General features: G+C 35.5%; 5 protein-coding genes and 1 pseudogene across 5 annotated transcripts in view; 1 reads left to right on the top strand and 5 right to left on the bottom strand.

Annotated features, from left to right (window-relative positions):
- Positions 1-1,160: 1,160 nt before the first annotated feature.
- Positions 1,161-9,229, bottom strand: LOC130849957 (olfactory receptor 5W2-like). The gene is made up of 2 exons (XM_057729221.1): positions 8,961-9,229; positions 1,161-1,734 (listed from the first exon to the last, which is right to left on the bottom strand). Exons 1-2 carry the CDS (start codon positions 9,227-9,229, stop codon positions 1,161-1,163), a joined length of 843 nt encoding a protein of 280 aa, XP_057585204.1.
- A 7,531-nt stretch (positions 9,230-16,760) lies between these two features.
- LOC130850347 (olfactory receptor 5W2-like) lies at positions 16,761-17,965 on the bottom strand (annotated as a pseudogene).
- Positions 17,966-29,728: 11,763 nt separating this feature from the next.
- LOC130847894 (olfactory receptor 5I1-like) lies at positions 29,729-30,673 on the bottom strand. Its single transcript, XM_057725602.1, has one exon. The coding sequence runs from the start codon at positions 30,671-30,673 to the stop codon at positions 29,729-29,731; it is 945 nt and encodes a 314-aa protein (XP_057581585.1).
- A 12,500-nt stretch (positions 30,674-43,173) lies between these two features.
- Positions 43,174-44,127, bottom strand: LOC130849867 (olfactory receptor 10AG1-like). Its single transcript, XM_057729088.1, has one exon. The coding sequence runs from the start codon at positions 44,101-44,103 to the stop codon at positions 43,174-43,176; it is 930 nt and encodes a 309-aa protein (XP_057585071.1). The 5' UTR covers positions 44,104-44,127.
- Positions 44,128-57,292: 13,165 nt separating this feature from the next.
- On the bottom strand, positions 57,293-58,246 carry LOC130849863 (olfactory receptor 10AG1-like). The gene has a single exon (XM_057729084.1). The coding sequence runs from the start codon at positions 58,220-58,222 to the stop codon at positions 57,293-57,295; it is 930 nt and encodes a 309-aa protein (XP_057585067.1). The 5' UTR covers positions 58,223-58,246.
- Positions 58,247-71,964: 13,718 nt separating this feature from the next.
- The window catches only part of LOC130849868 (olfactory receptor 10AG1-like), a 951-nt gene continuing 826 nt past the window's right edge, over positions 71,965-72,089 (top strand). The window contains exon 1 of the mRNA XM_057729089.1: positions 71,965-72,089. This exon is cut by the window's right edge and continues 826 nt beyond it. Within this exon, the coding sequence (XP_057585072.1) occupies positions 71,965-72,089 (125 nt within the window).

Below are 72,089 nucleotides of genomic sequence, written 5' to 3'. Positions count from 1 at the left end.
AGCATGTACATTTATGAGGTTTGCATTGTGATGATTGAATATACATGCAAATTGTGAAACGATTACTACTCTAAAGTCAGTGAACACATTCATCACCTCATATAGTTACCACTGTAGTGTGTGTAGTGAGAACACTTAAGATCTACTCTCTTAGTGAATTTCAAGTTTATAATACAGTATTGTTAACTAGAGTCACCATATACATTAGATCCTCAGAACCTATTCATTGAATAGTTGAATAGAATAGAAAATGTGTACGCTTTGAACAACATGATCCATTTCTCTTACCTTCCAGTCCTTAGCAACCAACAATCTATTCTCTGTTTCTATAAGTTCACTCTACCTTTTTATATTCACCAAATATATGAGATCATACAGTACTAGCTTTTCTCTGACTGACGTATTTTACCTAGCTTAATGCCCTTGAGAGTTTTTCATGTTGTAGAAAACATGAATTCTTTACTTCTAAAGTCATGGGTTTGTCCACCTCAAGACCTCTCCAATTGTTACATCCTCTGACTACTATCTTTTCATCACCCAAATTGGGTTTTTTTAGATATGAGACTGAATATCTTTATGCAAAGATACCTTTCTCTTACACTAGTTTTAGACATTTGAATTTTTTTAATTACCTGATGATTTTGAGGTATATTATGAATTACTTGACCGTTTAGTTAATTAATGTCTAATATTAGCACCAGTTTAAATTCATTAGTATAGAATCTACAAGATGCACATTAAAATATAAAGGACCCAAGTGCTCAAAGATTGCTTGGTAAATGCACAATAAGTCTTAGTGAAATTGAAATAATGTTTGAATGAAAAATGTACAAGAACTAAAATAATTAGAAAGGTCAAAAGGATTTTCAAAAACAGCAAGCACCATATATACATTCTGGCCACATGCTAAGCATGATATGTGAGGGCAACTGCAGTATTTCTTAAGATTGGGGGGTAATACAAACACTTGTTTGTTTAGGAATTTGAGAAAATTATGTTTCTCATGTATCATGCCATATAATTTTGCTTAATCACGATGTGTGTGTGGGTGTGCACATATGCACAATATGCTTATTTAAAATTATAGTTTATCAGTTTTCCTAGGGCCTCTTGCACATCCTTGTTCCTTAGGCTGCAAATCAAAGGGTTTAACATGGGAATCACAGGGTGTAAAACAAAGAGATCATCTTGTCTTGATCTAGAGAGTAGGAAGAGCTAGGCCAGAAATTCATGAAGAGCAGAGTTCCCTGGAAGGTTGCCACAGCAGCTAGGTGGAAGCTGCAGGAGGAGAAAGCTTTGAAAATCCCCTCAGCAGAGCGGATCTTCAACACTGACAGGATGATATAAAAATAAGAGACAAGGACTCCGGAAATGGTACTCAGTTCAATAAAACCAGAAACGATGAATAATGCCAGCTCATTGACCTGGATATCAGAGCAGGAAAGGAGGAAAAGTAGAGGTAAATCACAGAAGAAATGGTTAATCTCATTTGACCCACAGAAGCATAAGCAGAATGTTAATGTCATGTGTATCAAAGCGTCTGTTACTCCCACCAGGTAAACCCCAGCCATGAGCAGGGAGCACACTCTGCTAGACATGCTGACTGCATAGAGCAAGGGGTTGCTGATGGCCTTGTACCGATCAAAGGCCATAACTGCCAGCAGCAGATACTCACAATCGGCAAATATACAGAAGATCAGGAATTGCAGAGCACAGCCATAGAAGGGGATTGACCTGTTCTTGGCAAATAGGTCCACCAGCATCTTGGGACCAACTGCTGTGGAAAAGCAGAGGTCACAGGAGAGGTGGCTGAGGAAAAAGTACATGGGTGTGTGCAGCTGGGGATCCATTCTAATCAGGATTATCATTCCAAGATTCACCAGAAGACTAATGAGGTAAACAGGTAGAAACAGGGCAAAGAGGGTGACTTTGTTCTCAGTGTTCTCAGTATTCCCAAGAAAATGAATTCAGTCAAGGAAGAACAATTCCCTCTATCCATCCTTCTTTGCTCTTTTAAACTTTTAGAAAATGGTCAAGAAAATGACATATGGATGTATAATACTTCTGCACATCTGCAAAATATCATAAGACAGAATGTGATTTTCTTTCTGTAATTGTCTTTTTATACTCAGAAAACATTCCAGATCATGAACACCACTCTTTAAAGAGGGAGAGCTATCTATTATGCAATAATAAAAATATCTGGGGTAGACGAGAAATTTTGATGTACATATAGATGTTCATGAGGTATCTTACTTTCTACCAGCTCTTCTCTGAGCATTACTTTCTTTATCTCAGGTAGTAGATTTTGATCAATTTAACTTCTTACCTCTTCAAAATAATATGGAAGACACATCAGTGTTAGAGAGATCAGGCTGTAAGACATAGGACTAAGCATTTCTGATGCTTGAAAATATTCACTTGGTTACAAAAAATGATTACAACTTGTGTATTTCTCAAAAAATAATGATTGGTTTGTCTTTGCCGTAGTTCCAGAAACAGTGAGTATATCAATGACTAGTAATAATAAAAACATAATTATGTTACTGGTTTTAGTTTATGTTGTGTTTAGTATTTGGTGAGACATGAAATAGGTATTATTGACCTGTTTTCTAGAAATGTATTATTGCTTTCCCAGAATGCTCATTACCTCTTTGTGGTTTCAAGGGATGACTCTCTTGACTTGTGGAAGAAAAGAGCTAAAAGGAAGTGAAAACAACAGGACTTACCACATACATTTGTATTGTTTTAGATTTTAAATGTCTTTTAATTTAATAAAATGGAAATGATATGAGGGACAATAAATGCATCTAAAGTACATAGACTTCTCTCTCTGTTAAATGTGTGTATATATGTGTTTATGTGCATATATTTTAATGTATATGGGAATAGAAGGTATATTGTGGACTTTTTCCTTAGACCTAAGTAAATATGACATAAGGTTCACATGCAAATTAATTTGCACATATTTTCATTTTTATTCTGGTACCTACATTGTTTTTTCAATGAGACAAAAGAAAGCAAAACCTACCTTAAATCCATGTATACACTTGCCCAATGATAAAAGGATTAAAGGCTTCCCTGTGAACCCAAGGGCAAAATAAAATAAATTAAGATTTATGTTGTGGATATTAACAAGTACAGACAGATGCTTCTGAGAATCTGAGATTCTGAGAAGAAAATATTATTTCTAGCTTTAAATGCATGTTTTAATGAGTAAGCAGGCATAAAATCCTTCATTTATAAATCTTTTATTTTCTCAAAAAATTAAGCATTTTCTCCTATATTCTTTAAATTAGGATCTGCAAACCTACCTGAGATGAGTAGGTCTTGGGTAGCTGAACAACAGGCAGATGGGATTTTATTTTACCGGGTACACTGGGACTTAAATCCCCCTGCTACTTCCCTTAGGCTTTGGAATTATGCAAACACTTCATTAATTACATTTCTGTTTCTGTGTTTTCCCCTGTGAATTCAGAAACAGCTTAGCAAAGACTGAGCTTTTATGCTTCACTATTGTCAGCAAATTGGTCTGTGGTAGGAAAGAAACTGTAAACTGTATTTATGGTGTGTTTCACAGTTACCCTAAGACTACCTCCTGCTTCTCTAGTCAAAGAGGAAAACTAATGACACACAAATAGATCCCGCCTCCATCATTTCCAACTCCTTTGGATTTTTCATTGCATTTTTGAAACATTCTCCTTCATAACCCATTAAATAATATTACTACACTTCAATCATATTTTCTTTTATATTGAAATATAGTACATATGCCATACAATTCATCCTTCTAATGTGTACATTTCCTTGGGTTTTAATATTTTCAAGGTTTTCATCCATCACCACTATCTACTTCCAGAATATTTTCATCAGTCCAATAAGAAACCCACACCTATTAGCTGTCATTCCCCCTTCTTTGCAGCCCCAGCCCTGGCAACCACTAATCTACATTCTGATTCTGCATGGTTTGCTATTCTTGGCCTTGCAAATAAATAGAATCATACAATATGTGTTTTTGGTTGTTATTGTCTTCTTTTGTTTTCTTTTTTGTCAAGCTTCTTTTCCTCAGTTAAATATTATCGAGGCTCATCCATGTTCTGCATGTGTCGGAATTTTGTTTCATTAAATGGCACAATAATGTTTCATTTTATGGATATAACACATTTTATTGATCCATTGTTCAGTCTGACAAACATTGGGTTGTTTCTTCTCTTTATCTATTATAAATAATGATGCTATGTCATTCTTGTCAATACTACCTATTAAGGCCACTTTCATCATCAAATATAGTCTCATTCCCATCCTCCAGCCACATATTCAGGGACATTTCATTGACTTTGTGACTCCCTCACATCCTCTAAATAGTGCACTCTTTTCTGAATTACATTTATTTTATTTCTGTGAGAATCTCTCTACTATATTTAAGGCATCATGAGTAAAAGCAATATTTATTTTGCATTTTCTAACCTCCATGATACAAAGATTTGAAAATGGTGTGCTTTCTAAGTATTTATCATGAAGTGTTTCTGTCTATTATAGTGGAGAATAATGTATAAAGAATAGAAATATACCTGCTTTGGGGATTTCTCTATAGGTATAGCTAATGTGTGCAGAGATGACTCATTTAAAGAAGTGTTCCCTAAAAAAAGATTGTTCATGGTGATGAGTTTTCTACATTAGCAGAGTTCCACTTTTTTTCTTGAAATAATTTGTTTGCTATTATCCATATTGATTCTTTTTTTTTTTTTTTTTTTGGTCTTCATGATATATTTATCGTAAAGTAACAGAAAACAAGTTGTTGAATAAGTACATGTTACCACGAGTGAGAAAATGAAAAGGAAAGCCCACAAAACACAACTATATGTGCAGATGCTATATATACACAAGAAAAATTTTGGAAGAATACACACCAAATTTTAAAAAACTTTCCTTTTGTGAGAACAGTTGACTTGTGAGAACAGTTGACTTGTGAGAACAGTTGACTTGAGAAGGGGACCGATGGAAACCTTCACTTTTTTATGTTTGATTTTTTTTAACAAAGAGTATTTTTATGTTATATCTTTGTGAATGAAATAAATTTGAAGTGGTTTTTTAACAAAGCTGAATGAGATAATTATGTGCAAGCCCTTTGTGAGCTACAAAATACCATCCAATAGCTAGGCATAGTTAAGGGAAGATATAAAAGAGAACAAGGTTTAATCAAGTTTTAAGTACCTTCTGACATTAAAACTCTATTATTACAATTGCTGCCTAATTTATCTCTGGGTTCTGCAGCCAAGGCCAGAGTATACTGCAAGTAAATTTTCAGGAAACAAAAGATTCCTTCTCCCAGAAAAAGACCAAAGAAAAACATTACTCACATCTCAGAAATTGCCCCCATATCCATCAAAAATTGATGTTCAATTTGATATTTTAGTTTGGATATTTTTGAGGTATATATTAGTAAAATCATATAGCTTTTACTCTTTTATTTCTGACTTCTTTCACTCAAGATTATTTTTGTGAAATTTCTCTATAATTTTGTATGTCAAGGTAATTCATTTATCCTCATTGCTGTATAGGTTTCCTAGGTACAAACATACCATATAGTTATTTATCTAATCTAGAGCCGGGGTCAGTATATTTGACCTGTAAAGTGTTATTGGAGATGGACAGACCATTTATTTATATATTTTCATGGTTGCTTTCATGATACAGGGAAAACCTGAGGGTTGTGACAAAGTTTATCAACTACAAACCCTAAAATATACACTATTTAACACTTTAAGGATAAGTTTGTCAGGTCCTGTTCTAACATGTTGAAAAAACTTTGAGTTGTTTTGAGTTCTGTATTATGACAAATAATGCAATGAAGACTATTTTTGTGTAAGTTTTGGTGGACATTTTCATTTATTTCTCTTGGGTATAATTCAAAAATGGCATTTTGCATCATAGGACATTTATATGTCCAGCTATATTAGACGCAGCTTAGAGATTTACAAAGTATACTGTGACAATTCTACTGCTAACTTGTAAAAGCCATGGTTGCTCCACATCCTCACCAACAGTGGATAATTCAATTATTTACATCTTGTTATTCTTTAGATGAGTTATAATAGTGCTTTTATTTACTATTAACTTTTTATTTGTTTTACTTAATGTGTTGCAGAAAGCCAATCCCACAAGAGACCAAGCACCACACTCAGAGGGTTGGAGACCTCAGGTTTATTGAGCTGGAGGACCCAGCCGAGCTAACGCTCCAAAATTCTGGGGCCCCTTTTCAGGCGAATCTTTTCCTTATATAGGTTAAGGCGTATAGCTATAATTGGCACAGACTGATTGGTTGGTTTAAACAAGGCTCTAGTTGAGTTTGGCACAAACTGATTGGTTACATAATTACTATAGGTTATGGGCAGTTACAGAGTGAGGGAGTTGCTATGGGTTACACACAAGGGAGGTGGGGGGTTTCCAAACAGATACTTGAATGAGCAGGAGCAGGACATTCCATACTTATCAGAACATCTTAAGGGTACAGTTGATAACTAGGTCATCTTGTTCTTATCACAACACAGCAAGCAGATTTTACAGAAACAGAGCTAGCATAAAGTTATAAACTTCAAATTTTCTCCCATCAAGTGGAGGGCTAATAAAGTTGGATATCCACTTCTGTGATGAGTCTATGCGTTCCCAAACTTGAATAACAGGGCACACAAAAAGGCCCTGTTTGAAAATGTTTGGCTTTCTGAATCTCATACTATCTAGATGGCTTCATGTCACCACTATTTCAAATTGAAACAACTTATGTGTATAGTACAATACGTTGTTTGAACATGAAGTGACTCCTTTTTTTTTTTTTTTTTTAACATTTTTCTAATCCTTTCCAATACTGGAGCTGGATTTACACAGCAGTAGAGTCAGATTTTATAGAAACAGTTTGTGTCAGCTGGAAATGATCTTGGAGGTAATCTAGTTGAAGTCTGTATCTTACATAGGAGAATCTGAGGGATAGAAAAGAAGAGTGATGAGTTAAGTTTAGAGTGGCATTGCTACCTGGTTCTTAGCATGGTTCTGTAGAGAGAGATGTCAGGGAGGTTGAAAGTTGTTGCCTCTGGAACTTCCTAGATGGTGCAGTGGTTAAGAATCTGCCTGACAATGCAGGAGACCCAGGTTTGAGCCCTGCTCTGGGAAGATCCCACATGCCACAAAGCAACTAAGCCCGTGAGCAACAAATATACTGAGCCCGTGTGCTGTAACTACTGAAGCCTACGTGCCTAGAGCCCATGCTCCACAACAAGAGGAGTCACTGCAGTGAGAAGCCTGCAAACCACCCCGCTCACCGCAACTAGAGAAAGCCCGTGTGGAGCAACAAAGACCCAACACAGCCAATAAAAAATTAAATAAATTAAAAAAACAGTTGCTTCCTGTGGGAAAACATTCAGAAGTCTTTCTGAAACCTTGAAAATGCTACTAAATGTAATTAAAGTATGTGGGCCGAGCGACTGGATGCAGGATGTCTTGCTTGAGCAGCAGAGGAACTGAGGGTGCTGGGCATGGAGACCATGGGGGCATAGGCTACCATGGAAACAGAAAATTGACCCTCTCTGGGGGTGCAGCCCCTTTCTCACTTGCACACATCATATCACCTTGTTTGGCCCCAGAGGATGGCTGGTTAGCCAGAGACGGGTAAGATTCCGCAGGGGAGGAGCAACCTAAGACAGGCACAGCCACAGAGGGGCCAACAGGGGTGGGGCACAGACCCTTAATCCTTTTGAGAGAGGTCTCCTGCCCCCAGGGCTGCTTTGCTCTCCAAGCCCAGCTCAAATCCACACCCAGCTCAAATCCACACCCTGCTCAAATCCACACCCTGCTCAAATCGGACCCAGGAGGCAAACAAAGATCATTGCCCCCAGTCATGTGAGGCCTTTGTTTACTTCAAAGATAACCTTGTTTGTGGGACTAAACCGGGGAGTGTTAGACCCTTAGGCTATGCCAAGAACTCAATAAAAGCAACCTGGGATCAATCAGCAAGGCTCTTCATCCTAGAGGTCTTGAGTCCCCCAGTCCCATCTTTCTCTTAAATCTGTGTCTGTGTTTTCTTTAAGCTTGCGGCACCCATCACTCACCTCAAGTCACCGAGCTGGTCTCAGCATCTCAGCAGCTGCCTCTGTATTTAACACAGAACTTTGTACTTATTGGATTATTGAACACTATTTTTTACAAATGTAATAATACAGCCTATGTCCCAGATATATCTCTTTGTTCTCTGCTTAGACACATACTCAAATCTACCATTATTATGACACATTTATACTTAAGTATTTCAGTGTCAAGGATGAAGTGTCAAGATATAGGAACTTGACTGTAGTAGTAGCCTACTACACACTGTCATTGATAATATTGCATTTGTAAAATGATATTTGCTATCAGTCACTGGTGGATGTATAAGAAGGATGTGATGTAGATATACTAACAAGAGAAACATAGTGATGTGGATAGAAGTAAACAGGTTAGAATACATCAAAATCTTTAGTGCAAATTTCTTATTTTTCCAAGTTAGAAGAGTCCTTATACATTCTTGCTAAGACTTTTGAGTTACCAATTATTTAAAAAAATATTCCCATAGTCTGTTATTTAACTATGAAAATTCTGGGAGAAGAAGAATCAGGTAATTCCATGTTTAGCCTTCCATTTAATGAGCTGAATTTTTTTCTTTTTTTATATGACACAAGTAGATATAATAACATGGGCTAATATTTAAATCAAGTCACTCTTTAGATACTGTAATAAATTTCTGGTAAACCAGGTAAACCCCAGCCATGAGCAGGGAGCACACTCTGCTGGACATGCTGACTGCATAGAGCAAAGGGTTGCTGATGGCCTTGTACCGATCATAGGCCATCACTGCCAGCAGCAGACACTCAGAATCTGCAAAGATACAAAAGATCGAGAACTGCAGAGCACAGCCATAGAAGGGAATTGACCTGTTCTTGGCAAATAGGTCCACCAGCATCTTGGGTCCAATTGCTGTGGAATAGCAGAGGTCACAGAAGGAGAGGTGGCTGAGGAAAAAGTACATGGGTGTGTGCAGCTGGGGATCCATTCTAATCTGGATTATCATTCCAAGATTTGCCAGAAGATTAATGAGGTAAACAAGTAGAAACATGGTAAATAAGGTCACTTTTTTCTTGGTGTTCTCAGTAATTCCCAATAAAATGAAATCAGTCAAGGAAGAGCAATTCCCTGTATCCATTCTTTTTTGTTATTATATAAACTTTTGAGAAAATGATCAAGAAAAGGACACATGGATGTGTAACATTTCTGTACATCTGCAAAATATCATAAGGAAAAATACAACTTCTTTCTGTAATTCTTATTTTATACTCAGAAAATTATCCAGTCATGAGCCTACTCTTTAAAGAGACATAATTATCTATTACCCAGTAACATAAATTATCTGGAATAGACAGTTGAGAAAGTGAACCAAATCTAAATGTCAGTTGTATGTTACTTTCTACAAGCTCATCTCTGAGCCTTATTTTTTATTTCAGGAAATACATTTGGTTGAATTTACCTCCCCTCTCCTCTTCAGTGTTAGAGATACTGAGCTGTAAGACACAGGACTTGTCATCTTCTATTCTTAAAAATATTCACAGGGATACAAAAACAATTACAATTTTAAAGTTTCTCAAAAACATGATTGGTTTAAAAGTATTTGTATTAATTCCTGAACACATTAGCATGTCACTGGCTGATGATAATGGTCATAAATATGTTATCAGCTGTGATTTATGTTGTGTTTAGTAGTTAGTGAGACATAACCTAAGAATCAGTATCCTTTTTTCCAGGTATTTATTATTGCTTTACAACAATACTCATTAACTCTTTGCAGAATGATTGGTGTCAAATCATGAGTCTCTCGACCAGTGGAAGAAAAGAGCTAAAAGGAATTGAAAACAACAGAACAACACATACATAAGCATCTCTTTGGATTTTAATTGGGCTTTAATATTATAAAATGAAATTGAGATGAGGGACAATAAGCTCTTCCAAGAAATACACATACTGTCCCTTGTGTATGTGTATATTTATATGTCATGTGTTTGATGTGTAAATGTTTTTGATGTATATGAGAATAGAATGTAAGTAATGGACTTTTTCCTTAGAGCTAAGTAAAAATGTCATATTGTTTACCTGAAGATGAATTTGCACATTTTTATTTTTACTGTGGTACTTACATTATTTTTAAACAAAACAAAACACAGCTTGCATTCATGTATATACTTATCCAATGATAAAAAGAGTAGAAGCTTTCTTGTGAGCTAACATCAAAATAACATAATTAAGAAGTTATACTGTGCATATTAAGAAGTTCAAACAGATCCTTCCCAACCAGAGAAATAAATATCGTTTCCAGTAATTAAATGCAGAGTTTATTTAACTGTGTAAGTAGGCATAAACATTTCATTTACAAATACCTTTAATTCTTTCTCAAAATGTTAAGTATTTTCTCCTATATTCTTTATATTAGGACCTGGAAACCTACCTGAGAGGAGCAGGTCTTGGGTAGCTGAACAATATGCAGATGGCTTTTTATTTTACCAGGTACCTTGGGACCTAAATCTCTGAAGCTACTACCCCTAGGCTTTGATGTTATGCAAATACTTTATTAATTATGTTTCTGCTTGTGTGTTTTCCCCTCTGAATTCAGAAACAACTTAGCAAATGCTTAGCTTTTATGCTTCACTATTGTCACCACATTGATCTGTGGTAGGAAGGAAACTGCAAATTGTATTCATGGTGTGTTTCACAATTATCCAGAGACTATCTTCTGCTTTTCTAGCAAAAGAGGAAACTTAATGACACTCAAAACTTCCCCCTTAAACTTCCAACTCCTTTTGAATATTCGTTGTGTTTTTGAAACATCCTCCTTCATACCTCATTTAGGAACATATTACTCTTTGATCCTATTTTCTTTTTTATTGAAATATAATATGTATACCATGAAATTCACCCCTTTAATGTATACAGTTCCTCGGGATTTAGTATATTTTCATGGTTGCTCATCTGTCACCTTTATCTAATCCAGCACATTTTTGTCACTCCAATAAGAAACCCACACCTCTTACCTGTCAGCTCCCTTTCCCCTTCCTCCTAGCCCCTAGCAACCACTACTTCTATGTGGTTTCCTATTCTGGACATCTCATATACACAGAGTCTTACAGTATGTGTTTTTTTGCTTGTTTTTTTGGGGTGTTTTTTTGTTTTTGTTTTTGTTTTTCCTGCCTGGATTCTTTCCTTGAGGAAAGTGTTTCCAAGGTTCATCCATGTTGCTCCGGGTCAGAATTTTGTTTCATCCTATGGCACAATAATATTTCATTTTATAGACAGAAGAGATGGAACACATTGTGTTGATCCATTATTCAGCTGGATGCACATTGGGTTGTTTCTACTCTTTATTTAAAATGAAAATGATGCAATAACATTCCTGTCAATTCTACCTTTCAAGGCAGCCTTCATCACCAAACATCGTCTTATTCCCATCCTGCAACCACATATCATCCAGGGGCATTTCATTGACTTTGTGACTCTCTCACATTCCCTAAATAATGCACTGTTTTCTGAATTATGTTTATTTTATTCATAAGAGAATATTTCCATCACATTTAAGTCTTCAGGAATAAAATCATTTTTTTTTCTTTTATTTCCTAAATTTTCTGGTACAATGATTTGAAAAGGTAATGTTTTCTAAATATTTATTACTAAGTGTTTCTGGCTACCAAAGTGGAGATTGAGGTACCAAGGATAAGAATATACCTGCTTTGGGGATTTTTCTAGTAATATAGCTCATAGGCACAAAGATGACTCATTTAAAAAACTTTCTGTGGATGACGATTTTTCTAAATCAGCAGAGTTCCATTTTTTTCTTAAGATAATGTGTTTGCTACTATGCACATTAGTTCTATGCAAAACTGAGAAACAACAGAAGTTTCAGTTTTATGTCCTCCCAAAATCTTACCTAACAGACAACAATGGAATTCTCCACACTCCTTGAACTTTGCTCTACTGTCTCGGTATCTGGTGTGATTGGAATACTTTCCAATGTCCCAGAACTAATCCTCCTTTCACAATGGCCTGAATGATTAAAATGTCAGTCACTCTCCCTCTATGTGTGTGCTGTTCAAGTACTGCTTTGTTCAGGGGCTTTTAAAGTAAATGCACAACAATAATAAAAGGAGACTGCATAACCTGCCACTGTGGAAAACAGTATGGGGGGTTATCAAAAAAGTAAATATAGGACTACCATATGACTCAGCAATTCTACTCCTGGATTTATATCCAAAAAAAAAAAAAAAAAAAAAAACTAATTCAAAAAGATGCATGCACCCCAGTGTTCATAGCAGCATTATTTACAATTTCTGAGACATGGATGCAAGCTAAGCGTCCACAAACAGATAATTGGATAAAGAAGATGTGGTATATATTTACAATGGAATACTACTCAGCCATACAAAAGAAAGAATTTTGCTGTTTGCAATGCCATGGATGGACTCGGAGGGTATTTGCTAAGTGAAATGTCAGACAGAGAAAGATAAATGCTGTGCGGTATTGCTTATACGTGGAAGCTAAAAAAATACAACAAACTAGTGAATATTACATAAAAGAAGTAGTCACACAGATAAAGAGGACAAATTAGTGATTACTAGTGGGGAGGAAGTGACAGGCAAGATAAGGGTGAGGCAGTGGAAGGTAAAACTATTGGGTACAAAATAGGCTCAAGAATGTATTGTGCAACACAGGGAATATAGCCAGTATTTTGTAATAACTGTAAATGGAAAGTAAGCTTTTTAAAATTTCATACAAAGTAAAAATTAATAAAATGGCAAAAAAGAAGAGTGCACATATTCTCACAGGTTTAATTACAATATCAAAAGCTATTACTAAATAAATCTGGAATTAGAAATTACAGAGTTCTACAATGGGCTAATGATAGTTTGGGAAGATTAAAGAGAGCTATACACTTTTCACACATTTTCCTCAGAGCTACAGTGCCTATTTATCCTCCCTTTGAATTTTTGCCATTTTTTAACTGTTTGACCAACAGAAATTGGCAGAAATATTGTAAGTCACTTGTTAGTCTTATCTTTAAGAAGACAGGATGTGAAAGCCATGATCTACCATGTAGGAAGTTCAACTAATCATCTGAATAGACCTTGTGGTAGGTTCTGAGGTTACCTGGAGTGGGAAGGGGAGAATCTGAGTCCATTTCTCAGCCATGCTCATCCTGTGCCAGACGTGAGAGACCTTACAACCCAGCCCATCCTTCCACTGCATACTTCATGTGACCTCAGGCAACATGAGAATGAGAAAAATAACAAGTCAGCGATCATCATTTTAAGTCATAAAATACTCTTTATGGGCAAGAAATACCTGGAAGAGTGTGGGTAAATATAATCAGAGAGAAACTATACTGTATTTAGGAGCAGTTATTGTTACTTTTCTGTATATGTATAACTAAGTAAAGAAAACATTTGAAAGCCATTTATCTATATATCTTGTCCCCAAAATATATGGAGCTCTCATTAATTATAGGAAAACAAACATGTTGATAACAATTGGGCAAAGGAATTGAACAGATGCTCTCATCAAGAATATGCATAAACAGCAGTTGATGTGTAAGAATTTTCACAGCATCCTTAGTTATTAGGGAAAAGACAATAAAAGTGACAATATCTGTTAAATGGGCTAAAATTAAAAATTCTCCTCATACCTAATTTCCTATTTCATCTGAATCCTAATATAGGATTTAATGAGGCACAGTCTTTCTTATTTGTTTGATTTACTTTTCTGTTTTTCATTTGTTTGTTTCCTGTTTTTTTCCTACCTTTTTTTTTTTTTAATAAAACTAGGTAACTCATCAAGCTAAATTTCATGTACCTAGTACATTTTTAATTTTGTGAAAATGATCCCTAGGGACAATTTTTTTAAGCTCTTTAATGGAATATAATTGCTTTACACTCTTGTACCAGGTTTGAGGTACACCAAAGTCAATCAGCTGAATTTATACACATATCCCCATATTCTCCTAGGGACAATTTTTGATGACTTTTTATATGTCATGGCCATTCTTGGTGTGATCAACCCAATACTAAAATACCGAATATACTTCCCTGGATATATTGTTGAGGCAAAGCTCAAAGCATGTAACTAATTGCTAATAATTTTCCACCAGTTAAAATCAAGAACCTGATACACTGATACAGTAGAGTTTCACTACCATTATTTAATTCTCTGATACAGACTGGGAGCCTGTAGCATTGTCCTTGGTCACCAATTTTTGATTCCTTTCCAAGTTAACTTTTCTCCAAGGTGCTTTTTTTAATCTTCTGGGATTCAAAAATCCCTTGGGTTCCATATTATTCAACAAGAAACCAGCTTTAGCTTCATAATAATGCTGCTCCTCAAAACCATGAAGATAAGCATCCCTTCAATCTACCCCCACCCAACAATTTAAACTTGAATTTGGGTAGCTATATCATTATTGTAAATTGGATAATCTAAAATATCTTGCAATGGGATTTGTGTTTTCATTAAAAATGGAGATCTTTAATAATTGAAAAACATCTTGAGGAGTAAATTCATTCCTTGGAAATAAGCAAGTGACAAAAACCTGTTTTTAGGGTTTTACTGGTGGCCCTGGTGACACTAAAAAAATTCTGTGTTGGCAAATATTTACCCAGAAAATTACCTTCTTCAGAACATAGTTCTATGTAGGTTTTTATCCACCTTGAGATCTTTTCCTAACATGTCATACCATCTCATAAATGCCACCCTGAATAACAGAAGGATTTCTTAGGCTCCACTCCATTCTAAAATATTTTCACATAAGGAGACTTTAAATTGCAGCTAGAAAACCTAAGACCTTTAGTGGATGATTTTAGCTTTTACAATTTTAATAGAAAGTTGAGTGTCCTTAAGCTTTACATGGTTTTTCAATATATGGCAAAATCCACACTTTGTCAAAAAACAGATACAGTGCTTTAGCCTTCAGCAAACAAGAACAAAGCAGATGAAACAGTCAAATATCAAGAATGTATAGCACTTTACTGCTAGTGTAATTAATATGCATGTCTTTATAAGCGCATTCTTTTACTATCCATACCACTTTATGTATCTTCCAAATCTGTTGTGTATATGCATATACTATATATATATAGTATACATATATATGGTAAATACCATACCCTCTGTTGATTTTGTGTTACTGAGATACAATTATCACTCAAAAAGTGTTATCTGGTGTTTTTAATTTATTATGTTTAAAAAAAAATTTTCCCATTGTTTCTCAGACAACACACAGGGCATTAGATAACAGGTATGGAATGTTCAGTACTTTAGCAAAGAACACTCACAAGCAAGGTGATATAAAATAATGATTTAAGTAGATGATTATTTGCAAACCACAAAGAGAAAAAGAGGGGGCTCAACGAGAGCTGAGAATGGGGAAGAAGGGAAGGAGATTATCTTGGAGGAAGTGACAGAAGGGTTAATATTTGATAATGAAAGCACAATGATGTAGTTTACCAGCACCCTTTCCATTGCTCTTTGTAACCTAAACTTTGGACGTTTTTCCTCTTTTTTCCAACTTTACTCGAATAAGATTGACAAAAAGCGTGCATAAGATATCCAATGTGATTAGTTGATATAGGTATACATTGTGAAATAATTACCACAATAAGGTTAGTTAACACATTTATCACCTCACAGTGTTACCATTTTTAGTGTGTTTATGGTGAGAACAGTTAAAATCTGCTCACTTAGCAAATTTCAAGTTTACAATACAGTATTGTTAAATAGAGTTACTGTATACATTAGATCCCCAGAGCTTATTCACAGAAAAACAGAACGTTTGTACACTTTGATCAACATTTCCCATTTTCTCCACCTTCCAGACCCTGGAAACCACCAATCTACTCTCTACTTCTTTGAGTTTTAGTTTTTCAGGTTCAACATATATGTGAGATCACAAAGAACTTATGTTTCTCTATCTGACTTATTTCCCTTAGCAGAGTGCTCCCACAGTTCTTCCATGTTCTGGCAAACATGATTTCTTTACTGCTAAAAAACATGGGCTTGTCCACCTGAAGAACTGTCTAAATTGTCAGATCCTCTGCCTGCTATCTTTTCATCTTCCAATTTGAATCATATTTAAATCTTAAACAATATCTCTGTCTAAAGTTATCCTAGTTTCAGACATTTTGCTTTGGATTTCTAGCCTTCAACTTTTTTTTTATTTCATGATGATTTTGAGGCTTCTTATGATTGACTGTGTAGTTAATCACTGCTTGCTATTAGCTCTAGCTTATATTCATTAGTATACAAACTATAGTAAGTACCATAGAATGATAAAGAACCTAAATGCTCAAAGATCTCTCAGTAAACACAGAACAAATTTTAGTGTAATTGAAATGTTTGAATGAAAGAATGAACCATAAAACTTGGAAAAATTATAAAACTCTAGAAAGTTTTCAGCAAAGAGGAGATGTTATATATACATTCTAGACAGATAATGAAGCAGGCTCTGTTTTGGAACTGCAGTACTTCTAAAGATTGGACTTTATAACAAATATTCATTTACTAACAAATTATCAGAGACAACTTTGTTTCTTTTGGACCATGAATATAATTTTACAAAAGCAACAGACACTATATGTGTATGTGTGTGTGTGTGTGTCTGTGTGTGTGTGTGTGTGCCTGTGTCTGTGTCTGTATAATATACACCTTTAAAACCACCTTACATTTTTCAGTTTTTTCAGGGCCTGTTTCACAACTTTATTCTTTAGGCTATAAATAAGGGGGTTTAAAATGGGAATCAAGGGTGTAAAACAATGAGGTCATTTTGTCTTGATCTAGAGAGTAGGAAGAACTCGGCCTGAAATACATGAAAAGTACAGTTCCTTGCAAAAATTGCACAGCAGTTAGGTGGGAGACACAGGTGGAAAAGGTTTGAACCTCCCCTCAGCAAAGTGGATCTTCAAGAGTGAAAAGATAATATAGTAATAAGAGACAAGGATGCCTGAAATGGTACTCAGTTCAATGAAACCAAAAATGGTGAATATCACTAACTCATAGACCTGTGTATCTGAGCAAGATAGCAAAAGGAGAGGAGGAACATCACAAAAAAAGTGGTTACGAAGTGAGAGAGTAGCATAGACATATATATATACAACCAACTTTAAAATAGATAGCCAGTGGGAAGTTGCTGTATAACAAAGGGAGTGCAACTGGAGGATGGATGATGCCTTAGGGGACTGGGATGGGGAGGGTGAGGGGGAGTCGAGGGAGGGAGGGAATACAGGGATATGTGTATAAAAACAGATGATTGAACTTGGTGTACCCCCCAAAAAATAATAAATAAATACATTAATTTTTTTAAATACATTAATTTTTTAAAAAAGTGGTTAATCTCATTTGACCCACAGAAGCATAAGTGGAATGCTAATGTCATGTGTATCAAAGCATCTGCCATTCCTACCAGGTAAATCCCAGCCATGAGCAGGGAGCACACTCTGTTGGACATGCTGACTGCATAGAGCAAAGTGTTGCTGATGGCCTTGTACCAATCATAGGCCATCACTGCCAGCAGTAGACACTCAGAATCTGCAAAGGTACAAAAGATCAGGAATTGCAGAGCACAGCCATGGAAGGGAATTGACCTGTTCTTGGCAAATAGGTCCACCAGCATCTTGGGGCCAATTGCTGTGGAATAGCAGAGGTCACAGAAGGAGAGGTGGCTGAGGAAAAAGTACATGGGTGTGTGCAGCTGGGGATCCATTCTAATCAGGATTATCATTCCAAGATTTGCCAGAGGGTTAATGAGATAAACAAGGAGAAACATGGTAAATAGGGTCACCTCATTCTCAGTGTTCTCAGTAAATCCCAATAAAATGAATTCAGTCATGAAGGAGCAATTCCCTCTATCCATCCTTCTTTGTTCTTATCTAAACTTTTGTGAAAGTGATCAAGAAAAGGACACATGCATGTGTACCACTTCTGCACATCTGCAAAATATCATAAGACAGAACATGATTTTTTCTGCAATAGTCTTTCTATACTCAAAAAATGATCCAGTCAGGCACCCACTCTTCAAAAAGGTATAGCTATCTATTACCCAGTAACAAAAATTACCTGGAATAGACAGTTGAGAAACTGAATCAAACCTAGATGTCATTCATGGGGTGTGTTACTTTCTACAAGCTCATCTTTGAGCCTTATTTTCTTTATCTTAGGGAATACATTTGGACATATTTCCCTCTCTTTTCTTCTTGAAAATAATGTGGAAGAGACACCTTCTGTAAGACACAGGACTAAGTATTTTCTATGCTTGAAAATATTTACTTGGGTACAGAAAGCAATTATAATTCCAATGTTTCTCAAAAACGTGATTGATTTTAGAGTATTTGTATTAGTTCCAGAAACAATGGGCATATTATGGACTAATAATACTAAAAATTAATTGTGTTTCTGGTTTTGGTTTATCTTGTGTTCAGTATTTGGTGAGACATTGAATAAGTATTATTGACCACTTCTCTAGATGTGTATTTTTGTTTTGTCATAATACTCATTTTTTTGTGTGAATTGTCTGGTGCCAAAAGATGAATCTTTTGACACATTGAAGGAAAATGCTAAAAAGAAGTTAAAACAACCTTATTTAACATATGCATTTATATAACTTTGGATTTTAAAAGGACTTTTATATTATAAAATGCAAATGGCATGAGTGAGAATACATGTTTCTGAAATATATAGGTTTTCTCCCTTTTGTGTGTGTATTTATGTGTGTGTCTTGTGATTGCTTGTGTGTATGTCTCTGTTGATACATGAGATTTGGCATGTGAGTGATGGATGTAATTTTGGACCAAAGTAAATATGGCATATGGTTCATATGAAGTTAAATTTTTCTATATGCTGTTATTTGTAACAAGGAACCTCAATTACTTTTGAAATGAAATAACAGGAACTCTTAAACTTACGTCAATACTTACCCAGTGATAAAAGAAGCTAAGGCTTTTTAGTACATCTAGATTAGAATAAATATTTAAATGTTATCTTGTGACACTAATAACTGCAGTCCAAGTGTTTCTGTTCTGAGAAGAAAATACCATTTGCGGCCATCAAATTGCAGTGTTTGTTACATTGAGTAAGCAGGCATAAGTGATTCATTTATAAATCTCTCACTTTTTTTCTGAAAAGGTAAGTTTTGTTCCCCTCCTATATTACTTAATTTTGGAGACTCAAGAACCTACCTGAGGTGAGGAGGTTTCAGGCAGGTAGCATTTTATTTTACGGCTACAGTTGGGATTTAATCTCCAAAGCTCCTGCCCTTATGGTTTGTTGTTTTCCAAACATGTCATTAATTATATTTCTGGTTCAGTATATTCCCCCATGATTACAGAGACAATGTTAGCAAAGCCCTGAGCTTTCATGGTTCACTATTGTAACCAATATGGTCTATGTTAAGAAGATAAAAAAATTATTTTTATGATGATTCACAGTTACCACCTTCTCTAGTCAAAACAGAAATGTAATGAAACTCAAATGGAACCCAACCTAATCATCTCCCACTGTTTCCTACTGTTTATTTTTTCTTCTGTTTTTGAAACATTCTCTTTTATGAAAACCATATTATGATTATTATTGACCTTCAATGGTATTATTTTTTTGAAAATTAAATATATATATACACACACTATAAAATTCACCCTTTGAACATGTACACTTTTTTTTTTTTTTTAGTATATTTTCAAGGTTGTACAGCCATCACGACTCTCTAAATCTGGAACATTTTTCATCACTCCAATAAGGGACCCACCCATACCTATTAGCGATCGCTCCTGTTTCTCCCCTCCCTCAGTCCCTGGTGATCACTAGTCTACATTCTGATTGCATGTGCTGCCTATTCCAGACTTCTCACATAAGCAAAACTGTACAGCAGGTGTATCTGTGTGTGTCATCTTTCACTCAGCATAATGTTTTCAAGGTTCATCCACATTGTTGCATGTGTTGATTTTGTTATTCTATGGCTGAAAAATATTTCATTTATGGATATTTTTGATCTATTCATCAGTTTGATGAACATTGGGTTGTTTCTGCTTTTCTGGTATGATGAATAATGATGCTATAATCATTCTTGTTTCAAGGCCACTCTCATCACCAAACATTGTCTTATTCCCATCCTCCAGCCACATGTCATTCAGGGGCATTTCACTGACTTATGACTCTATCACATTCTCTATACTTAGCACACTCTTTCTTGAATTATGTTTTTTTATCCATAAAGGAATCTCTCTAATACATTTACGGCTTTGCGACTATCAGTGTCTATTTTTGGTATTCCCTGAGGTCCCTAGTACAAGGAATTGCAAATTTGTTGCTAAAGATTTATTTAAGGCTACTGGAAATAGAGGGTAATGGGAAAAGAACAGAACAGGAGGATTTCTTTTTTCCCAATGATATAGCTCGTATATGTAAGGATGTTTCATTTAAAATTTTTGGCACGGATAAGATTTCTTTTTTTAAATCAGAGTTCTGTTTCTTTTTCCTAAAAATAATTTTAGCTTGTTATTATCCATATTAGTTCTTTGCAAAATTGAGAAATAGTGAAAGTTTCACTTTCATATCCTTTCTAAATCCTTCCCAAGTGACGGCAATAAATTTTCCATGCTTCTTGAGGGGTGGTAGTATCTTGGTGTCTGCTTTGATTTGACTACTTCCAAAGGTCACAGAGCTAACCCTACTTTCACAATGACCTAGTGTCTGTCACTCTCCTTTCTGTATCTGTGCTGCTCAAGTACTGCTCATTCAGTGGAGTTGCTAAGTACATGCACAGCGAAAAATAGATCACACACACAAACACAAATTTTCTTAAAATGTTAAAAGTTATTCATAAAAGAATCTGGAATATGTAATTTAGAGTTTATACCAGGCTGATGATATTTTGGGCAGATTCAAGATGGCAGTGCTTTTTTTTTTTTTAACATATTTTCCTTAGAAAGTGCCTATTTATCTTCCCTTTGAATTTTTGCTGCTCTTTAACTGTTATAACCACAGAAATATTGTATGTCAACACTGAGTATAGCCTTTGCAAAAATAGCTTCTGAAAGCCATGAGCTGGCATGTAAGAATTCCAACTAACCTTCTGGGTAAACCATGTGACAGGCTATGAGACCACGTGGAGAGAAAAATAGAACCAGTTCAGTCAACGTTTCTAGCTGTTCTAATCCTTGTGCCATTATACAGGTCATACAGCATAAGTCAGCAGCTCGTTGAATACTGTCTGAACTCAGTTGACATGAGGAATAATAGAATAAAGCCCAGCGGTCATTATTTAAACCATGTCATTTGGGGATAGAGTTTATATAGCAAAAGATAACTGAAGCAGTAAGAATATAATATAATTAGAAGGAAAAGTTTTTCACTAACCATTTATTATTACTATTACAGAATGTTTATGAAATCATTATTACTGTTGTGTACTATTATATAACATAGATAGATGTTAGATAAACTGAAAAAAACTTTGCAAACCATATATCTGACAAAGAACTTTTAGCCAGAATATACAAAGAATTTTCACAAATAATAAAAACACAATAAAAAAGGGGGAAACAATTTGAAAAGATACCTCACCAAAAAAGATATATAAATGAAAATAAAATAATAATATAATAAATAATAATGATAATAATAAACAGGAAAAATATCAGTTATGCAAATATATTTTGCAATTATATATGTCCTCTAAGTTCAGTCTTCAAGTGCATGTTCTCTCTGTGGTGCTCTTCAATGTCATGTCAGTCGATCTGCCCATGAAGACACAGGTTATATGTTAGGTAGCTGATATTGTTCCTGAGATACCAGAGAAGGATGTTCCACACTTTCAGTAATACTTTGATGCCCAAAAAATAAAAGATAGGAAGGAAAACAAATACTTTGCCTTGTAATTAACCTGTATTCTTCAAGCTGTTACTTAGAAAAAGTTTCTAAATTACTTTGGAGTAGATTGGGTGTAGAAGGTTCTCGACATGTTATTAAACTACACTTAAGAAAATGCATTTGATTTTTTTTTATTATTTTATTTTATTTTTTTGGGGGTACACCAGGTTCAATCAACTGTTTTTATACACATATCCCCATATTCCCTCCCTTCCTTGATGCCCCCCCCCTCGAGTCCCCCCCACCCTCCCTGCCCCAGTCCTCTAAGGTATCTTCCAACCTCGAGTTGGACTCCCTTTGTTATACAACAACTTCCCACTGACTATTTTACAGTTGGTAGTATATATATGTCTGTGCTACTCTCTTGCTTCGTCTCAGTTTGCCCTTCACCCCCTGCCCCCTCCCATACCTCGAGTTCTCCAGTCCATTCTCTGTATCTGCTTCCTTGTTCTTGTCACTGAGTTCATCAGTACCATTTTTAGATTCCGTATATGTGAGTTAGCATACAATATTTGTCCTTCTCTTTCTGACTTACTTCACTATGTATGACAGATTGTAGTTCTATCCACCTCATTACATATAGCTCCATCTCATCCCTTTTTATAGCTGAGTAATATTCCATTGTATATATATGCCACATCTTCTGTATCCATTCATTTGTTGATGGGCATTTAGGTTGCTTCCATGTCCTGGCTATTGTAAAGAGTGCTGCAATAAACATTATGGTACAAGTTTCTTTTGGGATTATGGTTTTCTTTGGGTATATGCCCAGGAGTGGGATGACTGGATCATATGGTAGTTCTATTTGTAGTTTTTGAAGGAACCTCCAAATTGTTTTCCATAGTGGCTGTACCAACTTACAGTCCCACCAACAGTGCAGGAGAGTTCCCTTTTCTCCACACCCTCTCCAACATTTGTTGTTTCCAGACTTTGTGATGATGGCCATTCTGATTGGTGTGAGGTGATACCTCATTGTGGCTTTGACTTACATTTCTCTGATGATGAGTGATGTGGAGCATCTTTTCATGTGTTTGTTGGCCATCTGTATGTCTTCTTTGGAGAAATGTCTATTTAGGTCTTCTGCCCATTTGTGGATTGGGTTATTTGCTTTTTTGGTATGAAGCTGCATGAGCTGCTTGTATATTTTGGAGGTTAATCCTTTGTCCATTGTTTCATAGGCAATTATTTTTTCCCATTCTGAGGGTTGCCTTTTAGTCTTGTTTATGGTTTCTTTTGCTGTGCAAAAGCTTTTAAGTTTCATGAGGTCCCATTCATTTATTCTTGATTTTATTTCCATGATTCTAGGAGGTGGGTCAAAAAGGATGTCGCTTTGATGTATGTCAAAGAGTGTTCTGCCTATGTTTTCCTCTAGGAGTTTGATAGTGTCTGGCCTTACATGTAGGTCTTTAATCCATTTGGAGTTTATTTTTGTGTATGGTGTTAGGAAGTGTTCTAATTTCATTCTTTGACATGTTGCTGTCCAATTTTCCCAGCACCACTTATTGAAGAGGCTATCTTTTTTTCATTGTATACTCGTGCCTCCTTTGTCAAAGATAAGGTGCCCATATGTGTTTGGGCTTCCTTCTGAGTTCTCTATTCTATTCCATTGATCTTCCTTTCTATTTTTGTGCCAGTACCATACTGTCTTGATCACTATGGCCTTGTAGTATAGTTTGAAGTCAGGAAGTCTGATTCCACCAACTCCATTTTTCCTTCTCAAGATTGCTTTGGCTATTCGGGGTCTTTTGCGTTTCCATACAAATCGTAAGATTTCTTGCTCTAGTTCTGTGAAAAATGCCATTGGTAATTTGATCGGGATTGCATTAAATCTGTAAATTGCTTTGGGTAGTACAGTCATTTTCATGATGTTGATTCTTCCAATCCAGGAACATGGTATGTCCCTCCATCTGTTTGTGTCATCTTTGATTTCTTTCATCAAGGTCTTAAAGTTTTCTGCATACAGATCTTTTGCCTCCTTAGGCAGGTTTATTCCTAGGTATTTTATTCTTTTTGTTGCAATGGTGAATGGGAGAGTTTCCTTAATTTCTCGTTCTGCTCTTCCGTTGTTAGTGTATAGGAATGCAAGAGATTTCTGTGCATTCATTTTGTATCCTGCTACTTGAGTAAACTCATCAATGAGTGCTAGCAGTTTTCTGGTAGAGTCTTTAGGGTTTTCTATATATAATATCATGTCATCTGCGAAGAGTGACAATTTTACTTCTTCTTTTCCAATGTGGATTCCTTTGATTTCTTTTTCTTCTCTGATTGCTGTGGCTAACACTTCCAAAACTATGTTGAATAACAGTGGTGAGAGTGGACACCCTTGTCTTGTTCCTGTTCTTAGAGGGAATTCTTCCAGTTTTTCTCCATTGAGAACAATGTTGGCTTTTGGTTTCTCATATATGGCATTTATGATGTTGAGGTAATTTCCTTCTATGCCCATTTTCTGGAGAGCTTTTATCATAAATGGAGGTTGAACTTTGTCAAAAGCTTTTTCTGCATCTATTGAAATGATCATATGTTTTTTATCCTTCAATTTGTTGATATGATATATCACGTTGATTGATTTGCGTATATTGAAGAATCCTTGCATCCCAGGGGTAAATCCCACTTGATCGTGGTGTATGATTTTTTTAATGTGCTGTTGCAGTCTGTTAGCTAGTATTTTGTTGAGGATTTTTGCATCTATATTCATCAGTGATATTGGTCTGTAGTTTTCTTTTTTTGTGACATCTTTGCCTGGTTTTGGTATCAGGGTGATGGTAGCCTCATAGAATGAGTTTGGGAGTGCTCCGCCTTCTGCAATATTTTGGAAGAGTTTGAGAAGGATAGGTGTTAACTCTTCTCGAAATGTTTGATAGAATTCGCCTGTGAATCCATCTGGTCCTGGGCTTTTGTGTGTTGGGAGATTTTTAATCACTGCCTCAATTTCTGTACTTGTGATTGGTCTGTTCATGGTTTCTATTTCTTCCTGGTTCAGTCTTGGAAGATTGTATTTTTCTAAGAATGTATCCATTTCTTCCAGGTGATCCAATTGATTGGCATATAGTTGCTTGTAGTAGTCTCTCATGATGTTTTGTATTTCTGAGGTGTCCGTTGTGACTTCTCCTTTTTCATTTCTAATTCTGTTGATTTGCATCTTCTCCCTTTTTTTCTTGATGAGTCTGGCTAATGGTTTATCAATTTTGTTAGTCTTCTCAAAGAACCAGCTTTTAGTTTTATTTATTTTTCTTATGGTTTCTTTCCTTTCTTTTTCATTTATTTCTGCTCTAATCTTTATGATTTCTTTCCTTCTGCTCACTTTGGGGTTTCTTTGTTCTTCTTTCTCTAGTTGTTTGAGGTGTAAGGTTAGGTTGTTTATTCGATCATTTTCTTGTTTCTTAAGGTAGGACTGTATTGCTATAAACTTCCCTCTTAGAACTGCTTTTGCTGCGTCCCATAGGTTTTGGGTTGTTGTGTTTTCGTTGTCATTTGTTTCTAGATATTTTTTGATTTCCTCTTTGATTTCTGTAGTGATTCCTTGGTTGTTTAAGAGTGAATTGTTTAGCCTCCATGTGTTTGTATTTTTTGCAGTTTTATTCCTGTAATTGATATCTAGTCTCATGGCGTTGTGGTCTGAGAAGATGCTTGATATGATTTCAATTTTCTTGAATTTGCTGAGGTTTGATTTGTGACCCAAGATGTGATCTATCCTGGAAAATGTTCCGTGTGCACTTGAGAAGAAAGTGTAGTCTGTCGTTTTTGGATGGAATGTCCTATAAATATCAATTAAGTCGAGATGGTCTAATGTGTCATTTAAATCTTGTGTGTCTTTATTGATTTTCTGTTTGGATGATCTGTCCATTGATGTAAGTGGGGTGTTCAAGTCTCCCACTATAATTGTGTTACTGTCGATGTCCCCTTTTATAGCTGTTAGCATTTGCCTTATGTATTGAGGTGCTCCTATATTGGGGGCATAGCTATTTACCATTGTGATATGTTCTTCTTGGATGGATCCCTTGATCATTATGTAGTGTCCTTCCTTGTCTCTTTTAATAGTCTTTACTTTCAAGTCTAATTTGTCTGATATGAGTATTGCTACTCCAGCTTTCTTTTGATTTCTATTTGCATGGAACATCTTTTTGAATCCCTTTACTTTCAGTCTATATGTATCCCTTGGTCTGAAGTGGGTTTCTTGTAGGCAGCATATAGAAGGGTCTTGTTTTTGTATCCATTCAGCCAGTCTGTGTCTTTTGGTTGGAGCATTTAATCCATTTACATTTAAAGTGATTATTGACATGTGTGTTCCAATGACCATTTTCTTAATTGTTTTGGGTTTGTATTTGTAGGTGTTTTCCGTTTCTTGTGTTTCCTACTTAGAGAAGTTCCTTTAGCACTTGTTGTAAGGCTGGTTTGGTGGTGCTGAATTCTCTTCACTTTTGCTTGTCTGGAAAGCTTTTGATTTCTCCCTCAAATCTGAATGAGATTCTTGCTGGGTAGAGTATTCTTGGCTGTAGGTTTCTCTCTTTCAGGACTTTCAGTATATCCTGCCATTCCCTTCTGGCCTGCAGAGTTTGTGTAGAAAGGTCAGCTGTTATCCTGATGGGTTTTCCCTTATATGTTGTTTGTTGCTTTTCTCTTGCTGCTTTTCATATTCTTTCTTTGTGTTTAATTGTCATTAGTTTGATTAATATGTGTCTTGGTGTATTTCTCCTTGGGTTTATTCTCTATGGGACTCTCTGTGCTTCTTGGACTTGGTGAATTATTTCCTTTCCCATGTTGGGGAAGTTTTCCACTATAACCTCTTCAAATATTTTCTCAGACCCTTTCTTGTTTTCTTCTTCTTCTGGGATGCCTATAATTCGAATGTTGGTACGTTTAAGGTTATCACTGAGGTCTCTGAGGCTGTCTTCTAGTCTTTTTATTTTTTTTTCTTTTTCCTGCTCTGTGGCATTTATTTCCCCCATTCTATCTTCCAACTCACTTATTCGTTCTTCTGCCTCAGTCATTCTGCTGGTTATAGCATCTAGAGTATTTTCAATTTCAGTTATTCTGTTATCCATTGCTGTTTGTTTTTCTGAGTTCTTATGAACTGTTTCTTGTACTTTCTCTATTTTGTTATCGAGATTTTGTATCATTTTTACTATCATTACTCTAAATTCTTTTTCAGGCATTTTTCCTATTTCCTCCTCATTTATTTGGTCTTGTGGGTTTTTTTCCTGCTCCTTTGCCTGCATGGGGTTTCTTTGTTTCCTCATGGTTGTCCAAGCTTTTGGGGTTGCTTGTCCTGGTGATAGAGGTGTTTATAGAAGACTTTCCAAGCCTCAGACTAATGTCCAAGTATTGGATTAAATGAATATTCAGTCTACGAAACACATACATGTATAAGACACACAATTATTGAATCCGTTAGGACATAAGGCTCTAGAAAGACCTGACAGAACCCCAGTGTGCTATCAGATATTCAAAGAGAAACCCAGCAGAAATTGACAACTGAAACAGAACAAATCAGAGACAAAAGCAAAAGCAAACAAACAACAAGTAACACCCTACACATACAAACATCAATCCAGGGAGATTTTGTAAGCTAGGATCAAATATAGAAATGAGCTGGAGTACCACCAGAGAGAATGGAGAGTCTCAGAATGTAATTAGACAACTGTACTAAGAACTAAGATAAAGACAAAAGGCTAATATTAATACCAAGGCAGTGCATCATCTGGAGAATAGAGCAAGGAGTCTGAGCAGACCGATAGTGTTGCTTATATGTATGTTAAGATAAAATACACTTAAAATGGCTGGAAGAAAGGGGAACAGAAGAGCGTAATGTGGTTGGAAATATGCAAAGAAAAAGAAAGGAATAGAAGTGTATAAAAGAAAGGGATGAAAGGAAAGTATGAAAGATATTTTGTCTGTACTACCAAAAACTTAGCTAGATATAGAAGCATATAAAAAGGCAAAAAAAAAAAAAAAAAAAAAGAGTAAAAAATATCCTTAAAAAATTATGTTGTAAAACTTGTAGATCCCTTAGGGCTAAGATCGTATTTAATAAATCAAAAAAAAAAAAAAAAAAAAAAAAGAGAGAGAGAGAAAGGAAAAAAAAAAAAAATCCAGAACTGATCCCAGAATGGACCAGTTCAATAGGTATTGATACTACTATTTCTGTTTCCTTAGCGTCTCAGCTGTAAGTGTCCTTCTCCTTGCCTTGGTTTTTTTTTTTTTTTTTTGCATTATTCTGTGACCAGCAGAGGTTCCTTTATTATTCGTCTGTAAGCCTCGGTGTGTGGGGAGGGAGAGGGTGCAAAAGTGGCTCCTTCTCCTGGGAGTGAGTGAGCAGTGGCGCAGTGTTGCTTCAGTCAGGCTTGGAGGTGCCTGTTGCAGAGGGCGCTGGTGGCTCAGGCGTACACAGAAAGTCTTAGAGTTGGGCCTCTCTCGGGGTTTTTTCTTTTTGATGCTGGTTTTTTTTTTTTTTCTCTCGGCAGCCTCCCTGCTGCTGGCGTTGCAAGGAGTTTTAATCTAGCCCCGCCCGAGTGCCTGAGGGTGCTTGTTATCCCTGAGCCCCTTAGGTGGCCCGCAGGGCGTCTCTCCACTGCCTGTTGCAGAGGCACCAAAAGAGAGGGAGAGGCTATGCGCGCGGCTCCTCCCCCCCGCCCGGGAGCCTGCAGCCTCCAGCCGCCATCATGGCCGGGCAGCTCTCAGGGACGGGCACTCCTCGCCGCGGACCTCCTCCCTCCTGTCCTCTCGGTCCGTCACCCTACCAGCAACAATGTTTCTCCCCCTGAACCAGCTCTCCGGTTCCCACGCTCCCGCTCCTGGACCCTCCGTTCAGCCGCGGATCGATGTCTCGGTCCGGGAACGCTGAGCTGCGCTGTGGACCCTCCGTATGTTTCTCACTCCCTCCCATCTGCCACAGCTCCGCCGCTTCACCCTCTTTGAGCCCTCAAAGATGCCTCCCTACCGGCTATGTCGGGCTCCCCGCAGCCCTTTCTGGTGTCCGAGGCCGTCTGCTGGTGTTCAGCTGGTTCTCTGTGGGAATGACTGCGTCCTTCTGTGCATTCCCAATGCATCTGTGGAGAGGGATGCACTCCACGTCTCTCTACTTCGCCGCCATCTTTTTTCCGCATTTGATTTTGTATTATGGCTTTCATAACATTTCTGCCCCTCACCATGTTATTGTACTATATGCATTTTAATTAATTAAATAAATAAATATATGTATTTAAGATCTATCACCTGTTTAAAATAGTTCCGGCCCTATTCTCAGCATTTAGTCAGTTAAATATGAAACAATCAATGATGTAGGTACTATATTCTCCCCATTTTACAGATAAGTTAATTAACTTGTTCAAAGTGCAACTGAACTAGCTGGGACAAGAGCTGACATTTGAACCAAAGGAATCTGGCTTCCTCCCTAATCCAGTAATTTTGTAAATGCAGCCTTGTAAATGAGGTATTCTACATCCTCCCCCCTCCACACACACACACAGGTTTCTGAGGTATATACTATATCCCTTAAGAGAACCTAATACAACCCATTCTATCATTAACTCTAAGCTCCTAATGGTTGGACAGTGGCCCAACTATTATTTTGAAGCAATTTTGAAGCTTTTAATTGTTTTCTTATATCTTGGGGCCATGAAATGCTCTTGTCTGTGTGAAAAACAAATGTTTGATAAAATCCCTGTGTAAGAAGTTGTGTACAGGCTGACGAGGTTGTTGTAGGTTCCTAGCTAGAGTTTGTAATGGGGGATTTAGATGAATCTTGGAACTTTATATTTCAGGAGGAATTTATCTTTGATCTTAAGAGTTTTTTAGCAGCATCATTTACATCTTTGTTTCTCAAACTGTAAATCAAAGGATTCAGCACTGAGATGATAATGGTGTAGAACACTGAGATGATTTTATCAGTGTTGGGAGAATACAGGTAGCTGGGTGGTGAGTAAATGAAGAGAAGAGTCCCCTGGTGGGTCGCCACACAAGTCAGGTGAGAGGCACACATAGAGAAGGTTTTCTTCCTCCCACTGGAAGAGCGGATCTTTAAGACTGAGAGAAGAATGAAAAAGTAAGAGATGAAGATGATGATGAAACAGGTAATTTCCACTGAGCTGCCATAGGTGGAGAGAAGCCACTCATTGATTGATGTGTCTGTGCAGGATAACTTAAGCAGGGGAGGGAGGTCACAGAAAAAATGACTAATGATATTTTTATCACAGTATTTCAGAATAAACTCAAAGGATGTGTGAACCAGGGAGCTCATGTTACCTCCAAAGTATGACAAGACAATCAACCATACACAGGTGCCCGGAGATATCACAACCCTGTACAGTAAAGGGTTACAGATGGCGACACAGCGATCATATGCCATGGCCTCCAAGATAAAGGATTCAGTATCTGCAAATGCACAGAAAAAATAAAACTGCAGCACACAGCCTTGATAGGAAATTGATTTGTTCTTGGAGAGGAAATTGACCAGTGTTTTGGGAACAGTGATGGAAGAATAGCAAAGGTCTGCAAAGGATAGGTTACTAAGGAAAAAGTACATGGGGGTTTGAAGGTGCAGATCAACCCTGATTAACACCATCAGGCCAATGTTTCCCAATAAAATCATACAGTACAAAGTCAGAAACAGGAGAAACAGGACAACCTGAAGTTCAGGGCGAGTTGGAAACCCTAACAGGATAAACTCAGTCACCAAAGTATAGTTTCCATCTATAAATTCCATGTCCTATGTTGTTTCCTTTTTATGAGAATTCTAACATCCTAAAATGTTATATTGATGGAAAGAGAAAAAAAAAAATTAGACACAATTATAAGGTTATTTTCTTACTTCAACAAGCAAGCAAGCAGTCAAGGAAAGAATCCCAGACCAAACTGCCTTCCAAATATAAACTCTGAGAAATATATTTCATAATTTAGTAGCTATGTCTCACAATTGGTTTTATTTTATTTGTTTGATTAATGACTAGTTCTTCCACTGGCCAGACATGCATGGATCATGTCTGATTTTTCTTACCTTTTTGCATCTTGAATATAGTACAATAGCTGGTACAGAGGATTAAAGGAAATAATGTATTAATGAATGCATTAATGATATGAAGAAAAACATATCTATAATTATTAAAAATATGTTGACTTAAAGAGTACATCTTGTGATGATAACTATAGAAAAATTTGCTCCTTCTGTCCAGGATTTAATAGATAGTAGTGTGTTGTACTCTTGACAGAGTGGTTGGAATGATGGAATGAAACTTACTACAGTTAATTTTTTTAAATATAGAGTAAAAGTGATAGTAATGAAATGAAAATAAATGTCAGTAAACATCAGCTGTGAGTGTGTTTTTGACAGGAAAGAGTTTAGGGCAATCCCATAAATCCTGTCAAGATACTAAGTTGATATTATTAAAATAATTAACTTTTTCCTTTTGACATTTATTAAAATTCTTGGCTTCTAGTAAGCACTCAATGAATATTAGTTGACTGGGTAAAGTGGGCAAAAATTAGTCATAAATTAACTTCTAAGTTTTAAAAAATGACTCTCTCTAGTCCCCTCACTGATGTATGAGGAAACACAAATAGTTACCATTAACTTTTATGCTAGTATAATTCAGGGTGTCAGGTCTAAGAATTCTGCCAAAATTCCTGCTTCTGGGACTTCGGAATTTTCCTGAAAGTAGGACGAATTTGAAACTGACTTTGAACTACAAGAAATTTTATCTTAGCCTTGAAGAATGGTCTTGGAAATATATAAAATAAACTAAATATCCAATGAGTTATGTTAGTGTTGCCACAAGTGGCCAGCACAAAATGGTTTGAGGTCATTCTCTCATTTACGTAAAAATCATTATGACAGTGACAGGGTGAAGAAGGTCATTGTTGTATTATTGTCTAAGTATTAAAACCACCCTATGATATGGGTACAGAGAAGTCTAAGAGAATAAGAAGGGTTAGTGTGCTGTCTTATGTAATTGCCTCAGAATAAGATGCAGCACTACTTCAGGACAGTAGTTAATTTATTCTTATTTCTTCTGTTTTTAAAGTAATCAGTGTATTTAGAAAAGATAAGCCCTGACTTTAGGGTTAATAAGAATTTGGTTAGAAGCTCATGTGGGCCACATGTTGGCTATGTGACCTTGCACAATTTAATATGTGTGTATATATATATTTTAATCCATATACATTATCTTAATCTGTACTATAATATATAGACATACTGGATTGTACTATATATACTATATCAGTATTGTAACATATGTGTATATATATAGCATATATAAATATATATTTTAATCTATATTATAATAATGACTGTCTATTTACCTACCTATCCTTTTTTGTTGTCACACTTTAGACAGATTGATGCATAGCAGGTAAACAGTAGAGACTAGTTTCAATTGCTCCACTGATCTCTCTTATTCTTAGTTTATGACTCGCATTATGTGCAAGGTTTTATTGACAATGCTTATTATTTACATAATGACTATGATTTGAAATACAATATTCTAAGCAATTCATATGCATTTTTTTTTTCTTTTGCCACTCACCCCACCCCCAGAGCTCCCAGCACCTAGCTGACTTCTGGGGGGTTCCTGCTTCTTTTCATTTAATTTTCATAAAAAAACAACAAAATTATAATGTAGTAACTATCACTATCATCTTTCTTTTACAGATGAAGAAACTAAACACAGAGAGCTTGAGAGCTAAGATGCAATGAAAACAGGATTGGAATCCAAGCTCTTGACTCCAAAGCTTTAATATAGATTGGCTTTCTATAAGCTAGATTCTCATTACTAATTCTGTATTTTGCACAAGAACATTGAAGCTTAGATATTTCAAATCATTCAGCCAGTAGTTGACAGGTATAATTCAAATTCAGGTGTGTCCAAAGTCAAAGCTCACAAGGGCAACCATGAAGGTGGTTGGAGCATTACTAGTGTGGCCACCCTGAGACAGGCTGAGGTGGAGAAAGGACAAAATGATGCACTAATTTACTGAAAACAGAGCATTACTCTTGGGGACTCACAGTGAGCATCCCATCTGATAGTCTAAGAATTCCATGTAGAGAAATGTTAGTGAGAAAAGCATAAAGGTAAAAGTAGGAGAAGATAGTGAGTAGTGAATCTTGGATTCTTGCTTTAAATGGTAATGAACAAAAAGATCCAATCAAAATGCTGTGATTCACTAAATTCTCCCCAAATGTATAACCAAACAATGTTAGAACAGAAAATTTGAAATTATCAGGTAGTCAGCCATGTTTAAGTGTTTTTATCTGTTAAAAAATCTTGTTTAAACAAGCAAGATCCCTGTAGAAGCTGTATGAGAATGAGTGACACAGATTTCTTTGTGGGTGCAATACTAACTGATAAGTATGATTTCTTAAGTATTTGGACATTTATCAGTGGTTCTTGCTCTCAGATCCACAAAAGCCTATTTTTGCATCCATAAAGTCAGTCCAGTAACCACAGAAGTTACTTACCAGGGAAGGAGCTAGTTTCCTATTACCTAGATGAATCATTTCACGGATAGAAACAAGGACTTTTACATACATTCTCATGGCATTAGGGACTTAATAATTGAAGGATTCCAAACATGCTAATTTCCAAGGAACTCCCAGGGAATAATTAGCAGTTTATTGCCATTGTGAATTATTATTTTTAAACTTAACTACTCTGTTAGTGTTGGTTTGAACAGGCAATTTTTATTCTCATTAATATTGTAGCTTGGAATCCTACAAAAAACCCCATTATTGTGGAGGTTCTTTGTAAACAATTCAGGTATTTTAAAATGTAATTATCATTATTTACATTGTTTCAGAAATCACATGGAAGATCCAAAAACTTGATATCATCAGTTTAATCTTTTTTGTGGCATTGAAGGGTGAGCCCTGTGGAGGCTTCTGTAGAACTTGTTATCAACAGGTGCTTTCTGAGAAGATGGAAGGAGTTTTAAGTAATCATCTTATGCCTGAGAGCATCAAAGGGAAGCAAAACCATCCCAGTTAGTAAATACAGGTTCTCACCATCAACTTGATTAATCTTACATATATTTTGTATGACAGTTTCACACAAAAAAATGATATTTCTGCTGCTCTCAGAAAAACTTGCAGAACTTTTGGTAATTACACAGTATTAGAGTACCAAAACTGGAGATTTGTGTGGCCTCAAATACAGTGATCTTCCTTCACAACAGGTGTCAAATTTTAAGTTCCTTGGGGTGGGAGATTAAAGAGAAGCCAGAAACCTCTGAAACACAAGTAGACAATTTTGTATTCCCGTCTTGCTGAAGAGACAAAGAAAGCTCAAGTTCTTATGTGAAAGCCCTGGATTGCTGTGCCCTAGTAACAGGGGTGAAAAGGAGATACAATGCAACTTGTCAAAGCCATAAGGATCAATTTCTGATTGGATGGAAATTATCAGTCAATTGATTGAAGCCTCTTTGATGGGACAAATCATCTGGAACATCTTTAGAGCCACTTATGATGTATAATAAACAAATTACTAAGTATGATAACAGGAAAGACTTTATGACCAATAAACAAGGAGAAAAATGCTAAAAGCAAATGAACATTGAACCGCAAATTGGAGTTGGTAAGCAAAGACTTGAAAATAACTCTAATAATATCTTAAAGAAAATTGTAATCAAAATTGAAAATGAAAAAAGTGTGGAGACACTCAGCAAAGAATTGGAATCATTAGAAAAGAATCAAATGAAATTGAAAAATACACCTAGAATAACAACTTATTGAATGGATTTAACAACACATTGAATATTTAAAAACAAGGAATGGGAAGGAAAGTGACAAGGTCAAGAGGTTTGTGTTAAGTATCTTTTGTTTGAGACTTGCAACAGGATGTGGTATCGGTCATCAGGAAAATATATGCTGCTTTCACCCAAATATCTACAATGCCCAGCTTTAAGAAATCAAACTTTCCCAGAAAATGATCTTAAACATTGGGCCTACTTGCAAATGAACTATTAGGAGTTTGGGATTAACATATGCACACTACCATACATAAAATAGATAACCAACAAGGACCTATTTTATAGACACAGGGAAGCTACTTAATGTTTTGTAGTTACCTATAAGGGAAAAGAATCTGAAAATCTGAATATATATATAAAACTGAATCACTGTGCTGTACACCTGAAACTAACATGATATTATAAATCAACTATACTTCAATAAAAATTTTAAAGTGTTTCCCATTTGCCTTAGGAGCTAGCTTTTACATCCTCAAGACACTAGATGGCACCAGAAAAAAACTATTGTTTAGTTAGTAAGTCTCTAAATCAGTCCTGAAGGATTTCCTAATCTGTCAGTGTTCCTAGGGATCTTTGGGATGCTTGGGATCTCCAATTAGGCTAGACAGTATTCTGTTTCTCACCCTGTATATATGTTTTTCAGATTTTTAGATATTCTTTTAAGAAACTCTTTTGATACTTTAGTAAGTTATCACTCTTCTCTGCACATGAAACTCTGATTCTCAGTTTCCACTAAACCACCATCAAAAAAAAGTCTTGATTCTGTACTTCTCATCCTTGGTATCAATACTCAAATTGGCTGGATTACTTTTATGGCAGACCAGTTAAAATACAACCGAATGTCCAACTCATGTTCTAGAACAAGTGTCAAACTAGCAAAGGCTAATGATAATTTAACCATGAATCAGTCCTGGAGAAACTGTCAAAGAAAGTGAAAATGTAGTTTACATGAACTAGCAAATATCTTGTAAGAGGTTGAAACTCTTCTTTTTGGAATATGACACGCCAAATTCCTACTTTTGAGTCTAACTGGGATCCTAGTAATGGAGGCATGCCACTCCTACAGCATTATAGAAAGTGTATCTTAGCGGATCTTTCAAAAGGTGTACTTAGGCAAAAGGACTTAAACAAATTTCAGGAGATACACTAAAAACCCTATAAGGGTCCATCAGAATTTCTAGAAAGAATCTATTGAGCTTATAGGCCCTATAGGGATGCAGACCCAGAGCCCTCTGAGAATATAAGAATGGTAAATATGACCTTCATTGGGCAAAACACCCCAAATATAAGAAGAAACTTACAAAAGTTAGATGGTGCCTTGGTAGATGTTGCCTTTAAAGTGTTCAACAACAGGGAACCACAGCAGAAGAAAGAAGATGCAAAAGGGGAGCCACTTTTCTGGTGGCAGAATTGGATTTCACCACTGGGATGGGAACTGTACACTTACTATAAGGAGGGAGGGCATTAGAAAAGAGATTGCCCTAGGCTCAAAAATAAGAAGGAAAACAAGAAATGAAAGACAGGATGGAGATGTAGAGAATGAACATGAGGACACAGAGTGGGTGGGACGGTGAAGGGGAAGCTGGGACAAAGTGAGAGGGTAGCATTGACATATATGCACTACCAGATGTAAAAAAGCTAATGGAAAGTTGCCGCATAACATAGGGAGATCAACTCAATGATGGGTGATGACTTCGAGAGCTGGGATAGGGAGAGAGGGAGGGAGTCATGGGAGGGAGAGTATATGGACATATATGTATAAATACAGCTGATTCACTCTGGTGTACAGGAAAAAACTGGCACAACAGTGTAAAGCAATTATATTCCAATAAAGAGCTTAAAAAATAAAAAAAAATAAAAAACTCAATCTGTAGATTAAAAAAAAAAAAAAGGAAAGAAAGATGAGAGCCTCTCATAGTGTAGAAAGAGTGGAACACTCTGATGATGACAGAAGAGGCCCAGGTGCTCCTGGGGACTTGAGGCGCCCGATTCCAATTTCCCCACAGAAGCCCCACATAACTTTGACAAGTTGATGGAGTTTTTTTTTTTTCTTTTTTCTTTTTTTTTTTTAATTTTTATTGGACTGTGTTTGCTTTACAATGTTGTGTTAGCCTCCACTGCACTTTCTAATAGATACGAGTGCAACATGCTCTGTGGTAAACACCAAGGTGGCACAGAAAACATCTCAACCCTTCCTGGTCACTGGAGTTTCTGGGAAGTGCAAAATCATTCTTTCTTGCAACCCCTAGAATGCCAACTAGGGGACCTAACCCTGAAACACAGTTTCATATGTATTTCAGAGTGTCCAGTCCCTCTTTTGGGCTGAGATCCCCTCAGTAAGTTAAACAACTTGACATCAGGGTCCCACCAGTGTATGCCTTAAGCCTACAGATGGTGGTCATGGAAACCCCAGAAAAGGAGACAGAACTCTTCCTCCCACACCCTCTGCCCTGAGGTCTGTAAAAATGTAAGGCCAGATATGTGGGTTGACAGCACCCCAGGGAAGGCCAAAAATACATGGCCAATACAAGTCCTATTAAAAAGGGATGCTGGGATACCTAATCTAAATGGAATTCAGCAGATTCTTGAAAAGTTTTTAAAAATGGTAATGATTATACCTTGCAATTCCCATAAAACACCCCTATTCTCCTAGTCAAAAAGCCAAACTTAGCAGAGTATCACTTTGTCCAAGACTTGAGGGCTATTACTGAAGTAGTCCAAGACTTACACCTAATGGTACATAATCTGTACACTCTGTCCACAACTCTTCTGAGAGAATACAGCTGGTTCTCAGCTTTGGACTTGAACATTTTTTTTCCTGTATTTCTATTGCAGGAGAATCACAGCAGTTGTTTGCTTTTGAATGGTGGGACCCAGAAACACAGGTAATCCAGCAGTATAGCTGGACAGTCTTGCCTCAAGGATTTAGGAATTCTCCTATCTCATTTGATGAAATGTTGGCTAAAGACCTTAGAAACTTAATATTGGATGAAGGACTCTTACTCCAATATGTGGACAACTTGCTCATAGCAAGCCCTACATGTGATAAGTGTCTACAAAATACCATCAGGACCCTGAACTATTTGGCCAATTGGGGATATAAGGGTTCCCAGAAAAAGGCCCAGATATGTAAGCAACAAGTCACATATCTAGGCTTTGTCCTTTCCCAAGGACAGCGAGATCTTTTGCCTGATAGTGATCTCAGTGAGGCAGCAGTGAGCAGTGGTGGTGAGAGATAAGGTCTTAATTCCCTGCCCAGGAATTGAACCTGGGTAGCCTGGTTGAAAACCAAGAGTCCTCGCTGCCAGACCAGCAAGGGTGAGCGGCTGGAAGCTATTCTTCCCTGGCTCTTGCCCCCAGTGAAAAATGCATTTCTCACAGAGGCTAAAACTGTAAAAGTAGGTACAAAGTTTATTATTAGAGACATAGCATAAAGAAAAGTGGGAGAGCACACAGAGAAACAGTTTGTTTAGTTAAGACAGAAGCAAGGCAGAGATGCACACCTGGAGAGAAAGGGTGTGGGTGCCCCCTTCTAATAAGGAGGAGAAAAGTAAAGAAGCAGTTAGGGCATTTATATAGAACAGTTCTTCCGGCTCTTTGTTTACCTTTGGCCAATTATCTGGTTTCTTTTTGCATAACTGACCTGCCCTAAGACTCTCCCCACCATGCGTGTGCAACCTTTTCCAAGATGGATTTCATCCCAGAGGCCTATGGGAAAGCCTTAGCATGATATATTATGGGGTGGTGCCCCCTCCTTTTTGACCTGCAAGGAGCCTTTCTGTGCATGGGTAATGTCTCCCTTGTCCCAAGGATGGGGAGTGTATGACCTCTTGATCTCTTAACAGGGTTTAGTCCCTCCCTGTCCCTGCCATAACAGTGTCCAATGTTTGGTTATTTACCCTATTCCTGTTGCTCTTTCTTAAATCGAAGTGCAGATATCAAAGTAGAGACAGGAGTCCAGTCATAAATATGTAGTCTTGTCTCAGGAAATGTAAACAGGGAGCTGCTAATGAATGTCTGGCCTGGAGCTCATCTTGTTCTCTGCCTCATGAGATGTAAACAGGAGACCAGTTGTAAATGCCTAGCCTGGAGCCCATCTATCTCCTACCTCAATAGTAAACAGGCAATTGCAGGCTTGGGAACACCTAAGACCTGGAGACAACTGAGGGAGTTTCTGGGAACGACCAGGGTTCTGTCAGATTTAGATGCCAAACTATGGGGTTATGGTAAGTGCTCTCTATGAGGCTTTAAAATGACATGACCTTAACCCCTTACTTAGACTAAAGAGTATAAGAGCCTTTGAAAAAATAAAAACATAATTAGCCTCAGACCTGGCTTTGGGACTACCAGTCTTAAAGAAACCTTTCAAATCATATGTTGTGAGAGATAACCCAAGAATACGTCTTGGGTTGTTAATTCAAACCCTGGGGAGTATCCCTTGACTAGTTGCTGACTTTTCAAAACAACTAGGACAGTCTGTTAGGGGATGGCCTTCTTGCCTTTGAGCTGTAGCAGCTACATGTGACATACTTCAGGAAGCTGAGAAGTTTACCCTGGGGCAACCCACCACTGTGTATGTGTCTCACCATGGCTTTTCTTTATTGGAACACAAAGGCTGATTTCTGGGAGAATGGGAAAGTACCAAGCCATTCTCTTAGACAATCCCAGTGTAAGACTTCAGCCATAAATCCAGCCACATTGCTCCTGGTGGATACTGTACCACCCACAGAGCATGACTGCTTACAGGTCATCGAGCTAGTATACTGTAACAGATCAGAGTTAACAGACCAACCCTCGGATGAGCCAGATATAGAACTGTTCAATGATGGAAGCAGCAGTGTCATGGACCCTGGTAGGGGATGTGCTGGGTACATGGTGGTAACCCTTAAAAAGATTTTTGAAGCAAAAGCCCTGTCCCAAGTGAGCTCAGCTCAGAAGGCAGAAGTCATTGCTCTGACAAGAGCCCTAATACTCACTGAAGGGAATTGGATAAATATATACATAGACTCTCAACGCTCTGTGGTGACCTAAATGCTAAGGAAATCCAAAGAATAAGGGATATATGTGTACTGATTCATTTTTCTGTACAGCAGAAACTAACACAACATTGTAAAGAAACTATACTCTAACAACAACAAAAAGAAATACACAGACTCTCAATATGCATTTTCCATGGTGTGCACTCACAGGGAAATCTGGAAAGAAATGGGGTGCCTCACTTCAAACAATAAAGACATGAAACATGCATCTGAAATCCTGTCATTATTAGACATCATCCATACACCCTCACAAGTGGCCATAATGCATTTCCCAGGCCACCAAAAGGGCAACACACATGTAATAAAAGGCAACCAGTTAGCTGACCAAGCTGCAAAGAAAGCAGCTAAGGAAGGGGATTATCAAGCCATGATAAGGTCACTTCTCCTGATGGTCCTGACTTGTCAAAATACCAGCTGGTGTATTCAGAAAAGGACAAGGAGACCTGTACTCAGAAAATTATAAGACACTGATGAAAGAAATCAAAGACAACACAAACAGTTGGAGAGATATACCATGTTCTTGGATTGGAAGAATCAACATTGTGAAAATGACTATATTACACAAAGTGATCTACACATTGAATGCAATTCCCATCAAATTACGAATGGCCTTTTTTACAGAACTAGAACAAAAAATACTAAAATTTGTACAAAGACACAAAAGACCCCGAATAGCCAAAGCAATCTTGAGAGAAAAAAATAGAGCTGAAGGAATCAGACTCCTTGACTTCAGACTACACTACAAAGCTACAGTAATCAAGACAATATGGCATTGGCACAAAAACAGAAATATAGATCAATGGAACAGAATAGAAAGCCCAGAGATAAACTATGATCAACTAATCTATGACAAAGGAGGCAAGAATATACAATGGAGAAAAACAGCCTCTTCAATAAGTGGTGCTGGGAAAACTGGACAGCTACATGTAAAAGAATGAAATTAGAACACACCCTAACATCATACATAAAAATAACCTCAAAATGGTTTAAAGACCTAAATGTAAGGCCAGACACTATAAAACTCCTAAGGAGAACATAGAAAGTATACTCTTTGACATATCACATCAAGATCTTTTTTGATCCACCTCCTAGAGTACTGGAAATAAAAACAAAAATAAATAAGTGGGACCTACTAAAACTTAAAAGCTTTTGCACAGCAAAGGAAACTATAAACAAGATGAAAAGACAACTCTCAGAATGGGAGAAAATATGTGCAAATGAATCAACAGACAAAGGATTAATCTCTAAAATATTTAAACAGTTCATGTAGCTCAAAATCAAAAAAAAAAAAAAAAAACCCAATCCAAAAATGGGCAGAAGACTTAAATAGGCATTTCTCCAAAGAAGACATACAGATGGCCGAGAGGCATATGAAAAGCTGCTCAACATCACTCATTATTAGAGAAATGCAAATCAAAACTACCATGGGGTATCAGTTAGAATGGGCATCTCCAGAAAATCTACAAACAGTAAATGCTGAAGTGGGTGTGGAGAAAAAGGAATGCTCTTGCACTCTTGGTGGGAATGTAAATTGATAGAGCCACTATGGAAAGCAGTATGGAAGTTCCTTGAAAAACTAAAAATAGAATTACCATATGACCCAGCAATCCAACTACTGGGCATATATCCAGAGAACACCATAATTCAAAAAGACACCTGAACACCAATGTTCACTGCAGCACTATTTACAATAGCCAGGGCAAGGAAGCAACCTAAATGTCCATCAGCAGATGAATGGATAAAGAAGATGTAGTACATATATACAATGGGATATTACTCAGCCATAAAAAGGAACAAAATTGGGACACTTGTAGAAACAGGGATGGGCTTATAGACTGTCATACAGAGTGAAATAAGTCAGAAAGAGAAAAACAATTATCATATATTAATTCATATATGAGGAATCTATAAAATGGTACAGACCAACTGGTTTGCAAGGCAGAAATAGAAACACAGATGTAGAGAACAAACATATGGACACCAAGGGGGGAAAGCAGAGGAGACAGGGGTTGAGTTGGGGTGAATTGGGAGATTGGGGTTGCCATATATACATTACTAAAAAAGAAAAAAAAATGAAATTGTACACTTTAAATATATGCAGTTTATTGTGTCAAAAAAATCAGTCAACTGAAAAGTCAAATCAAAAGGTTATCATAAAAAATAATCATATATAGACTCCAAGTAAAATAACATTAATTTAAAGATATAAACAATGAAAAATGTTTTAATGCAAAAAAAAAAAAAAGATGACAAATACAAGTGTGAAGATCTAAGCCATTATTTAGGTAAAGAATCTTGCACAATTTACAGTATAGGTGGGTGTGTCAAAAATTATCCTCACTCGGTTATGTTAAAACTTCTCTTGGCCAAACAATCTTATCAGCACTTTCCACTCAAGGCTACTGTCTCTCCAGTCACTGCTGTGCAGGTGTGAACGTGTTACTTCAGTTCATTTCTAACCATGCTGTAAGCAAAAACGGATGCCCCACTTGTGATTTGCACAAAAGAAGAGCAATATGCTGTGATTCAGTTTTTTTTTTTTTTTTTTTTTTTTTGGTTTGAGGGTGTATGTGGTGCTGTTATTTATCAAAGACATTTTGTGCAGTAAGATAAAGTATTTTGTCACTAAGAAGTGTGTATGAATCAATAGAAAAGTGCAAGAAAGTTCACACCAGTGTTAGCCATCAAGAAGGAGCCACACGCCCATCCACATCCTCGTATTAAATGCAGAGGACTGCTATCCAAGGGTGCATGAAAATGCACATCTGCATACTTCTGCCTACACTGTGGAAACTCTGCAACAACTTCATTTTGAAGTGTTAAAGCATCCTCCCCATAGTCCTGATCATGCTCCATCAGACTTTCACCTGTTTAGTCCCCTGAAAGCAGCCCTAAGAAGAGGAAGATGCAACTCTGATAAGGAAGGGAAGACAGCAATGCATTTGTGGCTCATGGCTGAGCCTAAAACATTTTTTATTGAGGGAATACGAAAGCTTGTTGACAGATGACAAAGTATATTGAAAAACAAGGAGATTATGTTGGAAAAGGATGTATTTGTCTTTTCTAAAAGGTAATTAAAATAAATTCTACTGCCACAGTACAGTAATTCTTGACTCACCCTCATATTTAAGCCAAAAACCTTAACAGATTAAATTATGTTTTGTTTTTTCATAAAATACCCCATGCACAGTAGTCTTTTATTCACAAGACAAGATTATTCTTTAAGTATAGAGTATTGAAGATACTTTGTTTAATAAATATTTAAGCTCAGTAAATTGTGTGTTATTTAAAGTATCTAAAAGTACCTTATAAGCTAGAAATAGTTAATTTCTTAAAGGGGGAAGGGAGAGATTTAAAATTTTTCTCTGATAACTATGTGGCAGTTAAAATAGTTAAAACATTTATCACAATTAAACTCATAGTACTACTTTTTAAGTAATACTTTTCTCAGTGCTGCAATCACATCCTTGTTCCGAAGGCTGTATATCATGGGATTAAACATCGGAGTCACTATGGTGTAGAACAGAGACAGCATTTTGTCAGTTCCTGCAGAATGACTGGATTTGGGCCTGAAGTAGGTACTGGTAGCAGATCCAAAGAATAAAAGCACAACCAGCAGGTGAGAAGAACATGTGGAGAAGGCTTTGGTTCTTCCTCTGGCTGTTGGCAACCTCAGAATAGTAGAAATGATTTTGCTGTAAGAAGCAAGTATCAACATAAAAGGGATGGCAACAAACAACAGAACTAAGACATAGACAGACAGCTCATACACAGAAGTGTCTCCACACGCCAGCTTCAGAATAGGGGGTATGTCACAGAAGAAGTGGTTAATTTGGTTAGAGTTACAGAAATGCAGAGAGAAAATCTGACAGGTTTGCCCTATCTGCACTGGGATTCCACTGATCCAGGAGCCAACAGCCAGCTGGATACAGGTCTTTTGGCTCATAATTAGGGGATAGTGCAGAGGGTTACAAATGGCCACATAGCGGTCATAGGCCATCACAGCCAGGAGGAAACATTCAGCAGTTCCCAGTATAAGGAAGAAACACATTTGGGTGGCACAGTTCAGCACAGAAATCCTTCTATCCTGAGTCCAAAGATTCACCAGAATCCTAGAGAGAGTGATAGACACATAACAGATTTCCAGCGAGGAAAAATTTGCCAGGAAAAAATACATAGGTTTCTGTAGTGCAGGGTCTAGCCTAGTTATTACTATTATGAGGCTATTTCCAGTTAAGATAATGATATAAATGATGGAGAACATGCCAAATAGTAAACCTTGGAGGTCTGGAAGGTCAGAAAATCCCAGGAGTACAAATTGCATTGCCGTGGAAACGTTGTCTTCTGCTTCCATCTCTTCATATTTTATCTGTGGAAATGATTCAATCAGAGGTACCATCATTTCACTTTCATTGGCCCTTGTTTTCTTGTGTATAAACAGAAGAGTATACATTTGATTTTTCCAATTCCTTATAAAAAAACAAAACCTATAACAGATACGATCCATAAAAGTGTGGTGAAATGGAATTTTCATTATTATTCAATATATTTTTAAGGAAAGGAATCCTGTTTAGTCTCTTCTTTCTGCTATAAATTACCATATTTTTTGTTTCGGAAGACAAGCATTTGTATTATAAGACATGCTGTTCATGTAAACAGTCACAAATGGAAAATCTGAATTTATATTCAGTTGTATCAGCAATTTTCTTCTTCTGGCAGACATCTTTTTCTCCTCACCTCTCGATCTGTTTTTAAGCATTTTCAATCCCAAACTAATTTGTTTGCACAATTAAATATTTTGTAAGCCATCTAAGATAGTTTTAGGGATGACTATAGTTAATTTTTAAGAGCGATATGTTGCTGTTGTCCTTATGCTACTTTCAGAGTCTTGTTTAGTTTTGACATTTGCATATTTAGGCCAGTTTATTTTAAAACAAAGTGATGTGTTGACCACTCAGTATTATGCGATAATATTTAATATTGAAAACTGTGTATTTTGATGTAAACATCTATAAAATCTATGAAGTCTATAAAACCAGCAGTCGTAATTTGTTTTCATATTTTTCAGTCAGAAGGAAAGGAACTGTAAGCTGGTCTTCCTGTCAATGAATACTCAACAGGTAAGAGGCAGACTCATCTCGCACTTATGTTCAAGAAAGCAATTCTAAGTAGAATGTTCACCTCTCACACACTTATTGTAAGACACAAGCCAGCACAACTCACCTCTGAAATCTGCTTGAATTACCCAGGTCCTCAGTAATTGCTATTTTTGCTAACCTATTTCATCCATTCATCCTTTTTTTTTTTTTTTTTTTTCTTTGCACACGTGTGGGTTAGTTCAGGATGTGAAAGTGTTGGGTTGAAATTGCCCATCTTTATGTTGTACTTTTCTTTTTGCTATAACTAGATTATAAGCTTCTTTTGATGCAATGTGCAGCATATCTGTTCTACAAAAATGGATTTACTAACTGCTTGAATAAATTAAAAGTAAGTCAACATGATTGCTTCTTTGGAATAGTCCCCTGGGTGTAAGCAAGTGTTCTACCCAAAATTCAGACCTTCTCTGTCTCTCCCTGCCAGTATATTTCAAGGTTGTCTTCCATGGTGTGTGAGTGGGGAGGGGGGGGGCGGATTTAGAAATAACACTGTTTTCACTCACTCTTGCAGAAGTAGCAAATCACTTCATTGTCTTCAGCATTTTGTACATAACTTTCATATTATGCTTTAACTACTTTGAAAGTCCACAGAGGCTAATTCACTGCAAAGAAGAGTCACACCTATATCCATATTCTAAGGGTGTTAAGTGAGGACAGTGGTCAAATTTTCAACTACAAAAAAGTAGACACACATGGGGTAGAAGCTACAGTCCATCCAAAACTTGGCATCCTCTGGAATTCTGTGTCTAAGAAAAAAAAAGTTAAACAGTAATTTCTTTTACCATCTACAATTTTCCACACTACTTTTAAAGTACTAAAGGTATTTAAACTTGCCCCATTACTATTCAATTCATCCAAAGAAAATGCAATTGTAGTAAATATGAAATACTACAACTGTGTCTTTGAAATGATCAGAAACTAGTGGCTGAAAGGCTATATTCCTAAGAATGATGTCATGTGTATGAGTCTACATAATGATGCATTTTTTTTTACTACCTCATCCTGACACTTTAAACACATTTTATTCACCTATTTAATTCAATACAGAGCATAGTACAGGGACACTAATTAAAAGTGTTTTGTTGAGTGAATTACTCATATTTTTTTTCGACTGGCTTGCATACTGCACCTACATTTGATGAGCTAACCATGGCCTTCAGAGACTACCACTTGCTTTAATCTTTTTTATTGTATCTTCTCTTTACGTAAGGTCTTCTCATGTTGTTTGATCCCTTCTGTCAACTATTCCTACTGTTCAAGAATGCTAGTACATTTGAAAAGCATACTGAAACTAAGGTGCCAATAAAATTGCTGGAAAAAGGACAACAGAACTTGATATTCAAGAATACAGTGTTCTACATTTACTGCAATCTTGTTTTGCATCAGTTTTATGTGTCAAATGGAGCAACATTTTATGAATACTGTATTAATGGAACTATCAATGTAAAACCATCTGCAAAGAAATATTATAATTTCTCAAATCCTGTACAAATTGGACTTATCTTCTAAACTGTCAAAACATTTCCTCAAATTATGTGACACATGTACTGGGTTCTGTGACTTCTGGAAACCTTTGGATCCTTCTATTTGTATTACTCAGAAATAAAACTACTAATTTAGCTAAATATAGCAGTTTCTGTTTTTACTTAGATAAGCCATTTTTTTTGGTATTTATACAGATATAATGATTTTCTCTGGTGTGGGGTTATGATATCAAGTGTACCAGCTATATTGCAATATATTTAATATGATTAAGTGCAAGTTTATAAAATCAAATTGAAGATAGGAGATAAAAATCTAAAATTGGTGAATGAAATTCAGAAGACTGTTTCACTTAGGAGAAGTCTCCAAAGATAAAAATGAAAACATGCCATTATCCCTTTAGTATTTTCTGATGCACTAACCATAGAACTTAATTTTTCAAACAAATGATTCCCCTGGTATTAGTAGGATGCAAAGCCATTTAATAAAGTCCATTTTACTCCTTAGTTATGTACAATTAAGGTTTTAAGAGATAGCCCCAGCTTTAATACATGAAAAGTATTTAAAAACATGCTTAGCATATAGTAATCATTAATATTAGCACCTAAGACGATTATGATGAGATGATGAAGTGGTCAGTAATTTTGGGTTTACTAGCCTATTATGTTACAAAGTATTTTGTAATTTCTCATCTGATAATATAGTGATGAGAATCAGAAAAGTAAAAAGCTATGTGAATCGGGGTTTAACGTTAAACAATTACATCAAAGGATTACTTTTTAAAATTTCCCAAACTGAGCATTCTCTTGCTGATGCTAAATACATACATATATATATAAAACTAAATTTGCTATTGGACAAAAATGATTCATGCTTACCTGTTTAAATTGAAGTTAAATATACTGCTTAATTTTATAGATAGAGTTAAGAGAGAGAAAATGAGAAAGTTTTTTTTTTGTTTTTTCTTTTTTTTTGAGAGTTAGGTAATTCACAAATATTTGAAACAGAGTTCACCAGCATCTAAAATACATTCTATTGTTGTAACAAATAGAGCTCTTTAAATAGGAAATATACTTTCCCCTTGGGATCAGCTCCTTCCCCAGGACATTTCCAAATTGCAGGAAACCATTCTGCCTGCCACTCAAGGAGTTTGGTACAACAACCCAAATCCTATCTATCCATACCACTCCTCCTCAAAATTCTCTACCTCTCTTACTGTATTTTATGATTGTTAAGAAGTATACACATTGCAAAATCAGAAATTTTTGATTACATATTACTTTTGATGAAAAAAATGTTGTTCTAAAAAAAGATGCAATTGTACAATGTCTCAAATTAAAGACAATTTTACTTTTCTGTCATTAAAAATTCAGAAGTAGGAAATCCAGGGATGTTGGAGGGAGTTATGTCATCTTCCACATGAATCTTCCATCTTCACAGCCACAGGAGCCAGGTGGTCCTCATCACCTCCCAGGCTACAGAAAAGGGGGGTGGTTAATGGGGGGGACTCACTGATTCCTTTTTAGATGCACAAAAGGGAAACAGAATCTGAAGGGTTTCCAAGAATAATCCTTCACCTCAACTTTATTCACAAGATCACACCAAACAGGAAGAAAGGATGGAAATAGTTCTAGCTGTACTGCCATGTAACCCCTTAAGACTCCCTATTTCTACAAATAAACTGCTCTCAGTTGCCACAACCTAAAATTCCAAGTGGTTACTGTATTGAGTTCCTAGCCAAGGATGTCCCCAGGTTAATTTTGGCTGCTCTCAGTGCAGTGGTTTTAAAAGTATAGAATGTTTTCTGTAACAACACCCACACACAAACACACGTAGACACACACTCACAAAATACAATGGAGGAGAATATTAGATTTAACTATAGGAAACAGGAATAGATTTAGACCTTTATAAAGATTAATGATAGGAAAGACGGAAAAAAATGTTTTAGAAAATTATGTCCATGCATGGACAGCTATCACTATTCAAGTATTATATACTTCTGTACCAAATTTGAGTTATATTATAATACTTTGTGATATATTTTATTTCATTTTAATTCTAATCATTAAAATACATGCATAGCCTAATCTCATTTTGGCTTTAATTTGCATTTTGATAATGGCTAATGATGATTAGCATCTTTTATATGATTATTTGACTTCTGTTTATCCACTTTCATAAAATATCTATTTAAGAGTTTTGTACATCTGTTAATTAGGTTGTCCCCTTTCTTCCTGTTGATTTTGGGGAGTTCTTTGTATAGTCTCTATATATATTTCCTTTTTTGAATATGTGATTTTCCTGTATTTTTCTTTTTGGCTTATATTTTATATCTGTCAAGACAATTAGGACAACTTATTCTTCCTTTAGAGACCATTTGTAAACATTTTGCTGACTTTATCTTAAGGATAAAATTTTAGTTATTGGAACTTATTATTATGACTACATGCGTATTCAAAGGAAAAATAGATTGAAACATAAGCACAGATCAGTAGCATTATTAACCATATCTTGAAATCATTTTCATCTTTGAGATACTATTTCAAATAATGGTGAAGGGGTCATATTTATTGTGAGACAAATGATAAGGAAACCTGCAAAGCCCAGACTTAACAATGGTTTTTAATATCAAAATTATACAGCAGCAGGAACAATGTTGAGGACAGTGAAATGTAATTTTAAATGTAAGATATTTGTCTAAAAACTGCTTTCAGATCAAGTGTCTATGCGTGGAATATCATAATTATGAAAGCCACACCTACAGAAACATGCAACTCTCTTCTGTGGACTATCAACAGATCATTCTAAGATCTTTCATACTACTCTCTTGTTGAAAATTGGAGTATATTAAATTCTTGTGAAATAATGAAATGTGTCTATATTCACTGCTGTCTATATCCACAGAAGTTCATACAAGAGATAAAGACATGTTGAATACATGCACAGCAAAAAAAAGCACCCTTGGAACCTAAAGTGCTCAGTCATACCACACTCATTGAAGTACCAAAACCCTGTCACTGTGTTCATCAGTACCATTTTTTTTTTTAGATTCCATATATATATGAGTTAGCATACAGTATTTGTTTTTCTCTTTCTGGCTGACTTTGCTCTGTATGAGAGACTCTAGGTCTATCCACCTCATTAAAAATAACTCAATTTCATTCTTTTTTATGGCTGAGTAATATTCCATTCTATGTATGTGCCACATCTTCTTTACCCATTCATCTGTTGGTGGGCATTTAGTTTGCTTCCTCATCCTGGCTATTGTAAACAGTGCTGCAATGAACGTTATAGTACATGTTTCTTTCTGGATTATGATTTTCTCAGGGTTTATGTCCAGTAGTGGGATTGGCTGGGTCATATGTTAGTTACATTTTTAGTTTTTTAAGGAACTTTGAAACTGTTTTCCACAGTGGCTGTACCAACTTACATTCCCACCAACAGTGCAGGAGGGTTCCCCTTTCTCTGCACCCCCACCAGCATTTATTGTTTCTAGATTTTTTGATGATGGCCATTCTGACCAGTGAGGTGATACCTCATTGTGGCTTTGACTTGCATTTATCTAATGATTAGTGATGTTGAGCATCTTTTCATGTGTTTATTAACCATCTCCATGTCTTCTTTGGAGAAATGTCTATTTAGGTCTTCCACCCATTTGTGGATTGGGTTATTTGCTTTTTTGGTATTAAGCTTCATGAGCTGCTTGTATATTTTGGAGATTAATCTTTTGTCAGTTGCTTCAGTGGGAAATATCTTCTCCCATTCTAAGGGTTGTCTTCTAATCTTTTCTATGGTTTCTTTCACTGTGCAAAAGCTTTTAAGTTTCATGTGGTCCCATTTGTTTATTTTTGATTTTATTTCCATTATTCTAGGTGGAGGGTCAAAAAGGATTTTGCTTTGCTTTATGTCATAGAGTGTTCTGCCTATGTTTTCCTTTAAGAGTTTGATAGTGTCTGGCCTTACATGTAGGTCTTTAATCCATTTTGAGTTTATTTTTATGTATGGTGTTAGGAAGTGTTCTAATTTCATTCTTTTACAGGTAGCTGTCCAATTTTCCCAGCACCACTTATTAAAGAGGCTGATATTGATGAACCCATGATAGGGCAAGTACAAAGATGCAGATGTAGAGAACGTACTTGAGGACACAGGGTGGTGGTGCAAATGGGAAGCTGGAATGAAGTAAGAGAGTAGCATTGACATATATATACACTAGCAAGTGTAAAATAGATAGCTCGTGGGAAGTTCCTGTGTAACATAGGGAGATAAACTTGATGATGGGTGATGACTTAGAGGGCCAGGATAGGGAGGGTGGGAGGGAGTCACAGGAGGGAGTGGATATGGGGATATATGTATAAATATAGCTGATCACTTTGGTGTACCTCAACAATTGGCACAACAGTGTAAAGCAATTATATTCCAGTAAAGAACTTTAAAAAAAAAATTATACACACAAAAAAGTACCAAAACCTGCATTCCTGAGAAACATTTCCAACCACAAAAGAACTTTTGCACCAGCTGAAAAGACACTAAAGAAATACTATCCACAACTAAACACTGTGAAACAGTAATACTGTAGATATTTTCTCCCTTAGAATCATATTCAAGCCTCTGCAATAAAACACATTTATTTACTATACACAGCAACACTTCTGCTGGGATGCTGTGACTAGTTCTGTGCTTTAAAATAATGACATCAGAGGTCCAGGTTTCTTACATCTTCCTGCTATTCCATTCTTAGATATGACTTCTGCAATGTTCTAGGAATGAAAAGAAGAGGAAGCAAAGGGCAGAGCACTTGTTGATGTCTACATTCATCTCATTAGCAAGAATTTATTCCTCCTCATACTCAGCTGGAAAGGAGGCTGGGAAGTCAAATATATCAAATCCCCAAACTCCACAGTTAAATTGACAGTGGTTTAGAAGATTTAGACTGATATATCCTGAGCAGATCAACAATGTCTCCAACATCACTTAATGTGAATCTCTGTATTGGTTTTCTCTTATTTTTGTAATAAATTACCCCAAATTGGGGGGCTTAGAACAGATCACATTTATTATCTCAGAGCCCTGTAGACCATAGGTCAAAAATGGGTCTTATTGAGCAAAAATCATAGTGTTGGCAGGGAAGAATTCTTTCTGTATGCTCTAGTGGGGCTTCCATTGTTATTCTTGTTCAGTGAGATTATTGGCAGAATTTACTTCCTTGATGTTGTCAGACTTAAGACTGATTCCTTGCTGGCAGCCAGTCAAATGTCATTCTCAGTTTCTAGAGCTCACGACAGTCCTTGGCTCTTGGCCCCAGCAGATTTTAGAGCCAGCAATGAGAAAATGACCCTTCCTTTTTCCTGCTCCATCTGTCATAATATATCTTTAGAATACCATTCTTTCTTTCTCTTCCCTTTTTTAGGGCACCTGTGATCAGATCGGGTGTACCCAGATAATCTCCCTGTCTCATATATTTGTGACATTAATCATATCTGTAAATTCCATTTGGTCAAGTGATGTAGCATATTTACACTTTCCAGAGATTCTGGTTTGTCTCTCAGGGAGAGATGTCTATCACAATCTCCCAATGAAATAGTATGATTGACTTATGTGGTCTTCATTTGATTGGAGTGTTAACTGTCATAAATAATTCTCTGATGCATCATATAATATTGCATCCCAGGATAAAACCAGTTAGGTTACTTAGGAATCAAACCCTACTGAGTTCATATGAATTGATAGGTTTAATGCACTAATTTTAAAATTTATATATTAGGAGAGGAGAACCAGGAATAGATGCCCTGACTTTCCAAGCACTTAAGACATTGACTTGTGTCCCAGTTGCCAGGTCACTAACTTGGATGTTTGTTTAGGTTGGTATGTCTTTTATATAGATTGACATCATACTTTCAGTTCTTCACTTGCCATCGTCATGGTGTAACTCTAGATGCTACATTTAGCAATAAAGAGCATTTAGTGACAAGACATCTTGCATAATTTGTTGTTTACTAAGAAACTTTACCATCCTCATAGCTGATCCTAACAAATTTGTCTGGCCTTCTGGTAAAAAACTGGATAACTGCAAGTTATGAGTATAGCTGGTAACCTCCCTTCTGTCAAAAAAAATAAAAACCAAAAAAACAAAACTCACTTGAACTGTAACATCTGAGAGTCACCTCTCTCTACTGAGGGTTAGTCAACCTCATGATTACTGATTACTGATTACCATCTTGCCAGGCTTCAGATGACACCTGTTTCTTGGAATTGCACAGAAAGACATTGTGAATCTGCAGTAGAGAGAATTTTTCCTTTTAAATATGAAAACAATCTCACATGGATTTATATGCTGGTTGGTTGTTTTAGGTGTTGTTACTGACTGCTGCCTTGATTGTTATCACCATTATTGTAAATTCATTGAAAAGTGTTTGAATGAAGACTTTGCAGAAATGTAAGACAGAGGACCCAGGAAAAAATGCATCAGGTACAAACCAATATTCTCAGACAGGACTTGAGGGTAGGAGGGTAGGAGGAGGAATAGGCAAACAGTTCATTCATAGTATTTGTGGTTCAGATGGAAAACTCATATAAAGTTTCATATAGTTTGTTTGCTTGTTTATTTGTTTCATAGGCTTAGGAATTTGAAGAGGCTCACCTTCTCTTATCTAATCCATTGGTCTTTAAGAACATAAGAACACCATCTTCTTCACACACTCAGGACTCCTGGTAACTCGGACAGGCATACGAGTTGAAGACCTAATAGGCCTTTAGTGAAACATTAAATGGGACCCACTATTCTTAGTGGGTAAAGGCAAGTAATAATTTATGACAAACAAGACATCCTGAGAAATATTCAATTACTTCTTTATACAAGGGTAAAAAAAGGAGCCATTCAAAGTGAACAGGACAATGGTTTCAGTGGACTTAATATGTGAGAGATATGGTTGTAGAATGGGCCTTATCACTAATACAAATTCAACATTGTCAAAATGGCAAAAAAATACATATAATGATACATGTTATAGCATTGTATTTTATATGCTGATATGCAGTATTTATATAATTTATATATACATACAACATTATTTGAGTAATATATATAATTTTGAAGTGGCAATTTTCACTCTTTAGTCTAAACAATACTTTTTAATTCTCACTTAAGAACGAGTCTTCCTTGGCAACTCCATTTAATCTGGTCCTCTTCCAAGCAAACAGAGAGTAAGGAGTCTAAAAAGAGATGTCAATACATTTACTACAATTTTAGTTATTATTACTAAAAGTTACTACACCCATGAAAGGGAGTGATATATCCAGACAAGCAGCAGATAGAAGGTGTTAGAAATTATAATTCAGAGAACACGAGCCACCTACAATTCTGCAGCTTAACAATACCATGTTAAAATATGTTATATATCCTCTAAGGACACATATGTCTCATATGTCATAATTTTTCTTGCAGAAATAGGCATTTACAAATGTCATTGTTACTATGTGCTATAGACATTTATGTCTCATTTTCACAAGCATCTTCTTTAGAGGGATGCTATGCCAAAAGTGTTGCTATTGCTAGGGAATAAACATGCAGACATCCCATGTGAAGAAGCAGTCTTCACAATGTAACAACACTCATCCAACATGAATCCAGACAGAAGTGTACACCTTTATTTTCTCATTAGATATGTATTTTAGGTGATGTATATATTGAAGCCACTATTTTAACATTACAGAAAATCTAAATCTTCACTAAATGGCTAACCAAGTCATATATTGGATCCTACATGTATCTTGTGGCCAGAGGTCAGTAAATGCTACCATCCAGAAAACTGGTGTAACTTAAAAATCAGAAAAAGCAAGATATATATGAATACCTTATTGGTCTTCAAGAAATTAAGGGATCTCCACATGGTAATCATGAGCTAGTCAAAAAATTATAAAGTTAGATGACTATTAATATAAAACATTCCAAAAATTTACTTCCAGTCAGTCTCAGTTCTGTTGGCTGGTACTGGATAGAAAATAAATGATTAATTGTCCAGAAAGTAATTTCCAGAGGCTGCTTCATTGTGAATGAAGAGAGTGGGAAGACGAGGGGTAGAGAAATAAAAGGAGGAAATACAAAGGCCTCAAGGAATGTTGTAAAAGTATAAAGTCATAATCCTAAACTTGTTAATTGATCCAGAGTTCATAGTGATATAATGTTAATTAATATTTTATTTGAATATTAATGAAGGTTTAGCTTCATTTCATTGGTGCCATTTAGATGAGCAAAGATTTGACTAGCAAAATTGTGAAAAACTAAACATAATTCATTAATACAAGGAGCACAGTTCCAATGTGTAAACAAGTAGATTTTCTTCCCTAGGTAATTGATCTTATGGGATGTCCCTTGTCTCAAAAATAACATTAGGGGCAACTTGGGGGAATGAGATAAATAAATACAGAATACTATGTACAAAACAGGTAAACAACAAGGGTATTAGAGTGAGTTATAACCTTTTTTTAAACAACTTCTAATGGAGTATAATTTGTGAAAGTACTGAATCTCTATGCTGTACGCCTGAAACTAACATTATATTGCAAATCAACTGTATTTCAATAAAATTAGCACTATTCTCATTTTCTCCATAAATTTGAATATAAAATAAATGAGAACTAGTGACTCCACTAAGAATTATAGCTAAATAGAGCCAACACAGCAATTATTGTTGCTTTAAACTTTTCCAAATGCTTTTCCATGCTAGGTGGATATTTGAGCCTTATAATAATTCTGAGAGTTCATAAGAAAGAGTAAGTTCTTGCCACCTTCCTAATGGTGAATTGTTAAATACAAGACAGGGCCAAAATGGAGTTGATTATGCTAAACCTCATATCTCCAAACTGAACTTAATTTAGTTTTCTTAGAAATGGAATCTTAAAGCAGTCAATGAGGGATTGCCTGATTGGCATTAGTTAGGTAAACTGCCTGATAAACATCTGTTATCCCCTATGAGGAATGTAACTGCAATAACCAATTCGATTTTTACCCTCCTTGTTTCTTCTCCCTTTTGCATATAAAAATCTCTTGCCCTGTATAGCTCTACAGAGTTCCTTTCTATCTGCTATATTGAATGCCACCTGGTTTATTAATTACTACATGAAGCCAAAAATATTTAAAATGTACTCACTTTAATTTTGTTCTTTAAAGAAAGAAATGAAATAAATAGCTAAATTACTTACTTAAAATTTGATAAAGAAAAGACTAAAAACCAATCATTTGAACTCTTGGGACAGCACTGTTCCCTTGACATGGTGATCCCTGCTTTACTAAATTTCAGAAACAAAGGCTACCACCACTGTTATCTCCATCAAAATAATCATCTTTATCATCAGTGTATCATCACCACCTTGGTCTCCATTATGGACCAGGTATGAAATTCTTATAACATATAGAAGGTTAAATGAGAAAGGATATATACATATACTTCTGTTAATAAAATACATAGACAAATAAATGTTAGATGGTAGAGGATACAAATATGTTGATGAGGTAAAATATAACTCCCTATAGAACAAGAGCTAGAATTGTCTTATACACATGTGTACAAGAATAACTAAAACTATAGAATGGCATAATTGTCAAAAGAATGGCAGCATAAGTCCCAGGGGCAGGTGCACCAAATTATCTCTTAATGTGAGTTGCTGATTTGAGAATGGAATTAGGATGATGGGCATTAATGATTCTACTGACAAATGCTCACTTTCCTTGATAATATAAGTTCGATGGTTTAAAATTCTCGACACTAAAAAAAGGCTAAAGAGAGAAAGGCTACACGGGACACACTAATGTAGTGCAATTGTGTGGATCTTGGGTAATTTTGAATATAACTTCTGAAACTTTTCTTCACTTTTAAATTCATAAATATTTTCTTTTAAAAACATGTACTGGCATAGAATTAGCTGTATAGAGTGCAATTATGAAACAGATGAAATAATTCAAAGCAAATTATTTTGGGTCCAAATTTGCTAAGTAGAACATATAAATATGTGCAAAGTAAACCTAGTAACACGAATAGGAAGGTCCTGTTTTATCATGCACTTAGAAAGAGGACCAAGTGTATGAATGCTTTCCTTTTTTGGTTTTGTGATTAGAATAATCCCACATGAATGTACAGTGGGTAAATAAATATGCACCCTTGGGGCTTCCTAGGTGGCGCAGTGGTTGAGAGTCTGCCTGCCAATGCAGAGGTCACAGGTTTGATCCCAGCTCCAGGAAGATCCCACATGCCACGGAGCAACTAAGCCCGTGTGCCCAAAAATAAATAAATAAATAAATAAATAAATATGCACCCAATGTTGTTGGTTCTCTGAAATCTCTAGAGTTTTTGCTAGGAGTCTGAGGTAAGCAATAATAGAATTCATTTGCCCATTCACTCATTCAATCCCTCCTTCAAACATCCATTATTCAACTGCTGTTGAACATTTTTTGTGCTATGGAATCAAGGAATGCCAACAAATACAAGTGTAGAGTTGGAGATAATTGTTTAGATAAATAATTGTGTATATTCCCAGTATCTTTAAGCCAAAAAACTTAACTGATTAAATTCAGTTTTGAGCTTTTAATATGTGATGCACATTACTATGTACTTCATGAGGCAGGATTACTCCTCAGGTAATATTAACCTTAGGTATTGATAACTACAGTAAACTGGGTTAGTATTGGGTTGTCCAAAAAGGTCATTTGGTTTTAAGTAAAAATAAAAGACATGTTTTTCATTTTCACCAAGAATTTTATTGAATAATGTATTCACTAACCAGACAAACTTTTTGGCCACCCCAATGTTTAAAAGCACATCTTAGAATAAAGGTGGTTAACTTCTTAAAGGGGTAAGGTAGAGATTTAAAATATTCTCAGTTAAAACAATTATAATTAAGATCACCACACTATTTTTTAGGTAACAATTTTCTCAGTGCTGCAATCACATCCTTGTTCCGAAGGCTGTATATCATGGGATTAAACATCGGAGTCACTATGGTGTAGAACAGAGACAGCATTTTGTCAGTTCCTGCAGAATGACTGGACTTTGATCTTGAGTAGGTGATGGCAGCAGATCCAAAGAATAAAAGCACAACCAGCAGGTGGGAAGAACATGTGGAAAAGGCTTTGGTTCTTCCTCTTGCTGTTGGCAACCTCAGAATAGTGCAAATGATTTTGCTGTAAGACGCAAGTACCAACATAAAAGGGACAGCAGCAAATAACAGAGCTACCACATAGACTGACAGCTCATGTACAAAAGTGTCTCCACAGGCCAGCTTCAGAATAGGGGGTATGTCACAGAAGAAGTGGTTAATTTGGTTAGAGTTACAGAAATGCAGAGAGAAAATCTGACAGGTTTGCCCTATCTGCACTGGGATTCCACTGATCCAGGAGCCAACAGCCAGCTGGATACAGGTCTTTTGGTTCATGACTAGGGAATAGTGCAGAGGGTTACAAATGGCCACATAGCGGTCATAGGCCATCACAGCCAGAAGGAAAGATTCAGTGGTTCCCAGGATAAGGAAGAAGCTCATTTGGGTGGCACAGTTCAGCACAGAAATCCTTCTATCCTGAGTCCTAAGATTCACCAGAATCCTAGGGAGAGTGACAGACACGTAACAGATTTCCAGTGAGGAAAAATTTGCCAGGAAAAAATACATAGGTTTCTGTAGTGCAGGGTCAAGCCTAGTTATTATTATTATGAGGCTATTTCCAGTTAAGATAGTGGCATAAATGATGGAGAACATGCCAAATAATAACCCTTGGAGGTTTGGAAGGTCAGAAAATCCCAGGAGTACAAAATGCATGACTGTGGAAATGTTGTACTCAGCCTCCATCTCTTCATATTCCTTCTCTGGGAATGATTTCATTAGAGGTACCATTATTTCACTTTCTTTGGCTTCTGTTATCTTATGTATAAACAGGATGGCATGCTTTCCATTTTTTCCAATTCCCTATAAAAAGCAAACCTATAAGAGTTAGGTGCCTAAGTGTGGTGAAGTGTATTTTTCAGTATTCTTAAATCTATTTGTAAAAAAAATATGCCTTTAATCTCTATTTTCTGGAATACATTATTAGATTCCTTTGTTTCTAAAGATTTGTGGTTGTCATTTTGGTATTTATCTGAACATTGAAAAATGCAAAATCTCAATTTATGTTCAGTTGTGTCAGTGATTTTGTTCTTTCAGCTTATGTTTTTCTCTTCACCTCTCAATTCTATGTTTAATTATTGTCAACTCAAAATCAATTTGGTTGAGTAATTAAATATATTGTAAGCCACCTCAGATAGTTTTAGGGATGAATATGGTAAATTTTTAAAGTCATAGTTTTCCTGTGGTATTTCCAAAGTTTGTTTGGCTTTGCCATTCAGCATTTTTAAGCAATTTTCTTATGAGCAAAATTGATGAGCTGACTACTCAATATTATGGGATGTTTTTTAATTTTTAAGATTTTGTATGTCAATGTCAGGTCTATAAAATCAGCAGGCATAATTTTTATTCAGGTTTTTTAGTTGTGAGGAAAAGAACTCTAAGCTGGTCTTCCTGTCCAGGACCACACAGGAGGTGTGAGGCAGGTACATCTAGCACTTATGTTCAAGCAGGCAATTCTAACCAGAATGTTCACCCCCACACACTTATTGTATGAAAGAGACATCAGCCACACTCATCTCTATCTTCCTAAATTACTCATATCTTCAATAATTACTGTTGTTCTGCTGATCCCATTTAAGTTTTTTAAGGAATTTTATTGAGATATAATCATCATACAATAAACTGTGTATTTTTAGTGTACAATTTCACATTTTTTTTTCTTTTTAGTGATGTATATATGGCAATCCCAATCTCTCAATTCATTCTACCAATTCCATTTAATTTATTCATTCTTCTTTTTGCATACGTTTGTGTTAGTTCGTGCATGTGAATGTGATAGGTTGAGATTTCCCATCTTTTGTGTATTATTTGTATTGCTATAACTACATTATTAGCTTCTTTTGATTTTATATAAATATTTTAATGAAATGCATAGTACATTTCTTCCACAAAAAGTGATTCATTAACTTCTTGAATAAATTAAAAATGAGTCAAATTGATTGCTTCTTTGGAATAATCCCCCAGGTATAAGCATGGCTTCCTACTGAAAATGCAGAGCTCTCTTTCTACTCCCTCCTGATGGAGATCAAGCCTGCCTTCTGTGGGGTGTGAGTGTGTGTGTGTTTAGAAAGTATACTCTTATTATTCATTCTTGCAGAAGTGATAAGTTGTATCATTGTTTTCAGTATGTTGTACATGTATTTTCTTTCTTTTTTAAATATTTATTTATTTATTTATTGGCTGTGTTGGGTCTTTGTTGCTGCACACAGGCTTTCTCTAGTTGTGGTGAGCGGGGGCTATGCTTTTTTGTGGTGCTCAGGCTTCTCATTTTGTGATGTCATGGCCTCTCTTGTTGTGGAGCACAGGTTCTAGGTGCAGGGTCTTCAGTAGTTGTGGCACATGGGCTCAACAGTTGCAGCTTGCAGGCTCTAGAACACAGGCTCAGTAGTTGTGAAGCATGGGCTTCATTGCTCTGTGGCGTGTGGGATCTTCCTGGCTCAGGGATCGAACCCGTGTCCCCTGCAATGGCAGGTGGATTCTTAACCACTGCACCACAAGGGAAGTCCTGTACATGTATTTTCACATTACGTATTAATTTATTTGAAAGCCAATAGAGACTAAATCACTGAAAAGAAGATATACAACTACATACATGTTCTAAGGGTGTTGACCTAGGACAATAGTCAAGATTTCAGCTACAAAAATGTAGACACACATGGGGTAGAACCAATTGTCCATGCAAAACTTGGGCATCCTGAGGACTTTCTGTGACTAAGAAAAAGAAAGTCAAATAATATATTTGTTTTCTTTTTTAAATATATTTCTTTTAACCATCTTTTTACCATCTTCACAATATTCCAAACTACATATTAGAGTATAATTGTATGATAATTGCACCATTATTATACAATTCTCTCAATAAAAATGTGATTGTTAGCCATGTAAAAATGCTATAACTGAGTCTTTAAAATGGTCAGAAACTAGTGGCTGATAGTTGCATTAATAAGATATGATTTCATGTGTATATGTGTACACAACCAGGCCTTTTTTTTTTCAGTTTCTTATTCTGACACCTTTACCAAGTTTTACTCACCTATTTAATTCAGTGTAGAGTGTATGTCTTGGCACTGATTAACACTGTTGAATGAATCATCAATCTGTTTAGACTATTGTGCCTCATGCACTTACATTAGATGAGCCACCCTTTTCCTGCAGAAAGTGCCATCTGCTTTATTCTTTTTATTGTGTCTACTCTTTATGTAAGGTTTTCATTTTTTGATCCCTCTATAAATTATCCCTTGCTGTTCAAGTAGGGTAGTACATTTGAAAAGCAAACTGAAACTAAGGTGCCAAATAGCCAGAAAAAGTAAGAACAACAGGAACTTGATATCAAGAATAGAGTGTTCCACATTTATCAAAATGTTCTTTTGCTTTAACCTTTATTTGTCATATGGAACATTTTATGAATTTTAAATGGAATTATCAGTGTAAAACCATTTGTAATGTAAGAAATATTATAACTATTCAAATCCTATCCAAATTATAGTGATCTTCTAAACTCAGTCTCAGGTACAAAGATTTCCTCAAATCTTGCAACTTATTTGCTGGTTTCTCTGACTTCTGAAACCTTTAGATGCTTCTAATCATACAACTTAGAAAGGGAAGCACTATATAATTAATCTAAATATAGCCACTTTTGTTTTTACTCTAATTCATGTTTATTTTTCTGGTATTTTCACTGAAATGATGATTTTTTTAATGTGGAAATTATAATATCACATATACCAGCTAGCTCACAATACACTTAATACTATTTAGAGCAGGTTTATAAAATTAAATTGAAGGTAGGAAATAAAAGTCTAAAATTGGTGATTGCAGTTCAGAAGCCTGTTTTCTTTAGAAGTCTCCAAAGATTAAAAATGGAAACATGCCGGTATACCCTTAGTGTTTTCTAATTCATTTACCATAAAACTTAATTGTAACAACAAATGATTACCTTGGTATCAGTAAGAAGCAAACCCATTTTAATAAAGTCCATTCACTATCGTACTCCTTAGTTACATATTTTTTTTTTATTTTTTGTGAGATATCCCCAGATTTAACACATGCAAACTACTTACATATATGCTTACCATGTAGTAATCACTTAATAAATCTTAGCACTTAAGACGACTGATGATGATGATACTGAGGATGTAATCTTTGATATATTGGCCCATCATATTACAAAGTACTTGGTAATTTCTCACTTGATAATATAATGATGAGAATCGGAAATGTAAGAATATCTGAATCAGGGTTTGAAATTAAATAGCAATTACAACAAATGACTTATTTTTAATTTTTCTGAAATGAATGTTCTTTTGTTGATGATAAATATATACAGATGTATGTAAAACCAAATTTGCTCTTGGACAAAAATGATTCATACTTACCTGTTTGAATTGAGGTTAAGTATAATGCTTACCTTTATTGATAGAGTTTAAAGACAGAGAGAAAATAAGACCTTTTTCGACAGTTAGTTAATTCACATTTATTTGAAACAGAGTTTAACCAGCATCCGCAGTATATTCTATCGCCATAACAAATAGTGCTCTTTAAATAGGAAATATTCTTTACCCTTGGGATCAGCTCATTTCCCATGTCACTTCTTAATTAAACTAAACTTTTCTGCTTGCCACAGGAGAAGTTTGGTACAACAATCAAAGTCATACCATCCATACTACTTCTCTAAATTATCAACCCCCATTAACTATTTTGTGATTATTAAGAAATACATGCATTGTAAAATCAGAAATTTATGATTACATATTACTTATAATATAAAATAAAGATGTTCTAAAAATATGCAAATGTATAATGTCAAATTAAAAAAAATTCTCTGTTATAAAAATTCAGAAGTAAGAAATCTAGGGCTGTTGGAACACTTAGGACATTTTCAACTTGAATCTTGCATCTCCACATCCACACTAGCCAGGTAGACCTCACCATCTCCCAGACTACAGAAAGTGATGTCGGGGGAAAGTGGAAACATGCTTATTCCTTTTTAGATGTACAAATGGGAATTTTGCAGAATTTCCAGGCATAATCTGTCATAACAACATTAATTACAAGATCATACCAAGCTGGAAGGGAAAATGGAAATAGTTCTAACTGTACTGCCATGTGACCCCCTAAGACTCCCTATTTCTACCATGAACTGCCCTCAGTTGTCACAACCTAAAATTCCAAGTAGTTACTGTATTGAGTTCCCAGCCAAGGATGTCCTCAGGTTATGTGCCTCTTCTCAGTGCAGTGATTATAAAATAACAAAATATGTTTACTATAACACTCTCTGCACACAAATACACACAGACATACAAAATACAATGGAGGAAAATATTAGATTTAACTATAGGAAGCAAGAATAGACTTATAAAGAATAATGAAAAAAAGAGTAGGAAAAATGTATTTTAGAAATATTCTGCCCATGCATTCAAAGCTATCACTATTCAAGGGTTATATATTTGTTCAATAATTTTAGTTATAACATTTTTGGTGTATTTAATTTAATTCTAACAATCAAAATACATGTGTAGCATAATATCATTTTGGTATTAATTCACATTTTAATAATGGCTAATCTTTATGTGATTATTTGACTTCTGTATATTCTTTTAAGTAAAATATCTATTCATGTCTTTTGTACATTTGCTAATTAAGTTGTTTCTTTTCTCACTGTTGATTTTTGGGAGTTCTTAACATAGTCTATACACATCTTTTTTTGACTATGTGATTTGCAAATATCGCTCCTTTTGGCTTTTATTTTTTGACTTGTATTTTACTTGGAGATTAAAAATATCAGTCACAGAATAAAATATTTAATTTTGATGAAGTACAAATTATAAATATTGTCTTTAATAGAGTGACCTTTTGGTGACATATCTAAAAGCCCTGGCCTTATCTAAGGTCACAAATATGTTCTTCTAAGTTTTCTTTTAATAATTCTATAATTTAAAATTCCACATTTATTTTTATGACCCATTTGAGTTAATTTTTGTGTAAGGGATGAATTTTAGGTTTAGATATTTTACATGGATGTTTAGTTGTTCCAATGTCATTTGTTAAAAAGAACACCCTTTCTCCACTGAAAGGCATTTGCACCTTTGTCAAAAATCCATTGCTCAGACTTCCTTAATGACTGTAAATTCAAATTTACAACAAAAATACCATAATGAAGAAAGTACAGTGTAAGCAAAATGAGAAAATATAGGTTAATGAAACCAAATTGAAAGTCCAGATAAAGCCCCTGGGCATTAATGTCAATTTATCTTTAACAAATTTACCAAGGAAATTTAACAGAGCAAAAGATAGCCTTTCAACCAGCAGTGATTTGATAAAAGGTAATATATACACAAAATGTTATTTTAAACCTTATCTCAGGAAATATATAAAAGGTAACACAAAATTCATCATAGACCTGAATGTAAGAGCTAGAATTATAAAACTTTTAAAAGAAAACATTGAAAGAAGTTTTATGGTCATGGCTTAAGCAAAGAAGTTTAGATATGACACCAAAAGCACAATCCATAAATTAGGTAATATTGATGAGTTTGACTTGAAAATTAAAACACTTGCATTGTAATTGAAACCATTAAGAAAATGAAAGACAGGTCACAGACAGAGAAAATATTTGCATATCATTATATTTGGTAAAGGACTTGTACACAGCATATGTGTAAATAACCCTTTAAACTCTATCGTAAAAGACAACCCCATTAAAAATGTGCAGGAGATTTGCATAGATATTACACCAAAAATGCCACAAGCATACACAAAATATCAAAATAACAACTTATTATGGAAAATCTATTAAAACTACTATGTGATGCATCTTCACATCCACTAGAATGGCCACAATAAAAGGGCAGCCAAGAATTGGGAAGATGGGGAGATTGGAACGCTTATACATTGCTGATGGGTATGAGGACAAATGTCCACTTAAAATTTCTAAATGAATGTTTGTAGACATATTGTTAATAATAGCAAAGATTTGGAAATGATCCAAATGTCCCTCAAGTGGATAAATACATTACTTACAAACCCATACAATAGAATACCATTCACCAATAAAAATTAATGAACTACAAATACATACTGCAACATGAAAAAACCTCAAAAATGTTATACAGCTGAAAGAAGTCCTATGCAAAAAACTAAATACTGCGTAATTCACTTTATATGAAATACCCAGTGCTGAGGATGGAAAAGGGAATTGATTGTGCACAAATCTAGAATTCTTTTGGGGGTGGTAGAAATTTTTTAAATTGTATTTTAATGAAGTTGCACAACATTTATTGCACAACAAATGTTATTTACATGAGTTATTAAATTTTACAGTTAAAACAAGTAAATTTTATGCTGTGTACATTGTACTTCCATAAAGCTATTAATAAGTTCATTTGCTCACCTGTGTGAGTCTATTATTAGAACTTTCCATTTTGTTCCATTAATACATTTTTCAACATTTTACCAAAGCCACATTTTCTTTGGTGCTGTAGTTGTATACTATCTGGATATTTAATAGTGAGATTCCCCCAAAATTACTTTAAAAATTGCTTGATGGGACTTCCTACGTGGCCCAGTGGTTAAGAATCTGCTTGCCAATGCAGGGGACATGGTTCAATCCCTGCTCCAGGAAGATCCCACATGCCACATAGCAATGAAGCCCATGTGCCACAATTATTGAGCTTGTGCTCTAGAGCCCATGAGCCACAGCTATTGAGCCTGTGTGCTGCAACTACTGAAGCCTGTATGCCTAGGCACCTAGAGCCTATGCTCTGAAACAAGAGAAGCCAACTGCAATGAGGAGCCTATGCACCACAATGAAGAGTAGCCCCTGCTTGCTGCAACTAGAGAAAGCCCGTGTGCAGCAATGAAGACCCAATACAATCAATCAATCAATCAATCAAATATATAAATTTGGAAAAAAAATTGTTTGGCTATTTCAGTTACGTTGTCATTACATGAACATTTTAGAATCAGATTTCCTGTATCTGTAAATAATCCTGTTAGGAGTTTATTTGGAATTGAATTAAATATACATGTCAATTTGTTGAGTATTGATGTTTTTACTGTGTCGAGTCTTTAGATCCATGAACAAAGTACTCATGTCCATTTATTTAGGTCTTTTTAAAATTCTTTCATCATTGTGGGTAGTCTTTAGCATACAAATAAAAGGCATGTGTTGTTGGATATATTCTTAAGAATTTTATTTTTATTGGAGATAAATATAATATTCTTTTAAAATGTCTGTTTCCATGTGTTCATTGCTAGTTATATAATTGATTTTTGTGTGATGACCTTGTGTTCTGCCACCTTGATAAATTTATGTTTTTTTCTAGACATTTCCTGCCTATCACTTGGTATTTTCTATACTAATAATCCTAAATTTTCACCACAACAAACTCAAAAAGTAATAATGAAATAAATCCAGATTAAGCAGAAGGAAGAAAATAAAGAGTAGGAATCACTGAAATTGAAAAAGCAAAAAAGCAAATAAAACATAGAAAGCCAGTGAATCCAAAAGCTAGTTCTTTGTAAATTTCTATAAAGTATATAAAATTTTAGAAAGATTAACAAGAGATGTCACATGCAGTAAACATGAAGAATGAAAGAGTTGGCACATCAGAACCCATAGATATTTTTAAAGGGATAATAAAGAAAATTCTAATAACTCTGTTTCCATGCATTTGCCAATAAGATAAAATTAACTAATTCCTCAAAACTCACAAACTATCATTCTTATCCAAGATGAAGTAGGTAACAATGTATAGTCCTTCTAACTACTGAAGAAATTGAATTCATATTTTAAAAATTTTCTGAAGTACAAATCTCCAGGCATCAAATGCTAGTCCTGTATATGAGATAGGACTCAAACAAGACCCTGAAGGTGCAAGTAAGTTACATGAGGATGTTGCTTGAAAGTCCATGGTCGCTATTCCTGCTACATTACATTCTCTCTCTCAGACCACATCTGTGATATCGTGGGGAGTTCCCTGTAACCAGCTGATTGATGAGGAGAAAATTTGGGCCTGGTGTGTAGATAGCTCTGTGGGATATGCAGGCATCAACCCAAAACAGACAACTATAGCACTGCAGCCCTTTTCTGGGACATACTTGTAGAACAGTTGTGAAAGGAAATCTTCCTAGGGGAAACACCTTGAGCAGTCCATCTGGTTGTTCATTTTTCTTAAAAGGAGACATAGCCAGATGTGAGATTGTGTAGTGATTGTATAGGGAGCCCAATGGCTCAATTGAATGGTCAAAGACTTGGAAAGAACATAATTGAAAATTGGGGGCAAGGAGATCTAAGGATGATGATGTGGATAAACTTCTTTGAAACTGCAAAACATTTGAAGGTATATGTATTCCACTGGATGCTTTACAAAGGGTGACCTTAGGCAGAAGGGAATTTAAATTTTCAAGTAGTGAAGATAACCCATTTTGTGGCTACCAGTGAACCTTTTCCTGGTTACATCTGTCAGTGTACAATGGATTCGTGAACAGAGTGGCCTTGGGAGAGCATCAGAGTTCTGCAGGGACTCAGAATGAAGGACTGTCCCTCACCAAGCCTGACCTGAGTATAGCCACCACTGAATGTCCAGCTGCAGAAGCAGAGATTAACACTGACTCTCAGACACATGAATACACACACACACACACACACACACACACAGATTTATTTCCAGAAACTGACTACATGATTGCAGGGACTAAAACATTTTAAATCTGTAGGGCAGACAATTCCTGAAACTCTCAGGAAGAAGCTATTTTTGAGGCAGAATTTCTTCCTCAGAAAAACCTGTTTTGCTTGTTAGAGCTTCCAATTGATTGCATGAGGCCTAGGATGTTCTCCTTTACCTAAAATTGATTGATTTTAGATGATAACCACATCTACCAAATACCTTAGAACAATGCCTAGATTATTATTTGATTGACTAGGATTGACTACCTGGGCACTGTAACCTGGACATGTTGACATAAAACTACCTGTCAGAGTCCATCCTTTGTCACCTTGACAACCATACAAGTCTCTTTAGCCAGACTTAATCTCCAAATAGAGACAATTACAAAGACATAAACTTACTTAACATGATACAAGTATTCTACATGCAACAGAAAACATGCTCACTCTTTTGCTAGAAGAAAGAAAATACAAACTCGTTGGGTAATGTTCACTCTGCTTCTTGATATTTTGATATATTCATAATACAGGGAAGAGGAAATACTCACAACAATTACAGAGCACAGTCCTTGTTTCTGCAACAACTCATTGATTATAACTAGTATTTATAACTATCTTCTTCTAACACCTAATCCATAGTCCCTTTCCCCCCAGAAAGCACCTTAGCTGGTCATGGTTATTTCTTTAGTGGGATGATGCAAAACTTCATTCCTGAAGGGTCTGGGCCATTAGTACTTCTGCCTCAATTGGCTTGCTGTAGTTTTTCATTGAATTTAACAACAGGATATAGATGATAGATAGATGATAGATAGATGATAGATAGATAGATGATAGATAGATAGATAGATAGATAGATAGATAGATGATAGATAGATAGATAGAGATAGAGATGATATATAGATATGCTAGAGTGATGAGTACCTATAGTGTTGCTGGATGGATAGGCACTAGACCGATGGAATCTAAGACAGTTTAAAAATTGCTGAACACAAATACAACTAACTGATTTTTGACAAAAGTTCAAAATCATTCAACAGAAAAAAAATATTGTCTCAAAAAATGGTGTTCAAACATTGGACATGCAAAGTCAAAAACAAACAAAAACAAAAGTCCTGAACCTCTATATAAACCTCAAACCTTATTTAAAAATTAACTCAAAATTGATCCAGTGAGGAAGAGAAGTGGTGATGACATTGAATATTAGTGAAACAAGGTTGCTTTACTATTTTAAGGGATTTAACCATATATTCCTGTCTACTCTTGTAAATATCTGAAGTTTTATGTGATTTTAAAAAAGAAGAAAACACACTTCTGGTCTTTTTCCTTATTAACATCAATTCTTTAATTGTGTATTTAGCCATCTACCATGCTTCATTTATAATTCAAAACTCCCAGAAATCTTGGTAGGGTTATTTCCTCTTACAAATACCTCTGATTTTATAAATTCTTCCATTTATGATCCATCTCTAATTTCTCCACAAGAGGACTTTATTTATAAGTAACACATTAGGAACCATTATAAACTCAGCAGAGTATCTAAGCTGTAAATGTCAAGAGAATACCTGAAAATCGTAGTCTGATAAAAGCACTTATTAAAAGCACTATAGAATATCTAACTAAAGACATTAGATTATTTTAAGGAGACAGCTAAAAGGAAAAAAGAACCACAAAAAAGATAAAGTGCCTGAGAGAATGGTAGAGTAAGACATCACTGAAAAGTTATGTTATGGCCAGGGACATTTTTGGTTGCTTTCCAAAATATTTGAATGGCAAGTATAATGAGTTGGTTCAATTAAAAAGTGATATGGGAGAGGACTAATTCCCAAAGCAGAAAGAAACACATTTTTACTTAAAGAGCATTATTTGCTTTGAAGGAAAAAAAGGTTTAGGAAGGTATTTGCAACTTGTGATGTTCAGATAATTTAAAACTGAATTTCAATAAAACAATATTTAAAACACTCCATATCAGAGAAAAATAATTTCACTCCCTTCCATGAAGGTAAGCATAAACTTTTTCATCAAATGTGTTACTTACCTTTTAGATTTGTTTTCTTAGCTAAGTACATCTTGAATAATAAAGTTCAAAATGTCCAAATATTTACAGGTTATGAAGGGAATAATATATGAAACTTGATAAGTTAGACTATATTTCAGGCAACATCTACATTCTTTTATTAGAAAATTAGTGATATAAATTATTAAAATTTGAAATGTGTTAGTTATACATTAACAAAAGTTATCAAAATCTTTGAGGCAGTTTTGAAAAAAATTCTAAATGTAGGAAAACTTACTGAAGAAGGCAGTAATTGGCTGTTTTAAAAATGTTTGCACACAACCATCAATGAAATAAATCATTATTTCTAAGGAAACACTATCTCAAAATGGAATCTAATCTTTTAGTTTATTTAAAATAATTCATTGACATTATACTATTCTGATTAAAAAAATACTCCAAAATCAGACTACAAATATAACTAACTGTCTTTGTCCTCATCCAAGGAGCGTTAGAGCCCTGAGGTCATTAGCTAAGTAAAACAGAAATTGTCCTGTGTCCCTGAGAAAAGAAACCAACTGAAGAAAAAAAAAAAAAAAAAAAAAAAAAAAAACCTCAATTAAAAGGAGAAACAGAAAACACAAAAGTGCTTGCTGTTCACTTTGAAGGACTTCTGGAAAAGCAGACAGTGAGTAAAATTAATTTTAGAGTGGGGACGTGACATTTCTTTGCTCTTCTCTACCTACAATGAAGGGATATATATTTATATATACACACACACATATATATATACAATTAAAGTATAATACTAATCTCATCTCCAATATTAGGCATGGATTTAATGGATTTAAAACACTGAAAACCATATTTTACTAATCTCTAAGGTGAATATTTTGTTATGAAAATACTTAGAAGAATTCATAGGTTGTGGCTTTTCCATCTCTCCCCCCCTCCTTCCCACCCTCCCTCCTCACCTTCCTTCCTTCCTTCCTCCCTCACTTCCTTCCTTCTTTCTTTCCTCCTTCCCTCCTTCCCTTGTTTCCACCTTTCTTCCCTCCCTCCCTCTCTCTTTTTCTTTTTCTTGCCCTCTTCCTCCTTCTCTCTCTCTCTTTCTTTCTGTTGCTTGAATTTCATCCAGTTCCTGATGGCTTTACTGCTTAATTATCATTTGAGAAAATAAAATATAAACAGAATTATGGTAGACGTAGTAGATAATATCACCATCTCTGTATTGCAGAACACTGTAATTTCATTAAAACTTTTCTGAAAATAAATATAAAATCATGTAGCACAAATAGAAACTGTTCATCAGAGTCTGAAACATATAGTGAAATGACATTCTTGAAGCAAACTGGAAAAGTTTCCAAATTCATGGAGAAAATCCTTAATGTTTTTATATTAAGGAAAGATTTTATGCTACTATAATATTTAAGGAGGGAATTAGAAATTGAATAGAAATTGTTTAATAATTCTACTTTCTACATTTCAAAAGGTTTTATCATCCAATGTCTATTTAAGTGTCACAATACATGTGGATATTTTAAAAATTACTTATCATTACATCTTATTCAGAATGTGCCTCAAATCTAGTTCAAGCAAATTAGTGACTTAGTTGTAGATTGTTCATTTCTAATTCATTTTTAAATTATTTGTTAATTTTACTTTGTTTTCTTTTTCCAAAATACTTATCTGTTACAATCAGAGAAGAATTAAGACAGGACTTCAATGTGGTGAGAAAGACAGAGGTGAACACAAAACACAAGAGTGAGAATAGTGTATCCCATACCAGTCATGAGTGGAGTATAGTTAATTAATAGTGGAAATTGTTATCCACTCATAAATCAAATGTTTATCAAGCAATTTATATGCATTAGTCCCGAGGAAGCATATAATATTCAAATATTACATTCTATGGTCCCCTGAAATTACCTGCTGTAGTAAAAGTAACTTGGAGTTTGAGTTGTACAAGCCTGAAATAAAATCTCAACAAGGCCACTTATTTGCTTCACTCTTGGTTGATTTATACAACATTTTAAAGCTGAAGTTTACCAAAAGCATTCTCTTGATCGCAGGAAGTAACGCTCAAATGCAAAACCAATATTTGAGATTTGATAAATACCTCTGCTGCTGAGTACTTTATGATTCCTTTCAATTGAAATAAACTGACTATGATAAATATTAAAACACCAAGAAATCACAAAGATCACCCGAAATTGCTTTTTCCAGCTAATTTTTAAATTATACTTGCATGATGTCTCAAAAAATATTTGGACAGATGAGAATAAATGCAATTATTTTTTAAGAAATTGAATAAATGCAATTATTTTTTAAAAAAATAACATGGGAAAGGAGAATTCATGGAAAAGGTTATTCCAAGAAGAATTGTCAAATTTCTTGCTATAGTTAATATTTTTATTATTTTTACTTTTAATTTATTTTCATTAATATAATTCCAACTAGGTTTTAATATTCCTATCACACAACTGAATAACAAAACACAGCATCAATTATTTCATTATCAGTAATGAGAAAATATAGCTATCTCTCAGCAGACCTAATTCCTGATAGGAATGTTTTCTGATGGATTATTTTTTGTGAAAGAATGAACTTTTTTAAACCAGAGTTTAATATCAAATTTAGATGTTTTTCTAGGACTCATTCTTAGTGACTTTGTGACGTTTTAAAGTACAGTGCACATAGTTTTTCACTTGGCAAACTGCAACTCAGGGAGATAAAGGACTTTATATATTGAATTTTTTATTTTCACAGATGCTGCCAGGAGACCAAACAGCAAAAGGCAATTTCTCTTCAGTTATGGCATTTGTTCTCCTGGGATTTTCTGATCTTCCAAACCTCCAGGGGTTTCTATTTGGACTTTTCTTTCTCATATACAT

The sequence above is a fragment of the Hippopotamus amphibius genome, chromosome 3 (genome assembly GCF_030028045.1).
Source record: "Hippopotamus amphibius kiboko isolate mHipAmp2 chromosome 3, mHipAmp2.hap2, whole genome shotgun sequence".
Lineage (NCBI taxonomy): Eukaryota > Metazoa > Chordata > Mammalia > Artiodactyla > Hippopotamidae > Hippopotamus > Hippopotamus amphibius.
This window is presented reverse-complemented; position numbering and strand designations above follow the sequence as displayed.

Excerpts from the sequence above, each read along its gene's own strand:
- LOC130849957 (XM_057729221.1), bottom strand. The coding sequence starts at position 9,229 with ATGGATACAGGGAATTGCTCTTCCTTGACTGATTTCATTTTATTGGGA. Across the intron at positions 1,735-8,960 it reads GACCTATTTGCCAAGAACAG|GTCAATCCCCTTCTATGGCT; the intron begins GTCAATTCCCTT and ends TGCCAAGAACAG.
- LOC130847894 (XM_057725602.1), bottom strand. The coding sequence starts at position 30,673 with ATGGAATTTATAGATGGAAACTATACTTTGGTGACTGAGTTTATCCTG.
- LOC130849867 (XM_057729088.1), bottom strand. The coding sequence starts at position 44,103 with ATGGAAGCAGAAGACAACGTTTCCACGGCAATGCAATTTGTACTCCTG.
- LOC130849863 (XM_057729084.1), bottom strand. The coding sequence starts at position 58,222 with ATGGAGGCTGAGTACAACATTTCCACAGTCATGCATTTTGTACTCCTG.